Source organism: Mytilus galloprovincialis, chromosome 7 (assembly GCF_965363235.1).
Source record: "Mytilus galloprovincialis chromosome 7, xbMytGall1.hap1.1, whole genome shotgun sequence".
NCBI classification, from domain to species: domain Eukaryota; kingdom Metazoa; phylum Mollusca; class Bivalvia; order Mytilida; family Mytilidae; genus Mytilus; species Mytilus galloprovincialis.
The window spans coordinates 4,285,918-4,358,006 of record NC_134844.1 but is presented as its reverse complement, the minus strand read 5'-3'; the positions used below and the strand labels follow the sequence as shown (position 1 = coordinate 4,358,006).

Below are 72,089 nucleotides of genomic sequence, written 5' to 3'. Positions count from 1 at the left end.
TGTAATACACATTAACCTATTATATCTATTTAGGATGCTCACCCAATTATAATAGGACGAAGCTTTAAATAACTGTATTACACATTAATCTATTATATCTATTTAGGATGCTCACCCAATTATAATAGGACGAAGCTTGAAACAACTGTAATACACATTAACCTATTATATCTACTTAGGATGCTCACCCAATTATAATAGGACGAAGCTTTAAATAACTGTATTATACATTGACCTATTATATCTATTTAGGGTGCTCACCCAATTATAATAGGACAAAGCTTTAAACAACTGTAAAACACATTAACCTATTATATCTATTTAGGATGCTCACCAAATTATAATAGGACGAAACTTTAAACAACTGTTATACACATTAACCTATTATAGCTATTTAGGATGCTCATCCAATTATAATAGGACGAAGCTTTAAACAACTGTAATACACATTAACCTATTATATATACTTAGAATGCTCACCCAATTATAATAGGACAAAGCTTTAAACAACTGTATTATACATTAACCTATTACATCTATTTAGGATGCTCACCCAATTATAATAGGACGAAGCTTTAAATAACTGTATTATACATTGACCTATAATATCTATTTAGGGTGCTCACCCAATTATAATAGGACGAAACTTTAAACAACTGTTATACACATTAACCTTTTATATCTATTTAGGATGCTCATCCAATTATAATAGGACGAAGCTTTAAATAACTGTATTACACATTAACCTATTATATCTATTTAGGATGCTCACCCAATTATAATAGGACGAAGCTTTAAATAACTGCAATACACATTAACCTATTATATCTATTTAGGATGCTCACCCAATTATAATAGGACGAAGCTTTAAATAACTGTATTACACTGTCACATTAACCTATTACATCTATTTAGGATGCTCACCCAATTATAATAGGACGAAGCTTTAAATAACTGTATTACAAATTAACCTATTATATCTTCTTAGGATTCTCACCCAATTATAATAGGACGAAGCTTTAAACAACTGTTATACACCTTAACCTATTATATCTACTTAGGATGCTCATCCAATTATAATAGGACGAAGCTTTAAATAACTGTAATACACATTAACCTATTAAAACTATTTAGGATGCTCACCCAATTATAATAGGACGAAACTTTAAACAACTGTAATACACATTAACCTTTTATATCTATTTAGGATGCTCACCCAATTATAATAGGACGAAGCTTTAAACAACTTCATTTCACATTAACCTATTATATCTATTTAGGATGCTCATCGAATTATAATAGGACGAAGCTTTAAATAACTGTAATACACATTAACCTATTATATCTACTTAGGATGCTCACCCAATTATCATAGGACGAAGCTTTAAAGAACTGTATTATACATTAACCTATTATATCTACTTAGGATGCTCACCCAATTAAAATAGGACGAAGCTATAAATAACTGTATTATACATTAACCTATTATATCTATTTAGGTTGCTCACCCAATTATAATAGGACGAAGCTTTAAACAACTGTAATACACATTAACCTATTATATCTATTTAGGATGCTCACCCAATTATAATAGGACGAAGCTTTAAATAACTGTAATACACATTAACCTATTATATCTATTTAGGATGCTCACCCAATTATAATAGGACGAAGCTTTAAATAACTGTAATACACATTAACCTATTATATCTATTTAGGATGCTCACCCAATTATAATAGGACGAAGCTTTAAATAACTGTAATACACATTAACCTATTATATCTATTTAGGATGCTCACCCAATTATAATAGGACGAAACTATAAATAACTGTAATACACATTAACCTATTATATCTATTTAGGATGCTCACCCAATTATAATAGGACGAAGCTATAAATAACTGTAATACACATTAACCTATTATATCTATTTAGGATGCTCACCCAATTATAATAGGACGAAGCTTTAAATAACTGTAATACACATTAACCTATTATGTCTATTTAGGACGCTCATCCAATTATAATAGGACGAAGCTTTAAACAACTGTAATACACATTAACCTATTAAAACTATTTAGGATGCTCACCCAATTATAATAGGACGAAGCTTTAAACAACTGTATTACACATTAACCTATTATATCTACTTAGGATGCTCACCCAATTAAAACAGGACGAAGCTATAAATAATTGTAATACACATTAACCTATTATATCTATTTAGGATGCTCACCCAATTATAATAGGACGAAGCTATAAATAACTGTATTAAACATTAACCTATTATATCTACTTAGGATGCTCACCCAATTATCATAGGACGAAGCTTTAAATAACTGTAATACACATTAACCTATTATATCTATTTAGGATGCTCATCCAATTATAATAGGACGAAGCTATAAATAACTGTATTATACATTAACCTATTATATCTATTTAGGATGCTCACCCAATTTTAATAGGACGAAGCTTTAAATAACTGTAATACACATTAACCTATTATATCTATTTAGGATGCTCACCCAATTATAATAGGACGAAGCTTTAAACAACTGTAATACACATTCACCTATTATATCTATTTAGGATGCTCACCCAATTAAAATAGGACGAAGCTATAAATAATTGTAATACACATTCACCTATTATATCTATTTAGGATGCTCACCCAATTAAAATAGGACGAAGCTATAAATAATTGTAATACACATTAACCTATTATATCTATTTAGGATGCTCACCCAATTAAAATAGGACGAAGCTATAAATAATTGTAATACACATTAACCTATTATATCTACTTAGGATGCTCACCCAATTATCATAGGACGAAGCTTTAAATAACTGTAATACACATTAACCTATTATATCTATTTAGGATGCTCATCCAATTATAATAGGACGAAGCTATAAATAACTGTATTATACATTAACCTATTATATCTATTTAGGATGCTCACCCAATTTTAATAGGACGAAGCTTTAAATAACTGTAATACACATTAACCTATTATATCTATTTAGGATGCTCACCCAATTATAATAGGACGAAGCTTTAAACAACTGTAATACACATTCACCTATTATATCTATTTAGGATGCTCACCCAATTATAATAGGACGAAGCTTTAAACAACTGTAATACACATTCACCTATTATATCTATTTAGGATGCTCACCCAATTAAAATAGGACGAAGCTATAAATAATTGTAATACACATTCACCTATTATATCTATTTAGGATGCTCACCCAATTAAAATAGGACGAAGCTATAAATAACTGTATTATACATTAACCTATTATATCTATTTAGGATGCTCACCCAATTATAATAGGACGAAGCTTTAAATAACTGTAATACACATTAACCTTTTATATCTATTTAGGATGCTCACCCAATTATAATAGGACGAAGCTATCAATAACTGTATTACACATTAACCTATTATATCTATTTAGGATGCTCACCCAATTATAATAGGACGAAGCTATAAATAACTGTAATACACATTAACCTATTATATCTATATAGGATGCTCTCGCAATTATAATAGGACGAAGCTTTAAATAACTGTATTACACATTAATCTATTATATCTATTTAGGATGCTCACCCAATTATAATAGGACGAAGCTTGAAACAACTGTAATACACATTAACCTATTATATCTACTTAGGATGCTCACCCAATTATAATAGGACGAAGCTTTAAATAACTGTATTATACATTGACCTATTATATCTATTTAGGGTGCTCACCCAATTATAATAGGACAAAGCTTTAAACAACTGTAAAACACATTAACCTATTATATCTATTTAGGATGCTCACCAAATTATAATAGGACGAAACTTTAAACAACTGTTATACACATTAACCTATTATAGCTATTTAGGATGCTCATCCAATTAAAGTAGGACGAAGCTTTAAACAACTGTAATACACATTAACCTATTATATATACTTAGAATGCTCACCCAATTATAATAGGACAAAGCTTTAAACAACTGTATTATACATTAACCTATTACATCTATTTAGGATGCTCACCCAATTATAATAGGACGAAGCTTTAAATAACTGTATTATACATTGACCTATAATATCTATTTAGGGTGCTCACCCAATTATAATAGGACGAAACTTTAAACAACTGTTATACACATTAACCTTTTATATCTATTTAGGATGCTCATCCAATTATAATAGGACGAAGCTTTAAATAACTGTATTACACATTAACCTATTATATCTATTTAGGATGCTCCCCCAATTATAATAGGACGAAGCTTTAAATAACTGCAATACACATTAACCTATTATATCTATTTAGGATGCTCACCCAATTATAATAGGACGAAGCTTTAAATAACTGTAATACACATTAACCTATTATATCTATTTAGGATGCTCACCCAATTATAATAGGACGAAGCTTTAAATAACTGTAATACACATTAACCTATTATGTCTATTTAGGACGCTCATCCAATTATAATAGGACGAAGCTTTAAACAACTGTAATACACATTAACCTATTAAAACTATTTAGGATGCTCACCCAATTATAATAGGACGAAGCTTTAAACAACTGTATTACACATTAACCTATTATATCTACTTAGGATGCTCACCCAATTAAAACAGGACGAAGCTATAAATAATTGTAATACACATTAACCTATTATATCTATTTAGGATGCTCACCCAATTATAATAGGACGAAGCTATAAATAACTGTATTAAACATTAACCTATTATATCTACTTAGGATGCTCACCCAATTATCATAGGACGAAGCTTTAAATAACTGTAATACACATTAACCTATTATATCTATTTAGGATGCTCATCCAATTATAATAGGACGAAGCTATAAATAACTGTATTATACATTAACCTATTATATCTATTTAGGATGCTCACCCAATTTTAATAGGACGAAGCTTTAAATAACTGTAATACACATTAACCTATTATATCTATTTAGGATGCTCACCCAATTATAATAGGACGAAGCTTTAAACAACTGTAATACACATTCACCTATTATATCTATTTAGGATGCTCACCCAATTAAAATAGGACGAAGCTATAAATAATTGTAATACACATTCACCTATTATATCTATTTAGGATGCTCACCCAATTAAAATAGGACGAAGCTATAAATAATTGTAATACACATTAACCTATTATATCTATTTAGGATGCTCACCCAATTAAAATAGGACGAAGCTATAAATAATTGTAATACACATTAACCTATTATATCTACTTAGGATGCTCACCCAATTATCATAGGACGAAGCTTTAAATAACTGTAATACACATTAACCTATTATATCTATTTAGGATGCTCATCCAATTATAATAGGACGAAGCTATAAATAACTGTATTATACATTAACCTATTATATCTATTTAGGATGCTCACCCAGTTTTAATAGGACGAAGCTTTAAATAACTGTAATACACATTAACCTATTATATCTATTTAGGATGCTCACCCAATTATAATAGGACGAAGCTTTAAACAACTGTAATACACATTCACCTATTATATCTATTTAGGATGCTCACCCAATTATAATAGGACGAAGCTTTAAACAACTGTAATACACATTCACCTATTATATCTATTTAGGATGCTCACCCAATTAAAATAGGACGAAGCTATAAATAATTGTAATACACATTCACCTATTATATCTATTTAGGATGCTCACCCAATTAAAATAGGACGAAGCTATAAATAACTGTATTATACATTAACCTATTATATCTATTTAGGATGCTCACCCAATTATAATAGGACGAAGCTTTAAATAACTGTAATACACATTAACCTTTTATATCTATTTAGGATGCTCACCCAATTATAATAGGACGAAGCTATCAATAACTGTATTACACATTAACCTATTATATCTATTTAGGATGCTCACCCAATTATAATAGGACGAAGCTATAAATAACTGTAATACACATTAACCTATTATATCTATATAGGATGCTCTCGCAATTATAATAGGACGAAGCTTTAAATAACTGTATTACACATTAATCTATTATATCTATTTAGGATGCTCACCCAATTATAATAGGACGAAGCTTGAAACAACTGTAATACACATTAACCTATTATATCTACTTAGGATGCTCACCCAATTATAATAGGACGAAGCTTTAAATAACTGTATTATACATTGACCTATTATATCTATTTAGGGTGCTCACCCAATTATAATAGGACAAAGCTTTAAACAACTGTAAAACACATTAACCTATTATATCTATTTAGGATGCTCACCAAATTATAATAGGACGAAACTTTAAACAACTGTTATACACATTAACCTATTATAGCTATTTAGGATGCTCATCCAATTAAAGTAGGACGAAGCTTTAAACAACTGTAATACACATTAACCTATTATATATACTTAGAATGCTCACCCAATTATAATAGGACAAAGCTTTAAACAACTGTATTATACATTAACCTATTACATCTATTTAGGATGCTCACCCAATTATAATAGGACGAAGCTTTAAATAACTGTATTATACATTGACCTATAATATCTATTTAGGGTGCTCACCCAATTATAATAGGACGAAACTTTAAACAACTGTTATACACATTAACCTTTTATATCTATTTAGGATGCTCATCCAATTATAATAGGACGAAGCTTTAAATAACTGTATTACACATTAACCTATTATATCTATTTAGGATGCTCCCCCAATTATAATAGGACGAAGCTTTAAATAACTGCAATACACATTAACCTATTATATCTATTTAGGATGCTCACCCAATTATAATAGGACGAAGCTTTAAATAACTGTATTACACTGTCACATTAACCTATTACATCTATTTAGGATGCTCACCCAATTATAATAGGACGAAGCTTTAAATAACTGTATTACACATTAACCTATCATATCTATTTAGGATGCTCACCAAATTATAATAGGACGAAGCTTTAAATAACTGTATTACACTGTCACATTAACCTATTACATCTATTTAGGATGCTCACCCAATTATAATAGGACGAAGCTTTAAATAACTGTATTACAAATTAACCTATTATATCTTCTTAGGATTCTCACCCAATTATAATAGGACGAAGCTTTAAACAACTGTTATACACCTTAACCTATTATATCTACTTAGGATGCTCATCCAATTATAATAGGACGAAGCTTTAAATAACTGTAATACACATTAACCTATTAAAACTATTTAGGATGCTCACCCAATTATAATAGGACGAAACTTTAAACAACTGTAATACACATTAACCTTTTATATCTATTTAGGATGCTCACCCAATTATAATAGGACGAAGCTTTAAACAACTTCATTTCACATTAACCTATTATATCTATTTAGGATGCTCATCGAATTATAATAGGACGAAGCTTTAAATAACTGTAATACACATTAACCTATTATATCTACTTAGGATGCTCACCCAATTATCATAGGACGAAGCTTTAAAGAACTGTATTATACATTAACCTATTATATCTACTTAGGATGCTCTCGCAATTATAATAGGACAAAGCTATAAATAACTGTATTATACATTAACCTATTATATCTATTTAGGTTGCTCACCCAATTATAATAGGACGAAGCTTTAAACAACTGTAATACACATTAACCTATTATATCTATTTAGGATGCTCACCCAATTATAATAGGACGAAGCTTTAAATAACTGTAATACACATTAACCTATTATATCTATTTAGGATGCTCACCCAATTATAATAGGACGAAGCTTTAAATAACTGTAATACACATTAACCTATTATATCTATTTAGGATGCTCACCCAATTATAATAGGACGAAGCTTTAAATAACTGTAATACACATTAACCTATTATATCTATTTAGGATGCTCACCCAATTATAATAGGACGAAGCTATAAATAACTGTAATACACATTAACCTATTATATCTATTTAGGATGCTCACCCAATTATAATAGGACGAAGCTTTAAATAACTGTAATACACATTAACCTTTTATATCTATTTAGGATGCTCACCCAATTATAATAGGACGAAGCTTTAAATAACTGTAATACACATTAACCTATTATATCTATTTAGGATGCTCTCGCAATTATAATAGGACGAAGCTTTCAATAACGGTAATACACATTAACCTATTATATCTATTTAGGATGCTCACCCAATTATAATAGGACGAAGCTATAAATAACTGTAATACACATTAACCTATTATATCTATTTAGGATGCTCACCCAATTAAAACAGGACGAAGCTATAAATTATTGTAATACACATTAACCTATTATATCTATTTAGGATGCTCACCCAATTATAATAGGACGAAGCTATAAATAACTGTATTAAACATTAACCTATTATATCTACTTAGGATGCTCACCCAATTATCATAGGACGAAGCTTTAAATAACTGTAATACACATTAACCTATTATATCTATTTAGGATGCTCATCCAATTATAATAGGACGAAGCTATAAATAACTGTATTATACATTAACCTATTATATCTATTTAGGATGCTCACCCAATTTTAATAGGACGAAGCTTTAAATAACTGTAATACACATTAACCTATTATATCTATTTAGGATGCTCACCCAATTATAATAGGACGAAGCTTTAAACAACTGTAATACACATTCACCTATTATATCTATTTAGGATGCTCACCCAATTAAAATAGGACGAAGCTATAAATAATTGTAATACACATTCACCTATTATATCTATTTAGGATGCTCACCCAATTAAAATAGGACGAAGCTATAAATAATTGTAATACACATTAACCTATTATATCTATTTAGGATGCTCACCCAATTAAAATAGGACGAAGCTATAAATAATTGTAATACACATTAACCTTATATATCTACTTAGGATGCTCACCCAATTATCATAGGACGAAGCTTTAAATAACTGTAATACACATTAACCTATTATATCTATTTAGGATGCTCATCCAATTATAATAGGACGAAGCTATAAATAACTGTATTATACATTAACCTATTATATCTATTTAGGATGCTCACCCAATTTTAATAGGACGAAGCTTTAAATAACTGTAATACACATTAACCTATTATATCTATTTAGGATGCTCACCCAATTATAATAGGACGAAGCTTTAAACAACTGTAATACACATTCACCTATTATATCTATTTAGGATACTCACCCAATTATAATAGGACGAAGCTATAAACAGCTGTAATACACATTAACCTATTATATCTATTTAGGATGCTCTCGCAATTATAATAGGACGAAGCTATAAACAGCTGTAATACACATTAACCTATTATATCTATTTAGGATGCTCTCGCAATTATAATAGGACGAAGCTTTAAATAACTGTAATACACATTAACCTATTATATCTATATTTAGGATGCTCACCCAATTATTATAGGACGAAGCTTTAAACAACTTTTATACACATTAACCTATTATATCTCTTTAGGATGCTCACTCAATTATAATAGGACGAAACTTTAAACAACTGTTATACACATTAACCTATTATATCTATTTAGGAGGCTCACCCAATTACAATAGGACGAAGCTTTAAATAACTGTAATACACATTAACCTATTATATCTATTTAGGATGCTCACCCAATTATAATAGGACGAAGCTTTAAATAACTGTAATACACATTAACCTATTAAAACTATTTAGGATGCTCACCTAATTATAATAGGACGAAGCTTTAAACAACTGTTATACACATTAACCTATTATATCTATTTAGGATGCTCACCCAATTATAATAGGACGAAGCTTTAAATAATTGTAATACACATTAACCTATTATATATATTTAGGGTGCTCACCCAATTATAATAGGACGAAGCTTTAAACAACTGTTATACACATTAACCTCTTATATCTATTTAGGATGCTCACCCAATTATAATAGGACGAAGCTATAAACAACTGTTATACACAAGGGATGTTTTAATATGTTTCAAAAGAGGTTTAATCCACATTTGTCTTCCCATATAGCTTGTACCGAGTCAGGAGTTTTACTAGTTCCATTGGTTCATAGCGTTTGATTTTGCCCTTTTTTATGGACTTCCCCTTTTTGAATTTTCCTTGTTAGTTCTCTATTTTTTTAATACTTTTTTTAACCAAGAAAATAGACAATGTGTATTAAAAAAGAGGGACGAAAGAGTCAACTATCGACATAAACTCAACAAAAAGCCAAATTACAAAAATACGAACACCAAGGAAAAAAAACCCGGAAGTACCCAAACAAATAGCAACATTAAAAGCTCAAACACATCAAACGAATGCAAGGTAACTATCACACTTCATACCCGGCACATGCGTATTAGCATTTATATAAGGGAAGATTAAATCTGGACTCACAGCTAGCTTATTATAACCTCTGACGTATTTGTGGATTGCCCATAAAATTCGATTTTAATAACAACAATGTTTGAGCAAAACAAACAGACACAATAGGTAAACATGTCATAAATATGGGTGCAGTAGTCAGCATTGTTTTATATTCTTAATGACTTTAAAAAATGGCCCCCCAAAAATAACAGTTCAAACAGTTCAAATGGGTGAGCCAACGGTTTAATCTATATAGAAAACGAGAAACAAGAAGCACTTATGAACAATAAAAACGACAAGTACTGAACACAGATTCCTGACTTAGGTCAGATGCAATCAAATGCAGTTGTTTTAAACGTTAAAATAGGTACCAACATTCATATCTTAAACAGTAGTGTAACATCACAACATACAAAGACAGACTATACAATATCAATGGAATTTGTTTGTTTGTTGTGTTAGACTCTGATTTGTTTGTTAAGGTGCTTTAAAAAATCTAAATTGACCTCAGTTATGTATGTGGATTTTAACGACATTTTAGATCATTGCATGAGCTGTGTATTCTTGCTGAGGAGCCTGTTAGGATGTGCAGCACATAATTCACATGTAAAATACATAGTCACACTCTTGTTGATTTGGATGAGTATAACTATGTGAGTATGCACGGTTGAATAAAATTGAGAATGGAAATGAGAAATTTGTCAAAAAGACAACAACCCGACCAAAGAGCATACAATCCACGTATTAAAATGTCTAACGTTAATACCCAGTGAGATGTGTCCATTTTGTATGATCTGGTGACGTGTGTATTCCTTATAAATGACTAAAACAACGTTATTAAATTATTATGCGTCCAACGCACTTTATTACCAATTTGTTTCAAGTTGTTGCCTCAAGTAGTTAAAGAATTCGGGTGGTTTTTAACGATTTGGCGCGATCGACTACCCATACGCGGTCGGCAATCATTTAGAAACTGTAATGTCGCGGTTTTATAATTAAAACACAGTTTTTGTTCACTCATTCTTTATAATTCGTTATTTTCATAGAAATGCATTGTCGCCAAGTTCAAAAGATGCAAACGCGCGTTCGGCTTGATAACATATGTGCGAGACATTCCATATATATTACCTACATCAGAAATTCACAATATTATTGTTTGATGTAACCCATGGATCGTATTAACAGTGAAGAGACTGATACTTCATACATAATAGTTTACATTTCCCTTAAATTATAGTATCTCTAGATCTAAGCGACAATTACGTGTTATGGCTTTGATGTTATGATGGTGAGGCGGTGATTTGTTTCTTACCATGTGGTAATGCACTGTATTGCATGTAAAATGTATCTATTCATCTCCATTTACATCCTTAAATCAAAGAGTCGTTTTAGGTCCAACTGGTTTAATGGATAACCAATCCAAATATACACATTAAGTCCGGAAACTTTAGTTACAAATTGTTACAATAAATATTTATGTATCATACCTATACAAACATCTGTACATGTTTTGCGAATAAAGTTCTTTACCTAAATACAACAAGTGATTATCAAATTCAGACATTTGTTTAAATACTTGATCCTTTGACAACGATAGATAATGCATTCAAAATATGGAGGTTCCCAAACTATATAATTGTAAAACAAAAGAAGACGTGGTAAGATTGCCATTGAAACATCTTTTTCAAACAATAGACCGAAACAACGTTAAAGCTTGAAACTAAAGGTCACCATACGTCCTTATTTAATGATATCTCCATAACACATTGAAAGCAATTTGACATGACAAATGTTTAACAATTCAAACAATTATTATTCTTTATAACGGCCTGATTCATGTAAAAAGCAATTAAGAAAATCCAAAAAGATATACAGAAACAAAATTCCTTAATTATAGGCTCCTTACTTGGTGTTACATGATTGCGGGCGCCTAATCCTCCCCATACATAGGAAAGTGGTATAAAGCCACACCATAACAACAAACTATAAAAAAAACCAGTTAAAATGGTTTCAATTCTTCAGATCAGGCGTGGACCAGTTATTTGAAGCTCAAAATCGATTTGAGTGTAATGTGATGTGTTGTTTGTCTTTTCTTGTCTTCATTTCCTCAATAATTTTGTGTGGCCTACTTCGACTAATGATTTTAATTTAGTACGTTTATTGAGTATCTTATCTATATAGATGATATTTTTTTCATTAAATAGTCCCAAATTTGGTGACTATGTTGAATACATATATCCCGTAGAGATAAAGTATAGAACAGATACAGTTAAGTCTGCTTCATATCTTAAATAACATCTAAAAATTGACAACGAGTTTCGGTTGAAAACAAAACTTTACGCCAAAAGAGATGATTTCAGCTTTCCAAGTGTGAATTTTCCATTTCTATGTAGTACCATTCCAGCAGCACCTGCATACGGAGAATATATCTCCCAATTGATACGATAATCCAGGGCTTGTATATCCTATAATGATTTTCTTGATAGATGGTTGCTGCTCATAAGGAAACCATTAAACCAAGAGTTCAAAACGGTGATGTAGAAATCAGGCCTTCATAAATTTTACGGACGCCATCACGAGTTTGTTGACCGTTATGGAATACCCGTTTGACATATTTTCTCTATTTCGTAACTAAAATCCCGTTTCCTTTTCACGAATGTGACCCACCGAATTATCTATGTTGTAACGTATGTACTATTTTTTGTCAGTTTGTCTTTTCCTTTTTTAGCAATGACGTTGTCAGTTTATGTTCAATCTATTGAGTTTGAATGTCCCTCTGGTATCTTTCGCCCCTCTTTTATCGCTTTGCTATCTTCAATAATATTATATGGCCTTTTTCGACTAACGGTTTTATTGAATACGTGTAATAAGTTTCTTTGCGTTTCTCTTTTTCATGATTTGACTGAGCTTTTTTCAGTGAGAAAAAACACTAAAGACACAAAGTACTCATCTTAATGAAAGCTAATTCAAAGTCAATCACAACGAATAAAGTATGCATGCATCCAGCAAAAATATCAATAAGTACAAATCTAATGGATTTAGTATAACAATGTCATATTAAACACGGTCTGTTATGAAAAATATTAACTTAGGCAATGCCAAGTAACCACAATTGTTAATAACTACATAGCCTTATCAAACTAATTATATTTAAATTTATTAATAACACAAACAAAGTAAAAAAAAAACAATGAAACATTATTTAAAGATATTATATTGATCTTTGTTGATTTACAGGCTTTAGAAATACATTTACCTTAAAAAATAGTTTGTGGTTTGCCATTTGTCATAAGTTTTCAATAGGTATAGCCAAACTTCCAAATAAGATCTGTGTGTGTATATAAAAAAAAAACAAGACCAGTACCGAATATGTACCTGCGTCGTTGCATGCAATTGATTGAAGTCACACGTATAATGATCATTTGCAGACCATATATCTGTAATATTAACGTCAAAATTAAAGGAGCCAAGAAAAATTTGACGAAAAACTTTCATTGTGCAATGAGTGATGTTAAATTTCAAACTATCGCAATCCAGGAAATTGCTTCAAGGCATATGTAGGAATTGCATACGTGCAACTCCACATTATCAATCTGTATACCACTACTTTTATTAGAATAGGGCGGAATAAATCAAAAGGACAATCAAAATTGAAATTATTAACTGGAAGAGAAACCGACAAAGCCATGAAAAAAACCCATTAAAACAAGAAAAAGTAAGAGAGTCGATGATAAATGAGAAAATATTAGATCGATTATTCAGCAGGAAATTAGTTAATTAACGGACGAAACTATAAAATAATGTATACTATATCAGCTATAGTGCTACTTTGGTACTGTAAGACCGGAAACACCTGCTAGAAGGTTCCTCCCGAGAACTATCTTCTTCTGGCAGCATTATTATTGTCAATCACTTTTATAAATTATGATCGGTTTTCAGATATATATCTATTTTCTTCATGCAAACTTCACTGTAATATCATCAAAGCAGCACCTGTGCCTATAACAGCAACACTTACAGATATGGAATATAAAAAATATAAAATCAAGCAGATGCGTTGATAGAGGAATTTGATACCACCTAATAAAATCATGGGAGACAACCGAGTTAATAAGAATTCAAATACTTTAACTTCAAACTTCGTTCAAGATATTATGTTAGTTTACTGTGAACGTTTGAATAGTGTTTTCTTTAAGATAGTCCTTTAATGTTTCATGTATATTACGATTCTGTGTTTTTGGTGTTATGTAAACAGTAAAATAACAAAATATCGAACTCCAAGGAAACATCAGAACGGAAAGTCTATTATCAAATGGCAAAATCAAAAGTTCAACACATCAAACGAATTGTAACTTTACCATTGTAATAATACACATTTGAAAATGTGCCACATTGTTAATGGTATGATGTAAATTAACTTGTATTCAGATGCCTCTGTGAGGTGACAGTGTGTTTCCATACTGACATATGGCTTTACTGTTGTATATTGAGTCCGTTGTGACATTTATCCCTATATTTCTGGTGTACTGTTACTTAAACTCCTCTCTAAAGTATGCCTGATTCTATGGTGTGATGTTGCTTAGTTTAAACATATTTTATTGTTCAAACATGACAAATGGATTAGACACAAGTTTTTAACGTCTTCTCCAATATATACATAAATATACACACGAATGAACATTACATATATCTGTCTTTAACCAATTATTTTTTTAGCATGAAGATATACAAATAAATAACATATTAATTTTAAGAATCGATTCAACTGATATTTTCCACATAGTATAACCAAACGAGTTCGTCTATTTTCAGAAGAAATAAATACAAACACACCGCGTGTGTAAAATAAATTTGTTGCTTATCGTTTTTCATATAAAGTCATCTGTGAATTTTGCCTCAATGTTTCTGATGAGCTATAATTTACTGTATTGAGTCTTTTAATTCTGATTTATGGTATACTAAAATCAAAATCTTGAGTTTTAAGAACGTCAGCGATTTTAGTGTACTGTAATTTTACTATCTATTGAGATTTCTCTTTGAAATGTGCCTATATATTTCGGTGTATTGTAACTTTGCTATTAGTTGGTACATGAAGTTACAAAAGGAACAGGATGGATATACATTAATTACATATGACAATAGGCACACGATACTAGAAAAAAATAAGCATATATCTGAAAAACAAATCTTTTATGAGATTTGTTTCTGGTTAAATCACGAATACGTTTTAAGTCATTTCTGTGATATCCGACTCTAAATTTTAAAAAAGAAAATATAGTTCTATTTGGTATAATTTTCTAAAATATTTTGACTCTATACCCTGTAAATTAATTGGTAATTATTGGATTTTCCATAAAAATGACATCTGCAAAATTTTCACTGACGTTGAATTTTAAATATCTAGTTACACGTATTTACGTATTGTTGGGTTGTTGCTCTTTGGCGTTAGCCTCACATCTTGATACAACATATTGATACAAAACAATTTACATATTCTGTGGTTACCCATTTTTCTTCCTTCTTCAATAACCTAAATACATTTTAAGAAAGAATTGAATTCATTAAGTACAATTAGCTAAAGGCTTTAAAATAAAATTTCTCTTCAGTTAAGCAGTATACCATCATTATTCTTCCTAAGACAGATAATAGCATACGGCTTATAAATCTGTTAAACAAATGTTTTGTGCCAGGAGAGCATTATTTAAACTAGACAGCAAACGTTTAAAAATTGTCTTCAGTTGTAATTTACAATTATTTATGGTAAAGCAGCTATATATTTTACTTTTTGCTTCATGTAAAATAAACCTGTTGAATGATATGACTAAATTGAGATGAGAGAATTTATACATTGAAAGGAATTCAAAAATAGTTTGATCATTTCATAGCTTCAATAAGAATGACCCAGCTTTAATAATGTATAAGATTGTGATTCCGCTTCTAGAAAAAAGTATAACTGAAGATGGTTACAAAATGTGTTTTATTAGTAAAATACCTTTATATCAAGACATTATAACACGGTATTAACAAGTATACAATTTATTGAAAGACAATGATAATATATTTACACAACTATCGTTTAATAAATGCTGCTGAGAGTTGTACGTGGGAAAATGTTCACACATATTTACAACGCCGAGGGGAAACTAGTAGGTAACTTTAATCCAGATAAATTTACAAACCACGAATAAACTCTGCTCTCCCGTCATAATCTCTGTTTGCATGAATATATCAACTTGAATCCATTGGGAACTGATGATTTCTTTAAAAAAGCACATATTGTTTCAAGAGGACGAACGAAACCTGCGACTAGAAAGATCATTATACATTTCCGCTTTGATATTTAAACGATTCTTGGAGTTATTTATACTCTGAACAAGACTCTTAACAACATGTCAATTAGCTACATTACATTTTCGTCCGAAATTTTGACTTTTCTGACATTCCAATACTAAAATTCCGTTAACATAATACCTATATACATACATGTTTATGTAGCGTTTTTTAATGGTAGTCTTTATCTAAAACAGTAACATAAATCATTTAACAGTAGGTATGCAAACAGCAATAACAATAGGATAGTCATTTTGTGTATATACATGAATATCATTCAATAACTAAAACATTAACAAGGAACAAATAGTCTTGTAAGTTGGGACCCTTTATAGCTTGTTGTTCGGTGCGAGCCAAGGCTCAGTGTTGAAGGCCGTACCTAGACCTATAATGGTTTACTTCTATAAATTGTTATTTGGATGGAAAATTGTCTCATTGGCATTCAAACCACATCTTCCTATACCTATTGTGTAATAATCCCCTACAATGTCGTCGGTTTTACTGTTCTTTCTTCTACTGTTTTTGTTTTGTCCTCACCAAATTGTTGGCTAGCCTAATCATAATAGTGACTAGTGACTTACTAGCTTTATCTTACTTAAAAATATAAACACTGATTATTCATATTATAATTCTATAGAGAACTGTTTCAAACATAAATACACAAGATGGCTCATATCCTCTAAAAATAAGTATATGTTATTTGTGCTTTTAAGTATTCTTTCAAATACTAGTGTCCATAAAACTATATGTAAAACGTGCACACCGTTTTGGTAAGAATATCGTTAAATATATATACAATACATGTAACTTATTTATGCTATAAGATAAACTAAACAGCAGAATTAAAAAGAACTTGTTTTCGAAAGTATTTGTTTCTGGTGAGATCCCCAGCCTATTTGAGTAATGTCACGAATTTGCTTTTACAAATATAACACTAACATTAGGACAATCATTATCTCACTTATAACAGATTTTTTGGTTTTCATTGCTATCACACACAAGGGAAGGCTGGGATGGAGATTGCTATCATTGAAGAACTTGATTGGCTACATTGTAACAATAACATTTTATGACAGCTAATCTAGTTGCCTTGTTTTGGATATTTGAATTATCTCCCTTGGTGTATTTTAAATCACAACCTTGCATTCATAATTTCTTACCGATATAAAAAAGTTTTTTTTTAAATTTGCATTCAATAATGAAGTTGGGGTTCAGTGCTGTTCCGTTTTACGTATTTTCATGAAAAGATTGTCTGCGGACGGTAATGTCAGTTCTTTACAGCTGACTTTCCCACTTTTATTTTTTGTACATTTTTTGTTAAATTCTATCATGATATCATCAGCCCAGTCCGAAATAGTCCAAAGAGGAATGAATATATACTGACTTTTTTGGTTACTCCATGAATGTGTCCCGAGGCCAGCGAGTCGGAGGTTACTAGAGTGACCTATATAGAGTGGAGATCCGTCCACTGATGTTATAGCATCGTTTTTATTTCCCTTTAGTACACCACAGATATAATCTTTGTCGTTAGCACATCTGTGATTCACTTTGCCCTTTCTTATTTTTAATTTGGTTTTCGGTTTCTTGCCATCCAGTCGAATTGAAACATAAAAGACAGGTAAAACTTGTGAAAGCGATTTGAATTGTTTCTCTGCGATGATACACTGATGTTCCATTATATGAGACGATTTCTTCTTAACGAGACGTAGAAGAGCAATGTTAAACTGTTGCATACCGAGAGACAGTAAAGGATGGGGCACTATGTGTGATATTTTATATGACGTTTTACCACGTCCTATTTTAACATGTATATCTGCATCTGTGAGATACCTAAGGGCACCTGCAGGTACTAATGCCCAATCTGGGGTTAACAAAGCGCCATCAACAACATAGTCTCCACGGTTCCTAAAGACTGTCACGTGTTTCTTCATCATTTCCTTCCCAACTGAACTGTAAATAGTAATACATGGTATTAATGAAATAGAACTGGTCATGGTCTCAGTATATAATATGATATAATAAAAATAGTATATACTGTATGACTACCTGCCTTATATGAATATAGAAACAATTCGATATGAAGACGAGCATAGATAGTTCCAACAGCAATGCTGATGATTTGTTGATAAACACGTCCTGAAAAAATATGCTTTCAAGAAAATCAATCATTTAAATAATTACCCTCTCTTAAACTAGAGCTTTTGCTGTTGATAAATATTGATGTTTATAGTTTATAAAGTGTAGAACTTGAAAGGTCCAACAATTTATGTTCTTTGTAAGGAAACTAATGTAAAAGGGGGACGAAAGATATGTAATTTAGGTATCCAATAATGTGAAGGTCCATTCTTTTTTTCATTTTTGAGATATCTTCTGTGGTAGGTGGCTTGGGAGTATATGTAAATATTGATAAGGGACTTCAGTTTTTTTAATTTTCTCCAGAGTTCAGTATTTTTGTGATTCTTCCTTTTTTAAGTATCCAAGTGAATTGTCGCTTTCTAATTCCTTTATCTTGAAAATAATATTTCAATTTTGTCTGTCCGTATGATTGACGAAAAGGTATGTAGTGTGTTCATTTTTAAATAAAACATAATTTGAATTATATACAATCATATGATTTTAATTACTAATTACAAAACCATGAATTCGTTAAAGAGATTATTTTCAATGTTATCAATTAACTGCTCCTGGAGAAGCAAACTTACATTGCATTTATATCTTATCACCTTTTATTGTGTTTGTTATATTTATTAGTTTTGGATGATTTGCTATTATGTAACGGTTATAAATTATCTTGAAGTTCGTTCTTGTTTTTTACTTTACTGTTAGTTTTACATTTATCAATTTAAACATGTTTTATGCTTACAGGTAGACATAATAATATTTCACAAAAGTACAGGTTGAAGACTTCGCTATGATCTTGGGTTATATTGTCCAATATAACGGTAATGATAAAGACGAACGAGGAACGTAGGGTAATAAGACAAATCATGCCAACACTTTGATATTCGCAGTAAGTTCAGAATCTTAAAGACTATGGATAATTCCCTGTACAAAAGCAGAAATATGACAGTTTGATGTGTTTAATCATTTGATTTTTCCATTTGATTAGGGCATTTCCGTTTCAAATTTTCCTGGGAGTTCAGTATTTTTGTGATTTTACTTTTTTTTTCAGCTTTCCTACACCAAATAAGAATTATACCCAAATTATTGACTTATTTTGTACTGAAACGACACAAGCGACACATGAGATGGCAAGCGACACACATTTTCCTTTGATGACTCGCCTATTTCTCTGTTAAGAATTGAATGATATGACATTGATTAAGGGTATAACCAATCTGTTCATGTACATTATTGACGGGAATACAATCACCTTGGCCAACTGAGTTATATATTTATGTAATCAGAAAGAATTTGACATAGAGATATATAAGCCAAGACGCTACAATACCTCTTTGTATATTTGCCAAAGTCTACTTAATAAGTTATATGATTTACATTAAGAAACTTGTGTTCATTTAATCAATGTAACGTTTTCTCTCCGTTCTTGAAAGGAAAGTTATCGATAATTCAATTAAGTAGCATATGCTTACATAATATAATATTAATACTTTTCAAGGTGGTATAAGTGTATGAACAATATGAAGGAAATCATTTTTTTGGTTTTGCGTTATACGTATTAATACCATACCCAACCCCTTCTTTTTTTTTTTTTGGAACTGGGATGATAAATCCAGTGCTGTGTATGAGAGAGTGTCATGGTCACTGCACGGTAAAAAAAACCCTAGCAACAACTCTTTGAGGGATCTGAAGGTGACCAATACAGATTTCACGACCTTGGCCCAACTGACATATTGTGTACATTGTTGGTCTGATCCTTACTATGCATGAAAAATTTGCCAATGGACATAATACAAGCAATATTCAACCAAACAGATATTTACCGACTTCATTTAAATCTATTTTCACCAACTTAAGGTTGTAACATACTGTACATTTATCAAATACCAACGAACTGTCATGGAATCTTTTTGGAGGATTAATTTCTAGAAATATCCTAACACAATATTTTTACAGGGGTCAAATTGAAATTTTTAAAGCAAAAATTACCAGATTCATGTTAGAAAATATAATATACTACTATTTACCGTCGTCTAGCTATCGGTCTTTTACTGAACACGCCATCTTTACACATCAGAGTGACGTCCTGACTTGCGTTAACTTTCTGGCTACAAGTCATGTCTTCATCGGCTAGTTCCGAGAACTACAAGAAATAAATTTTACATTGAAATACCAGTTAACAATCTACAAATACAATCTGGCGTGCAGTTTACACGAATATTCCACATTCCAAACAAAAAGACAGATTGAATGAGTTGGTATTACTTTGTTTCATTAAAAAGAATGGCGAACGTAGATACAAGTATCTTGTCTTGGGAAGGGATAAAACCCATTTTGTAAAGAATCACTGTGATTCAAACAAAAAATTCTCTGAAACTGACATTATCAAGATGCTTGATTTCTTGATTGAGAACATTTTTGTTACGTTTGGAGGACGTGTTTTTCAACAGACTGTCGGAATTTCAATGGGAACCAATTGTGCTCCTCTTCTACTCTACTTGTTTCTTTATTATTATGATGCTGACTTTATATAGAAACTTTTAATGAAGAAAGATAAGAAGTTAGCAACATACTTTAACTTTACGTTCCGCTATAAAGATAATGTTCTCTTCACTAAATAATACATAATTTGTTGACTGTGTTGAACGAATCTATCCCATCGAATTAGAGAAAAAAGAATATCACAGATACAGATAAGTCTACCTCATATCTTGACTTACATTTAGAAATTGACAATGAGGGTCGGTTGAAAACAAAACTTTACGACAAAAGAGATGATTTCAGCTTCCCAATTGTGAACTTTCCATTTCTATGAAGCAACATTCCAGCGGCGCTGCATACGGAGTATTTATCTCCCAATTGATACGATATTCCCGGGCTTGTATTTCCTATCTTGATTTCCCTGATAGAGTACTGCTGCTCAAAAGGAAGCTATCAAACCAAGAGTTCCTAATGGTGAGGTTGAAATCATCCCTTCACGAGTTGGTTGACCGTAATGGATTAACGTTTCATAGATGATATCGGATATGTTCTCTGGCTCATGTCGTAACTTTAATACCCTTCCCTCCTTTTAACGAATGTGATCTTCCGGATTAAGACTATTTACCGGATTTGTAATAACATAAGCAACACGATGGGTGCCATATGTAGAGCAGGATCTTATTACCCTTCCGGAGCACCTGATATCACCCCCATTTTTGTGGGATTCGTGTTGTTTAGTCTTTAGTTTTCTATGGTTTGTCTTCTATACTTTTTTGACTGTTTGTCTTTTTATTTTTAATCTATGAGTTTGACTGTCCCTCCGGTTTTCTTTCGTTCCTCTTTGGTATAAAAAAAAGTTATTTTACAGTATCAATTATAATTTCAGTCTATCATGAATCGGTTTTAGTCAAGACAAAGTTATCAGAGATTTCTTATAAGGTAAGAGAAAGACCGACACAGTCAGGTTTCAACGTGGCGAAATAAAACGCTATATACATAAACTTGTAAAATATTAAATTGTTAATTGCATATAAAGCATGACATTTGAATCTCTAAATGGAAACACTGATTATGGTGTATTAATTCTTCACAGGAAATAACGTTTTCATAGGTAATATTTTTCTCAAAGTCACATTTAGGCTGCTAGTATTCCGCATGGAACATAAGTCCACACCTCGCTACACGTGCAAATACTCAACGACTTAAACTTAAGCGTGTAATTGTGTACGCCATCAGGCACAATTTGTCTACGCAAGATTTCCAGATACACTTGAATCACCACAAAGTTCGAGCAGAATCTCTTCGAGATTACTTTCCATACTTCTTTCTGAAACCGGTACACCCTAGCTTTAATTTCAAACTCAACATGAAATTTAAGTGAACATCAACTATAAAGTTTAACTGTTATAAGGTCTGGCAAAAGTTTAAATTTGCAGTACAAACGCATAACATTGTATTTAGAAAGTGTTGTTATAAATAAAGTATTAATTTTACCTTTGTACCATGAAGTTTGGGCTGAGATTTACACATGGCATCATTTGACGTATCTTATCTGACATTCAGTATTTACCTTTGTACCATGAAGTTTGGGCGGAGATTTACACATGGCATCATTTGACGTATCTTATCTGACATTCAGTATTTACCTTTGTACCATGAAGTTTGGGCGGAGATTTACACATGGCATCATTTGACGTATCTTATCTGACATTCAGTATTTACCTTTGTACAATGAAGTTTGGACGGAGATTTACACATGGCATCATTTGACGTATCTTATCTGACATTCAGTATTTACCTTTGTACCTTGAAGTTTGGACGGAGATTTACACATGGCATCATTTGACGTATCTTATCTGACATTCAGTATTTACCTTTGTACCATGAAGTTTGGGAGGAGATTTACACATGGCATCATTTGACGTATCTTATCTGACATTCAGTATTTACCTTTGTACCATGAAGTTTGGACGGAGATTTACACATGGCATCATTTGACGTATCTTATCTGACATTCAGTATTTACCTTTGTACCATGAAGTTTGGGCGAAGATTTACACATGGCATCATTTGACGTATCTTATCTGACATTCAGTATTTACCTTTGTACCATGAAGTTTGGACGGAGATTTACACATGGCATCATTTGACGTATCTTATCTGACATTCAGTATTTACCTTTGTACCATGAAGTTTGGGCGGAGATTTACACATGGCATCATTTGACGTATCTTATCTGACATTCAGTATTTACCTCTGTACCATGAAGTTTGGGCGGAGATTTACACATTGCATCATTTGACGTATCTTATCTGACATTCAGTATTTACCTTTGTACCATGAAGTTTGGGTGGAGATTTACACATGGCATCATTTGACGTATCTTATCTGACGTTCAGTATTTAGCCTTTACCATGAAGTTTAGGCGGAGATTTACACATGGCATCATTTGACGTATCTTATCTGACATTCAGTATTTACCTTTGTACCATGAAGTTTGGGCGGAGATTTACACATGGCATCATTTGACGTATCTTATCTGACATTCAGTATTTACCTTTGTACCATGAAGTTTGGACGGAGATTTACACATGGCATCATTTGACGTATCTTATCTGACATTCAGTATTTACCTTTGTACCATGAAGTTTGGACGGAGATTTACACATGGCATCATTTGACGTATCTTATCTGACATTCAGTATTTACCTTTGTACCATGAAGTTTGGACGGAGATTTACACATGGCATCATTTGACGTATCTTATCTGACATTCAGTATTTACCTTTATACCATGAAGTTTGGGCGAAGATTTACACATGGAATCATTTGACGTATCTTATCTGACATTCAGTATTTACCTTTGTACCATGAAGTTTGGACGGAGATTTACACATGGCATCATTTGACGTATCTTATCTGACATTCAGTATTTACCTTTGTACCATGAAGTTTGGACGGAGATTTACACATGGCATCATTTGACGTATCTTATCTGACATTCAGTATTTACCTTTGTACCATGAAGTTTGGGCGAAGATTTACACATGGCATCATTTGACGTATCTTATCTGACATTCAGTATTTACCTTTGTACCATGAAGTTTGGACGGAGATTTACACATGGCATCATTTGACGTATCTTATCTGACATTCAGTATTTACCTTTGTACCATGAAGTTTGGGCGGAGATTTACACATGGCATCATTTGACGTATCTTATCTGACGTTCAGTATTTACCTTTGTACCATGAAGTTTGGGCTGAGATTTACACATGGCATCATTTGACGTATCTAATCTGACGTTCAGTATTTACCTTTGTACCATGAAGTTTGGGCGGAGATTTACACATGGCATCATTTGACGTATCTTATCTGACATTCAGTATTTACCTTTGTACCATGAAGTTTGGGCGGAGATTTACACATGGCATCATTTGACGTATCTTATCTGACATTCAGTATTTACCTTTGTACCATGAAGTTTGGGAGGAGATTTACACATAGCATCATTTGACGTATCTTATCTGACATTCAGTATTTACCATTGTACCATGAAGTTTGGGCGGAGATTTACACATGGCATCATTTGACGTATCTTATCTGACGTTCAGTATTTACCTTTGTACCATGAAGTTTGGGCGGAGATTTACACATGGCATCATTTGACGTATCTAATCTGACATTCAGTATTTACCTTTGTACCATGAAGTTTGGGCGGAGATTTACACATGGCATCATTTGACGTATCTTATCTGACATTCAGTATTTACCTTTGTACCATGAAGTTTGGACGGAGATTTACACATGGCATCATTTGACGAATCTTATCTGACGTTCAGTATTTACCTTTGTACCATGAAGTTTGGGCGGAGATTTACACATGGCATCATTTGACGTATCTTATCTGACGTTCAGTATTTACCTTTGTACCATGAAGTTTAGGCGGAGATTTACACATGGCATCATTTGACGTATCTTATCTGACATTCAGTTTTTACCTTTGTACCATGAAGTTTGGGCGAAGATTTACACATGGCATCATTTGACGTATCTTATCTGACATTCAGTATTTACCTTTGTACCATGAAGTTTGGGAGGAGATTTACACATGGCATCATTTGACGTATCTTATCTGACATTCAGCATTTACCTTTGTACCATGAAGTTTGGGCGGAGATTTACACATGGCATCATTTGCCGTTTCTTATCTGACATTCAGTATTTACCTTTGTACCATGAAGTTTAGGAGGAGATTTACAAATGGCATCATTTGACGTATCTAATCTGACGTTCAGTATTTACCTTTGTACCATAAAGTTTGGGCGGAGATTTACACATGGCATCATTTGACGTATCTTATCTGACATTCAGTATTTACCTTTGTACCATGAATTTTGGGTGGAGATTTACACATGGCATCATTTGACGTATCTTATCTGACGTTCAGTATTTAGCTTTGTACCATGAAGTTTAGGCGGAGATTTACACATGGCATCATTTGACGTATCTTATCTGACATTCAGTATTTACCTTTGTACCATGAAGTTTGGGCTGAGATTTACACATGGCATCATTTGACGTATCTTATCTGACATTCAGTATTTACCATTGTACCATGAAGTTTGGGCTGAGATTTACACATGGCATCATTTGACGTATGTTATCTGACATTCAGTATTTACCTTTGTACCATGAAGTTTGGACGGAGATTTACACATGGCATCATTTGACGTATCTTATCTGACATTCAGTATTTACCTTTGTACCATGAAGTTTGGGCGGAGATTTACACATGGCATCATTTGACGTATCTTATCTGACATTCAGTATTTACCTTTGTACCATGAAGTTTAGGAGGAGATTTACACATGGCATCATTTGACGTATCTTATCTGACATTCAGTATTTACCTTTGTACCATGAAGTTTGGGCGGAGATTTACACATGGCATCATTTGACGCATCTTATCTGACATTCAGTATTTACCATTGTACCATGAAGTTTGGGCTGAGATTTACACATGGCATCATTTGACGTATCTTATCTGACATTCAGTATTTACCTTTGTACCATGAAGTTTGGACGGAGATTTATACATGGCATCATTTGACGTATCTTATCTGACATTCAGTATTTACCTTTGTACAATGAAGTTTGGGCGGAGATTTACACATGGCATCATTTGACGTATCTAATCTGACATTCAGTATTTACCTTTGTACCATGAAGTTTGGGCGGAGATTTACACATGGTATCATTTGACGTATCTTATCTGACATTCAGTATTTACCTTTGTACCATGAAGTTTGGGCGGAGATTTACACATGGCATCATTTGACGTATCTTATCTGACATTCAGTATTTACCTTTGTACCATGAAGTTTGGGCGGAGATTTACACATGGCATCATTTGACGTATCTAATCTGACATTCTTTAATGGCTGTACTACCCATTTCAGTTGACAGTCACAATCCCATGGGTTATTGTCCAAAGACATGATAGAGGAACGACCCATTATGTGTTTGATGTTGGAACTTAAGGTCTGTAAGTTGTTGTTAGACAATAACAAGTCTTTAAGTCGTAGATACGATCCTGGTGGTATATCAATCCAGAATAAATGATTTTTACTCAGATCCATTACTGTTAGCTGTGCCATATTTGTTACAAATGAGAAATTAAAACTAACTAGTTTGTTTTCTTTCAAATCCAGCGAACTCAAATTAGGGAGTGCTCGAAATGCAAGCTTATGTATAGAATTAACTTTGTTTCCTGCCATTAGAAGATCCTCTAATTTATCCAACCCAAGGAATGTATTTTCACTGATAGATCTTATTTTATTGTTAGATATATCTATCGAGTACACATTCTGTAGATTTGAAAACATACCATTGTTAAGATCTCTTAACTTATTATTGTTCAATGTTAACGTTTCCAGGTATATAAACGTTGCCATGGCTTGAGGATGAATTTTCTTTATGTTATTGTTTCCGAGCCTCAGAGTTTTCAGTCTAGGCATACCTTTTAATGTTTGAGCATCTATCTTTTTTATGTTATTTTGTTCCAAGTTCAAAAGTTTGATTTTGGACAATCTTTCCACATTAGAAGTCATAAATGCACCATCATCTATCCTACTTATGAAGTTATTATCGAGATGTATCTCCTCAAGATTCTCAATTCCATACGCGATTCCCTTTTTAAATTTCAACATTTTATTATACGACAAATCTAAGATTTGAAGTTGTCTCAGTAACGAGAATGATCCTGTTTCAATGGTGCTTATATCATTCCGGGATAAATCTAACTTTTTCAAATAGCGAATAAAATCAAATGTTCCATTCTTAATCTGTACCACTTTATTATTGGATAAAAATAACTCAGAAAGAGAATCGAGATCATTCAAATAGGACGAGCGGATTTCAGAAAGATCATTTGTAGATAAATCTAAGCTTTTTACATCCCGCAAATTATTGAAAGCACCGTTTTCTATCTCTTCAATGTGATTTGCGGATAGTAGTAATTCTTCAAGATTAAATAAATTAGCAAAGGACTTAGCTGGAACATGAATAATGGCATTTCCTCTCAATGAAAGACTTCGAAGTGAATAAAGGTTTTGGAACCATCTCGGTCGAATTTTCCAAAGCCTATTGCCGTTTAGTAAAAGTTCTTGTAAGTTTACGTTGTGATCAAACGTTGCATCGTAAAAGTCTGATATATTGTTACGGGACAGATCAAGTACCTGTAGATTTACGAGCGGTTTCAACACGTCTCTTGGCAGCATTTTTATTTTGTTCCCATTTAGATATAAAGATTTAAGTTCAGTAAGGTATGTAAATACCGTATAGGGTAAGAATTTAATCATGTTGTCAGACAAGCGAAGTTCCTGGAGGTTCCCGAGTCCATTAAATACTGCTGCCGATAGATGACGTATATTATTGTTTGTTAAAGACAAGATTTGGAGACTTCGGAGGTAGTGAAACACTGACGGATACATTATAGCAATGTTATTTCCCGACATTATAATTTCTTTGACTGACACACTGTCCCGGAATACATTTCTATTGATGTACTGAATCTGAGTTTCGGATTTATGATGGCGGTCCGTATGACGTGTACCACGTGATCTCATACTGCTACTATCGCCATACACAGTGAGCTTTGTAGCATCTGTAAAATAAATCATAATTTGAAAGAAAAATTTATGAATATTTGGTAACGTCATCACGAATATTAAAGTGTATACTGCTTTTTCAACACCTGACATTTCCAACATCCTGATTTTACATACACATTCCCATGGTCTTTAAATTTGACTATCCTAGCAGGAAAAAAACTGAGTATTCAAACACCTTGCTTAGTCTGATATTTTTTCTGGCCCCCAATATGTCGGATAACAAATGTTACACTGTAAAATGTAGAACAAAAAAACCAAACACTTGTGTGACCCAGTGACAAGAAGGAGATGTAGAATAAAAGAAAAGGACATAATCAGTTGCAAAGAAGGTACTCGACAAAAAATATTAAAACTATACAAACTTACATAATTATTAAAAATAAAGACTGGAATTAAGTGGCTAGTTAAGGTAAGTGACATGTCCTTTAAGGAGAGCAGGAAATACGCAATAGCTGTTTCACAAATACTAATGCAGACATATTAGTATTGTGCGGATATATATGTTGTGATGTGTATTATTAAAGAGGGGACAAGGGGTTTAACTGTTATGCTGTTTTGGGTCAATTTAGTTCTTTGTTATCTGTTATTTTAAAAATACATTTGCTGTTAGCTGTTATTGTCTTTTCCTTGTTAGCTGTTATAGGACTTTTTATTTTTTTGTTATCTGTTATTGTGAGAATGAATTTCCTGTTAACTGTTATTGAAAGTTTGACTGTTAGCATTTTGGCAGCCAAACGGTAGAAATTGTAATTATTGAACATTGGGGTCTTATTATTGGTAGTATGATGGTCCTTTATTCAGAGAATGATTCCAGTAACATACACATTACATATTATTTTCTATGAACCTGTATTTGAGTTACCTAGAATTGGTTTACTCAGTGTATCATAATATTTTTTTGTTTATGGAATACTTTTATCAGCATTTACTTTTGAGTTTTTGAAGAAACTCACACGTGTTTTTAATTCAAATAGTGTGTTCTTAGAAAAGAATCACAGAGCTGAGTCTGTGTTTCTTATTATATAAAAGTCGTTTAGGTTAAAGTTTTATGGACCTATGTCTATCCTCATATTGAATCCCTGACCATATGTTTTCCTTTTACAATATTAATATTTGTTCGAATTTGTCTTCTTCACGTATATATGGGGATAATGTTCCTTATATCCCCATTCGTAAATATTAGATTCGGTCAATTCTTAATATAATATTACAAAAAAGAAAACAATCTGACCACTTTATCCTACAATATCTTTATTATCATAGAAACCCAATAAGTTTGTGACAAAAATCAAAAACAAAAAAGCATAGTACTAGCATAGCAAAAAAAAATAACAATTCTTAAAGAAATGAATGCATGGAAAAAAATATATTAAATAAGACTTTTGCCCTCATGCAGCTCTAATAAAATTGAGAATGGAAATGGGGAATGTGTCAAAGAGACAACAACCCGACCATAGATCAGACAACAGCAGAAGGTCACCAACAGGTCTTAAATGCAACGAGAAATTATCGCACCCGGAGGCGTCCTTCAGCTGGCCCCTAAACAAATATATGCTAGTTCAGTCATAATGAACACCATACTAAACTAATGACTGTTTTATATTTTTAATGAGTTCCATGGTAGAGGGAGAGCATTTCTTTTACTTTTTTTCTTGGGTAAGTGACTTAAAATTATGAAAAGGTTAACATTTTTCAATTAGATTATCCTAGTTTTTGTTAATTTTACATTAAAGTGGGAAGTGTTTTTCATCCTCCAGCAAGTGGATACGTTTACATATTCTATCCTTTCTATAAATTATATAATAGCGACCCTTTTCTATTTCTACGTTATTGTCAGTAATACTCATAGTGATGTAACTATAGAAAAGTAATTTGAGGCTATAAAAAAAATCCCTATTTAAGCTAAGTTTTAAATTTTCATAAATTAACAGTTTACTATTTTCTTTATAACTATTTATTCTATTTTCAAAAATCTCTTTTAAATTTTACTTTAAATTCATTATTAATCATCGGTAAAGATTTTATTTCAGTGAAGTCCTTACAACTATTAACTTTATCTGAAAGGTCTTGGAGGGGAGAAATATTCATTGCGTATTTATACCAAGAATAAATACCATGGGAGTCCAATTGTTTTGACAATATAAATGCTACTTGAAGTTAATTAGGGATCTATATTTTCAGATGATGCGGTCTTGCTAGGTAAGATAGAGACTATGAAAAAATAAAATGTTCGAGGGGTGGGGGGGGGGGGTCTTTTTTTGCCCGGAATGCTATGTTTAATGCGGTTTTACTGGTACCCAGCAAAAATTAACAAAACGAAATGTAAAATATTTTGAGTGGAGTTTTATCCATAAATGAAATTTTATCACAGTTTTTTTATAATTTCAATCACCTCTTATCTTAAATCTGTATCTTGTTTTAAACAGCAAGCCATAGTGAAGATTTCTGAGCTATAAGTTTAAAATGGTTAAACCAATTTATCAAAGAGATTACTAGAATTTTCTATTAGGAGATTTCCCAATGAAGCTATCTTGGTTTTGATTAATAATGTGACTATCCTTGCTTTTTATGTTAGGTCTTCTGAACATGAAATAAGGTATTGTTACCATTACTCTTTGTAACAGTTCCTAGGAATTTACATTCAAATACATTTCTTATATCATATTAGCATCTCAATTAAGAAATTAAACTACACTTTAGACACGGTGTGGCTGTAAAATCATGATTTTAATTTTTTAAATGTTTATGTTTAGCGTTGGTTGACAATTATCACAGCAACTACTAAACTTATGTGTTCTTTTCTGTATACCTTCTTTACTCTCTGATATCAAAAGAGAATCATATGCAGAAGATAGTGATTCAAGGGTTAAGTTTGGTAGATTTGGATAACAACATGTTATTATCATACATTGAGTAAACCTAGAAAATGCTGAATTCATGTTCATAGAAAAAGTAGGATTATAATAAATTATACTGGGATTGGTCTTAATCAGACCCAACTGATACTTTATTTACTGTTATCTGTTATTGTTCCTTTTCAATTCTTTGTTATCTGTTTTAAGCCAAATCAATTTGCTGTTTTCCTGTTATTGGACCCCCCCCCCCACCCCCCTTGGCCCCCTCATTAAAGTCGACATTTTTGTTTGCAAAAAGGAAGATCCGCTCTCTTTAGAAAGATGAATTATTGTTATTGCCTCAAAAAATTAAAGGATATGGATTAAATGTACATTTAAAAAAATCAATGAACAGGTCTTTTTCTCCTGTTTTTCATCATCTTCACAGTTTATGATGTTTCCAATCCATTTTCAGTATTCAACAGTAAACTTAAAACCAGTCAGACAATTTTACATAGTTAACCTTTTGTAAGCTTAAGTGTATAATGTTGTATGTGGATGAATCAAATTATACTATGATACTATGATAGATTAGCATTAACAGCTAGACCAGTCATTCGTCCGATTATGCACGGCGAGTTAAAGGTTTTAAGGTCACTGCCAGTAGACAACATTTATCATATTTTATCGAATTTAGGATTTGGTTTTTATATTTATAAATTTTATCAGGATGTCTAGAGATTTGATAATTGTAATATTATATTTCCAAGCTGTTTATTTTATACAGAAAACTGTTTTATCAGTGTTATCACAACCACATCAACTGAAGAACGATGTTTTCGGGGTTTCATTTTAATAGCTAGATTTTCAGATAAACATACGTTGAAATATAATTGTGAAAACAGACGTTATCAAAAATTAAAAAAAATAGGCTTATCACGTACGTGTTAGTATAGAAAATAAAATAGCGTGAAACAAGAGAAGATAAAAAATGTACTTTTTGTTGTCATATTTTTTGGTAAAAGGTTACAATTGTTAATAATCTGATGTAGCGAATGTACTTTTCGCTTCAGTTGATTTTTCATCGCAAATAAACAAATCAATCAGTACTTTTGCATAAAAATGTTGTCCCACGTGACCCCACGTGTATCAGTTTATTTAATGAAAGCTGAAAAGATGACGAAAGATAAAGCTCATAATAAATAAAAACACTCCCAAGAAATGCAAACGCTCATTTAGCATCTGCCATTCTGCTGTATGATAACATACATGTATGATATTCTATGATAATTATCAAGGTATTATACTCGTGAAATATCATCATTACGTTTGGGATCATATATATACAGAATATCAGTTGACTAGATTAGAATAAATTTGAGAATGGAAATGGGGTATGTATCTAAGGGTCAACTACCCAACCAAAAACAAGAAAACAGCCCTCGACAACCAACTGATCTTCACCACAGCGACTTAATCCCGCATCGAGGGGGGTGGGGGGTAGTTGGCTCCAGCTCGTTCTTTGTTTTTTTCTGGTGGATATGTATGTCTGAATTAATGGAAAAGTAGGGTATAGTTAAATGAGACAGCAACCCAAGTAAACACAGCAATCAGGAGGTACCTTTCAGTCTTAAACAATAGACAGGTGTGTTACATATAAAGCTGTAAAGCATCCTAGTTGAGTCTACATACTTTAAAACTAATTTTAAAATTGATATCTGTTCAAGTCATTTGTTCAACTGTACAATTTTTTTATTTAAAAATTGATAGATACACAATGATTTACTTTAAATGTTTTCAAAACAAAACGCATTGCAATTTTAAAATTGATTTTAATATTAATGTGTTTATCTTTGTTGCTCATAGATAAAACATTCATGGGAAATTTTTTCCTCATTTTCAGAGAATCATTTGTAATTTTCACACACCGTTCTTGAAGTTTTCATGAATGTTTTAAGTGTCAAGAACAGCTATCACTTACAACGTCTTACAAGTTTAAAGCACACCCATCCACTGTCATAATTATCTAGCATTTACTCAACCTTTGTTTGCTTTGGTCGTCTTAATTACTTAGTCTACACAAAAGAATATAATCCTTTTATCATATGTCCATATTTATTTTTGCATTCGTCAAATTCGTAAAAAGGAGTATTCACGTGTCCAAATGACATTTTCGTATTTCTTCGTGTGCGAGGCAATGCTAGCTCCGTCTTATCTACGTCCTATTTCCGTTTACATATATTCTTTACATGTTCAATGACACAAACGGCTACTTTGATATAGGGAATATTGACATGTTCTCATAACATGTTCAATGACATAAGCGGCTACTTTGATATAGGGAATATTGACATGTTCTCATAACATGTTCAATGACATAAGCGGCTACTTTGATATAGGGAATATTGACATGTTCTCATAACATGTACGATAACATAAACGGCTACTTTGATATAGGGATTATTGACATGTTCTCATAACATGTTCAATGACATAAGCGGCTACTTTGATATAGGGAATATTGACATAAAATTGAGAATGTTCGAATATACTGATAATTGACGTGTTCCAATAAGAAATAAAAAGCAGATAAATGTATAGAATAAGTAACAAATTAATTTTCAGAAAAGTGGAGAGAGATTATATTTCAATTTCTATTTTTATTTCGTTTTCATCATTATTTAAAAGAATGGTTTTGGGGAACTAACATGCTTATTATTTCGATGGTTCAATTTTGGAAACAGATAATGTTTTGTCATCAAAATCTTCTCAGAGGATGTCTCGCAATGGGATATAATAACTTGCATTGTATATTATTACATACATATGCAAGTTGGTGTAGGTGGACGTATGAATTATCATCACTCACGAAAGAAGTTGCTAATTCATTACTGTCAGAACAAGTTATAAGAAAGGGTTCACACACCTGTTATCGATATGTAAGGCCACAATGTTAATGAACCGTCATTAAGATTGCACTTATACTTATACGAGCTGTTATATAGGGTCTCTGTCATGCATCCATTACATCGCGTTAGACATTGTTAGCATGAAAGGTCTTTTGTATTCGACATAAATATGACAGTAAGGTCTCACATACGAACTTGAAACGTGAGTCCACAAAATCTACATGGAGCTTATGATTAAATGACTGCACAAGTGGAATCAGATATCAAAGGTCGGATGAAGGATTTAAGCTTGGTGCAAGCCTTAAGTTCACAAAGCAAATTTGACTAGAACAAAAGTGGTTGGTAAGATTCAAATTTCAAAGATTTTAATATCAATAGATGTACAGCAAGGTTAAAACAAAGACTGGTGTTTCATCTCAGTACATCAAACTCAACACTGTATCTCTACGTTGACGTTTTTTTCTGGTTTTAAATCAACAATTACTGTATTTCAAAAGTACTCAATCATATTATTGTAAACATTCAACATTGTATGTCTGTTAAAATGTCTCTTGACTTACAAGGGTGATAAATGATGGCTTTTTGTTTAGTCTCTGTAGTAGTCAAAGAATTCCGAGCACAACTTCTTTACGAACTGATTCATCAATCGGAATGGCCTAGCCCGATTAAGTACTATAACGGATCTATGGTCCATGTCAAATATGAAGATGTGACATGATTGCCAATGTGACAACTTTCAGTTTTTACCCAAGCAATGGTTTGAATGAAATATCCCAATTATATCATGAAACTCTTTTTCAAGGACAGCCTCCTCAAATTAACCCCGCTCACCCCGAGGTCGAAAACAAAGGAAAACACTGTAAGGTTAAAACAGACCAGCCAATGATAAGTCAAACAATTGAAATGGTTGAACAGGAAACTAGACATCTTAAGATATATTTCTTCCTTTTGGTCACGTGGCACTACCAGTGTTTCAGTACATTCACATCGTTGACTTTCTTTTTTGTGACTTTTAGCATTCTTGATGGTTAATCCATGCTTTAGAATGTAAAAAGTGTTAGTACCATTAAGTATTAGCATCGAGCACTAATAACAAATATCTATGTTCAGGAATGATCAGCAGATTTATTTTATGAAACATTAACGTTTTGTTCTGTAGATAGGTCAGATAGGCGTTTTATATATATGTTATAGCTTCGGCATATTACAAATTTAGACAAACTTTATGAAACCTATATAATGTTTTATTTTTTATTTAGAAGTTTACATAGTATTGAGAATATGTTTTCCCAATGCATGTGATTGATTGAGTATGTATGTATATTAAATTGATTTATGTGGGACACCTGTTATTTTAGTGTTTTAAATGACTTCGATGTTCCATCGAAACTTGTGTCCTTATTTACAGTTGCACAACATTTTCGAGACCCCCAGTACCTCTAGTATAGAACATTGAAGACTCCAGCTTCATCTTTCGAACAGGTATTGAATTGAAATAACTACAAGAAATATACAACTGCACCCATTTGTTAGAATCACCAGGTATTCTACATATTTCCCAGTAAGTAGCTTCTGTTTAATAATTAGTTCTGGTAGAAATAATTGTTATCTGTAGGAATAAACGTCTGCTACGTTTCATGTGGGCATAGTTTTGTTTCTATGGCATTTGTCTTAGAAGCAATAAAATCATAAAGGTTAAATGGAGGGTACTTGAATCAATACCTGTTGTAAAATAGCCGATAGACACGATACAAAAAATACAAAAAAAAACAATGAACCATAAAGAGAGAATTGAGGTTTATGCGAATTGATACGGCAACCCAACGACAGTGAAATAAATATGCATGGAAAACATACAGGTTTCAGCAATGGACAGGTTTAAAATGTAAATCACTCCGACTATCATGCAATAGTTTAAAATAAGTTATCATATTTCTCTAACTACAGTGGTTTTTTTTTCGGGATTTGCCATCGAAGCTAAATTCACGGCAAAACCCCCCCCCCCCCCCCCCACACACACACACACACTGAGAGAGAACATACATGTATATATACATATAGCACACACCTGTTTTTTTGTTTTATGTCAAACCACATGTCCTTATTTTAATATGTCATATCGCATGTCCTTATTTTTATATTATATACCACATATCCTTAATTTTATATGTCTGACCACATGTCCTTATTTTTATATTTCAAATCACATGCCCTTATTTTAAGTCATACCAAATGATCTTATTCTTATATTCTATTCCACATGACCTTTTATAATATGTCATACCACATATCCTTATTGTTACATTTGTATATGTCATATCATATATCCTTATTTTAAGCTCACCTGGCCCGAAGGGACAAGTGAGCTTTTCTCATTACTTGGCGTCCGTCGTCGTCGTTGTCCGTCGTCGTTATATTTTACAAAAATCTTCTCCTCTAAAACTACTGGGCCAAATTTAACCAAACTTGGCCACAATCATCATTGATCTAGTTTTAAAAATGTGTCCGGTGACCCGGCCAACCAACCAAGATGGCCGCAATTGCTAAAAATAGAACATAGGGGTAAAATGCAGTTTTTGGCTTATAACACAAAAACCAAAGCATTTAGGGCAAATCTGACATGGATAAAATTCTTTATCAGGTCAAGATCTATCTGCCATAAAATTTTCAAATGAATTGGATAACCCGTTGTTAGGTTGCTTCCCCTGAATTGGTAATTTTAAGGAAATTTTGCTGTTTTTGGTTATTATCTTGAATATTATTATAGATAGAGATAAACTGTAAACAGCAATAATGTTCACCAAAGTAAGATTTACAAATAAGTCAACATGACCATAATGGTCAGTTGACCCCTTTAGGAGTTATTGCTCTTTATAGTCAATTTTTAACCATTTTTCGTCAATCTTAGTAATCTTTTAGAAAAATATTCTCCTCTGAAACTACTTGGCCGAATTAAACCAAACTTGGCCATAATCATCATTTGGGTATTTAGTTTAAAAAATGTGTCCGGTAACTCGGCCAACCAACCAAGATGGCCGCCCCATGGCTAAAAATAGAACATAGGGGTAAAATGCAGTTTTTGGCTTATAACTCAAAAATCAAAGCAGTTAGAGCAAATCTGACATCGGGTAAAATTCTTTATCAGGTCAAGATCTATCTGCCATGAAATTTTCAGATGAATTAGACAACCCGTTGTCTGGTTGCTGCCCCTGAATTGGTAATTTCAAGGAAATTTTGCTGTTTTTGGTTATTACCCTGAATACTATAATAGATATAGATAAACTGTAAACAGCAATAATGTAACGTCTCTAGTAATTAACAATAAACAAAAACCAAACATGATCAAACGACAACACGGTAGTCAAATATACAGGCTCCTGACTTGAAACATGGACAAATATTATGTCGCGGGTTTGAACATGTTTGCAAGCGCCAACCCTCCCACTAATACCGGGGGCCGAATGGGACTCTTGTGTATGTGGTTTATATTGTATTACTGATGAAATAGAGAATGAGTTTGATATCTACTTAAAACTGTTTGTGTTACTGTACGCAGATGATACAGTGTTATTTTCGGATAATGCATCCGATCTACAGTTGCAATTAGATATATTCTTTGAATATTGCAGTACCTGGAAATTAAAAGTTAATACAAGTAAAACTAAGATTATAATTTTTTCTGGTGGTAGATTACCCAAAAATATTAACTTTATATATGACGGAAATGCATTGGAGATAGTCAATGAATTGACATATCTTGGGTTGAATTTTTCAAGAACAGGTAGCTTTATGAGTGCTAAGAAGATTTTAGTTAGAAAAGCAAATAAAGCAATGTATGAAGTATTGAAAAAAGGGAGGTTGCACAACTTGTCAGTGAAATCACAATATGATCTTTTTGATAAAATTGTGAAGCCAATTCTCCTGTATGGTTGTGAGATTTGGGGTTTCAGTAATACTGATATTATAGAAAAAGTGCACTTAAAATTTTGTAAACTATTATTAAACCTTAAGAAGTCGACACCCAATTTTATGATTTATGGTGAACTTGGTATTTATTCCATGTCTGTATATATACAGCTGCGTATGGTTAATTTTTGGTCAAAAATGGTAAATGGGGATGATAACAGGATTGCTAAAATACTATACAAATACATGTTCTTGAAAAATTCTGACAACCAATTTAGGTCAGATTGGTTGAAATACATTAAAGATATATTAGATAAATGTGGATACAGCAATATATGGTTGTCACAAGGAAATTTTAATTCTAAGTGGTTGGGTATTAGTTTAAAACAAAAGTTATTTGATCAGTTTCAACAGAAATGGAGAGCTGATATTGACTGTTCGTCAAAAGGTTTGGCCTACAAATTGTATAAACAAAATTTTGAATTTGAGGAATATCTGAATATTTTAAGTGATAAAGATAAAATAACATATTGTAGATTTCGTACGGGTAACCATAAGTTACCCATCGAAACTGGTAGATGGAATAAGATTGAGCGAAACCTTAGATATTGTAACTTATGTCATTGTAACGAGATTGGTGATGAATTTCATTACACTTTGCAGTGTAGTTCTTTGGCAAATTTTCGAGCACAATATTTGGATACTTTTTTCTTGCACAGATGTAACATACTAAAATTTGAAAAACTATTTCAGTTAAAAACTAAAAATAAGTTGAAAAAGCTGTGCAAATTTATCAGGGTTATAACTTTTCAAGTGAGTCTTCCTGGTTAATCACCACTCTTCTCTACTATACTGTTTATTTTATTTTATTTGATATTTTCATCTCATCTTGTCATGTGTGTTTGTGTTATGTTATATGACTTTTGATGAACTTCTTTGTACCATTGTATCTTTATGGTGTTTGAGAAATAAAGAAATCTTGAAATCTTGTGGTTTTGTCAAAAATTCAATTCTGTCATAACAAAGTCATTTTTGTCTTACAAAACTATGTGATGCAGACTTGTTTTATGAGAACTTCAATTTTGTGATGACAAAATTCATTTTTGTCAAGACAAAATTCATTTTTGTAGACAAAATTCATTTTTGTCAAGACAAAATTCATTTCTGTAGACAAAATTCTTTTTTTTTCATGACAAAATTTAATCAATTAATTTTGTCAAATAGGTATGCAAATATATTATTTGCATAGAAAATTGACTCTAGTGACACAAAATTAACTTTTGTGACATAAATGAAATTTTCACATCTGTTTAACAAAAATCAATTTTGTCTACACAAATAAAAATCCACAAAATTGAACTTTCTCATGACAAAAATAAATTTTGGCATTACAAAGAGAAAAAAAGAATTAATTTTGTGTCACAAAAGTCAATTTTGTCAACACAAAAATAAATTTTGTCATTACAAAATTCAATTTGTGTTAATTTTTTGTGTAGACAAAATTAACTTTTGTGACACAAAATTGACTTATGTGACAAAAATGACTTTTGTGACACAAAATTGACTTTTGTGTTAAATTTTCACTTCTGTTTAACAAAACTCAATTTTGTCTACACAAAAATAAACACAAAATTGATTTTTTGTATGCAAATTAGTTCACAGAATCCAAACTAAACTAATTTGCATACAAAATTGACTTTTGTCGCCCCATTTTCAAATTAGGTAATAAAAGTAAAGTCTGTGTTACAAAAATGAATTTTGTCATGACAAAACTCACTTTTGTCCACTAAAAAGATAATTTTGTATGACAAAAATTAAATTTTGTAGTATGTTACCAATTTTGTTTACCTGAACTCATTTTTGTTGAACAAAACTCACGTTTGTCCGTACAAAATTGAATTTCGAGTACAAAATCACAAGATTCCCCCCCCCCCCCCCCCCCCCATTCGGCTCCCCGTAACTAACCTGTGACAGTAGTTTAGCAGTACAACAAAAGAACAAAGTATAAAAATCAGTTGAAAATGCTGCTCTCAAAGAACACAATAAGCAATTTCAATTAACAAAAAGACTTTAGAGTAAGTGCAATATATATATATATATATATATATATATATATATATATATATATATATATATATATATATATATATATATATATATATATATATATATATATACTGATATACAGTATCATTATATACGTGACAACATTCGGCCCACTTTTTAATTTCTTTTTCGGTAAAACGGATTTATTCTTTCTCATATCAAAGAACGTGAGTAACATATAAATTTCATTACTAAACTTCAATAATATCTTTTTCATTGTAAATTCATATAATGATTTTAGTAAATCATTCATGAATGGTTATTTTTATGAATGATTTTTTTTTTCTAACTTATTATTAGTCCGTGTGTGATCTAAAGATATAACAAGTCAAAAGATTAAAGGTGCTGGATTATATAACAAAATAAATTGTATACGATAAATATAACAGTTATTGTGCCAAACGATAAATATAACAGTTATTGTGCCAAGTTAATTCATTCAAACTGTTTAATGTGTTATCTGGTTGTAGAAGGTAGATAGTTCATATGAATAAAATGAGATACGAGATATATTGCAATGAAAAGTAAAACAGCAAAAATATCGGTACTACAATGAAAACTCAATACAAAAAAGAGGTGAACATCAGTATTTTCAATATTGCATTATTTATATATTATCTTTATTTCTCAATAAACCATTTACATTGGAATGGTACAGAAAACAGGGCCGTAACTACATTGAGGCAAATGAGGCAAATGCCTCATGTTTTAAATTTAAAAAAAAAAAACTAAAACAAAAGATTGTCTTCATATGATTGTCTTCATATCAAATTGTTTTCACAGAAAGTGTCTTGCAAGAAGCAAGTTCTCCTCACTCTCTGATGTCGCCCGTGCATATTTTCGTAATCCATGTTTCTAAAGGTTTTTACTTTTGGTTTTCAGAGTTGATGGTCTATTGTTTGTACTTTCTGTGTCCAGGGTTTGTCTTTTATTCATTTATTGTCCTACTTAATGATTAGTCTGAGTGTTCGATTTTCATTTGTAAACGTGTCACACTGTGTAATATTACATGTCCACCGATGGTCCAGGCATTATGCGAGAATATATTTTAAGAATATACGATGCTACTGGACACAGAAAAAAGTGGTCGTTTCTGCATGGAGAATTGAACTTGATATCATGGGCGTCAAGTTGGTTACCTATTCCCTATTCCCTATTCGTTACCTATTCCCTATTCCCTATTCGTTGCCTATTCGTTACCTATTCCCTATTCCCTATTCGTTACCTATTCGTTACCTATTCCCTATTCCCTATTCGTTACCTATTCGTTACCTATTCCCTATTCCCTATTCGTTGCCTATTCGTTACCTATTCCCTATTCCCTATTCGTTACCTATTCGTTACCTATTCCCTATTCCCTATTCGTTACCTATTCGTTACTTATTTGATTTTTAATATCCTTCCCCCTTTTTAATTATGGCATGGAATAGTTTAATATGGCTGCCGTTACCATGGAAACGGCACAATTGTGAAAAAAAAGAGCTTTTGGTTTTTGGTGAACTGTTTGGATATGCTTCAACTCAGAATCATCATATTTTAAAACAATGTAGGTGCCCACTATATACAGGTGTTGGATGATTTTGGCGATCATTGGAACTACTATGTTGCCATGGAAACTACACCAAAATTTTCAAAATTCTAAAAATGCTCAAAACTTCATGAAACTTCACAGTAATGATGAGCAACATTGGAGTTGGAATTTCCAAAATAGGTCTTGTTACCATGGAAACAATGCAAAAAGGTCAAAAATTTCAAAAATAAGAATTTTCCGCAAACTGGATGAAACTTTACAGGAATGGTAACTGGCATAGGCAGAGTTGGATTTTGAAGTTAGATTTTTCAAAATGGCCGCCGTAACCATGGAAACAGCAAAAATATCAAAAATTCAAAATGTTCAAACTTAATGAAACTTTGCAAAAATGTTACTGAACATCTGTAGATGCTCTCTGACTTTGGAATTGTCAAAATGGCTGTCGCTCACCTGGTAATAGTCTAGTTGTTAATAGTCTTACATATGGTAATAGTTCTGAATTGGTTGAGGTAAAATGATCTTTTTATGACCTATTTATATGTGTTTGTGCTCAACCGATCCTTTTACTTCATGTTCGATACGCATTTGTTCCTTACTTGTTTTTTATACGTTCTACCTTTTAACTGCTTTATGTCCGTATGTTTGAAGATGGATCTTGGTTCGACGGGATGAAATCACCGTGTTAGCGCTTGCGTAAAAACGAAGATGTGGTATGATTGCCAATGAGACAACACTCCACATTAGACCAAAATGACACAGAAATTATCAACTATAGTTCACTGTACGGCCTTCAACAATGAGCATAGCCCAAACCGTGTAGTCACCTATAAAAGGCCCAGACATGACAACCTCATACAATTCAAACAACAAAACTGACGGCCGTATTTCATATACAAAAAAATAAACGGAAATATGTAACACAAAAACAAACGATAACTACTTAATTTCAGGCTCTTGTCTAGGGACAGGCACATACTTACATAATGTGGTAGAGTTAAACATGTAAGCAGGGTGTACATCGTTTCGGAGCATGCTATTACCTTGTTTAATTCGTTCCATCACTCGCTTATAATTCGCTTATAATACGTGTATCTTACGTTGCACCTTTTAAAACATGATTTTCAATTGTTTTGTTGTCTCTGGTGGAAGATTTGGGCTCTTAGAGGTGATATAACTCTATAAGTGCATTTGTATCCGTTCCAGCGGTCGGATAATACCCTGTTAAATATTCGTTACTATTTCGCTTTTAAAAAGTTTGTTGTACGTTGCACCTTTTAGAAAAGGATTTCCAATTGTGTTCATATCTCTGGTGGTAATAATGTGTTCTTATAGATGAAATACCCCTATAAGCGCATATGTACTCGTTCCAGCGATCGGTTAATACCCTGTTACCTATTCGTTACCTATTCGTTACCTATTCACTTATAGTACGTTTGTTGTACGTTGCACCTTTTAGAAAAGGATTTTCAATTAAATTCATATCTCTGATGGTAACAATGTGTTCTTAGAGATGAAATGACCCCATTAGAGCGCATGTACCCGTTCCAGCGCTCGGTAAATAACCTGTTACCTATTCGTTACTTATTCGCTTTTAATGCGCGGGGTATACGGTGCACCTTGAAATAAATCGTTTTTTAATTGTGTTCAGGTCTCTGGTGGTAAGAATGTGTTCTTAGAGATGAAATGACCCTATTAGCGCGCATGTACCCGTTCCAGCGCTCGGTTAATACCCTGTTACCTATTCGTTACCTATTCGTTACCTATTCGCTTATAATACATTTTTTATACGTTTCACCTGTTAGAAAAGGATTTTCAATTATGTCCATGTCTCAGGTGGTAGCAATGTGTTCTTAGAGATGAAATTACCCTATTAGCGCTGTTGTACCCGTTCCAGTGCTCGGTAAATACTCTTGTTACCTATTCGTTACCTATTCGCTTTTAATGCGCGGGGTATACGCTGCAACTTGAAATAAATCGTGTTTTAATTGTGTTCATGTCTCAGGTGGTAACAATGTGTTCTTAGAGATGAAATGACCCCATTAGAGCGCATGTACCCGTTCCAGCGCTCGGTAAATAACCTGTTACCTATTCGTTACCTATTCGCTTTTAATGCGCGGGGTATACGGTGCACCTTGAAATAAATCGTTTTTTAATTGTGTTCAGGTCTCTGGTGGTAAGAATGTGTTCTTAGAGATGAAATGACCCTATTAGCGCGCATGTACCCGTTCCAGCGCTCGGTTAATACCCTGTTACCTATTCGTTACCTATTCGCTTATAATACATTTTTTTATACGTTTCACCTGTTAGAAAAGGATTTTCAATTATGTCCATGTCTCAGGTGGTAACAATGTGTTCTTAGAGATGAAATGACCCCATTAGAGCGCATGTACCCGTTCCAGCGCTCGGTAAATAACCTGTTACCTATTCGTTACCTATTCGCTTTTAATGCGCGGGGTATACGCTGCACCTTGAAATAAATCGTGTTTTAATTGTGTTCATGTCTAGTGGTAACAATGTGTTCTTAGAGATGAAATGACCCCATTAGAGCGTATGTACCCGTTCCAGCGCTCGGTAAATAACCTGTTACCTATTCGTTACTTATTCGCTTTTAATACGCGGGGTATACGGTGCACCTTGAAATAAATCGTTTTTTAATTGTGTTCAGGTCTCTGGTGGTAAGAATGTGTTCTTAAAGATGAAATTACCCTATTAGCGCGCATGTACCCGTTCCAGCGCTCGGTTAATACCCTGTTACCTATTCGTTACCTATTCGTTACCTATTCGCTTATAATACATTTTTTTATACGTTGCACCTGTTAGAAAAGGATTTTCAATTATGTCCAGGTCTCAGACGGTAACAATGTGTTCTTAGAGATGAAATGACCCCATTAGAGCGCATGTACCCGTTCCAGCGCTCGGTAAATAACCTGTTACCTATTCGTTACCTATTCGCTTTTAATGAGCGGGTTATACGGTGCACCTTGAAATAAATCGTTTTTTAATTGTGTTCAGGTCTCTGGTGGTAAGAATGTGTTCTTAGAGATGAAATGACCCTATTAGCGCGCATGTACCCGTTCCAGCGCTCGGTTAATACCCTGTTACCCATTCGTTACCTATTCGTTACCTATTCGCTTTTAATGCGCGGGGTATACGCTGCAACTTGAAATAAATCGTGTTTTAATTGTGTTCATGTCTCAGGTGGTAACAATGTGTTCTTAGAGATGAAATTACCCTATTAGCGCTCATGTACCCGTTCCAGTGCTCGGTAAATAATCTTGTTACCTATTCGTTACCTATTCGCTTTTAATGCGCAGGGTATACGCTGCAACTTGAAATAAATCGTGTTTTAATTGTGTTCATGTCTGGTGGTAACAATGTGTTCTGAGAGATGAAATGACCCCATTAGAGCGCATGTACCCGTTCCAGCGCTCGGTAAATAACCTGTTACCTATTCGTTACTTATTCGCTTTTAATGCGCGGGGTATACGGTGCACCTTGAAATAAATCGTTTTTTTAATTGTGTTCAGGTCTCTGATGGTAAGAATGTGTTCTTAGAGATGAAATTACCCTATCAGCGCGCATGTACCCGTTCCAGCGCTCGGTTAATACCCTGTTACCTATTCGTTACCTATTCGTTACCTATTCGCTTATAATACATTTTTTTATACGTTTCACCTGTTAGAAAAGGATTTTCAATTATGTCCAGGTCTCAGACGGTAACAATGTGTTCTTAGAGATGAAATGACCCCATTAGAGCGCATGTACCCGTTCCAGCGCTCGGTAAATAACCTGTTACCTATTCGTTACCTATTCACTTATAATACTTTTGTTGTATGTTGCACCTTTTAGAAAAGGATTTTTAATTGTCTCCATGTCTCTGGTGGTAACAATGAGTTCTTAGAGATGAAATGACCCTATTAGCGTGCATGTACCCGTTCCAGCGCTCGATAAATACCCTGTTACCTATTCGTTACCTATTCACTTATATTACGTTTGTTGTACGTTGCATCTTTTAGAAAAGTATTTTTAATTCAGTTCATATCTCTGGTGGTAATAATGTGTTCTTTTAGATGAAATACCCCTATTAGCGCATATGAACTCGTTCCAGCGCTCAGTTAATACCCTGCTTCTTATTCGTTCCTTATTTGCTTTGAATGCACGAGGTATACGTTGCACCTTGAAATAAATCGTTTTTTAATTGTGTTCATGTCTCTGGTGGAACGGGTACATGAGCGCTAATAGGGTAATTTCATCTCTAAGAACACATTGTTACCACCTGAGACATGGACATAATTGAAAATCCTTTTCTAACAGGTGAAACGTATAAAAAAATGTATTATAAGCGAATAGGTAACGAATAGGTAACGAATGGATAACAGGGTATTAACCGAGCGCTGGAACGGGTACATGCGCGCTAATAGGGTCATTTCATCTCTAAGAACACATTCTTACCACCAGAGACCTGAACACAATTAAAAAACGATTTATTTCAAGGTGCACCGTATACCCCGCGCATTAAAAGCGAATAGGTAACGAATAGGTAACAGGTTATTTACCGAGCGCTGGAACGGGTACATGCGCTCTAATGGGGTCATTTCATCTCTAAGAACACATTGTTACCGTCTGAGACCTGGACATAATTGAAAATCCTTTTCTAACAGGTGAAACGTATAAAAAAATGTATTATAAGCGAATAGGTAACGAATAGGTAACAGGGTATTAACCGAGCGCTGGAACGGGTACATGCGCGCTGATAGGATAATTGCATCTCTAAGAACACATTCTTACCACCAGAGACCTGAACACAATTAAAAAAACGATTTATTTCAAGGTGCACCGTATACCCCGCGCATTAAAAGCGAATAAGTAACGAATAGGTAACAGGTTATTTACCGAGCGCTGGAACGGGTACATGCGCTCTAATGGGATCATTTCATCTCTAAGAACACATTGTTACCACCAGACATGAACACAATTAAAACACGATTTATTTCAAGTTGCAGCGTATACCCTGAACATTAAAAGCGAATAGGTAACGAATAGGTAACAAGATTATTTAGCGAGCACTGGAACGGGTACATGAGCGCTAATAGGGTAATTTCATCTCTAAGAACACATTGTTACCACCTGAGACATGAACACAATTAAAACACGATTTATTTCAAGTTGCAGCGTATACCCCGCGCATTAAAAGCGAATAGGTAACGAATAGGTAACGAATGGGTAACAGGGTATTAACCGAGCGCTGGAACGGGTACATGCGCGCTAATAGGGTCATTTCATCTCTAAGAACACATTCTTACCACCAGAGACCTGAACACAATTAAAAAACGATTTATTTCAAGGTGCACCGTATACCCCGCTCATTAAAAGCGAATAGGTAACGAATAGGTAACAGGTTATTTACCGAGCGCTGGAACGGGTACATGCGCTCTAATGGGGTCATTTCATCTCTAAGAACACATTGTTACCACCAGACATGAACACAATTAAAACACGATTTATTTCAAGTTGCAGCGTATACCCCGCGCATTAAAAGCGAATAGGTAACGAATAGGTAACAGGTTATTTACCGAGCGCAGGAACGGGTACATGCGCTCTAATGGGGTCATTTCATCTCTAAGAACACATTGTTACCGTCTGAGACCTGGACATAATTGAAAATCCTTTTCTAACAGGTGAAACGTATAAAAAATGTATTATAAGCGAATAGGTAACGAATAGGTAACGAATAGGTAACAGGGTATTAACCGAGCGCTGGAACGGGTACATGCGCGCTAATAGGGTAATTTCATCTCTAAGAACACATTGTTACCACCAGACATGAACACAATTAAAAAACGATTTATTTCAAGGTGCACCGTATAACCCGCGCATTAAAAGCGAATAGGTAACGAATAGGTAACAGGTTATTTACCGAGCGCTGGAACGGGTACATGAGCGCTAATAGGGTAATTTCATCTCTAAGAACACATTCTTACCACCAGAGACCTGAACACAATTAAAAAACGATTTATTTCAAGGTGCACCGTATACCCCGCGCATTAAAAGCGAATAAGTAACGAATAGGTAACAGGTTATTTACCGAGCGCTGGAACGGGTACATACGCTCTAATGGGGTCATTTCATCTCTAAGAACACATTCTTACCACTAGACATGAACACAATTAAAACACGATTTATTTCAAGGTGCAGCGTATACCCCGCGCATTAAAAGCGAATAGGTAACGAATAGGTAACAGGTTATTTACCGAGCGCTGGAACGGGTACATGCGCTCTAATGGGGTCATTTCATCTCTAAGAACACATTGTTACCGTCTGAGACCTGGACATAATTGAAAATCCTTTTCTAACAGGTGCAACGTATAAAAAAATGTATTATAAGCGAATAGGTAACGAATAGGTAACAGGGTATTAACCGAGCGCTGGAACGGGTACATGCACGCTAATAGGGTAATTTCATCTCTAAGAACACATTCTTACCACCAGAGACCTGAACACAATTAAAAAACGATTTATTTCAAGGTGCACCGTATACCCCGCGCATTAAAAGCGAATAAGTAACGAATAGGTAACAGGTTATTTACCGAGCGCTGGAACGGGTACATACGCTCTAATGGGGTCATTTCATCTCTAAGAACACATTGTTACCACTAGACATGAACACAATTAAAACACGATTTATTTCAAGGTGCAGCGTATACCCTGCGCATTAAAAGCGAATAGGTAACGAATAGGTAACAGGTTATTTACCGAGCGCTGGAACGGGTACATGCGCTCTAATGGGGTCATTTCATCTCTAAGAACACATTGTTACCACCTGAGACCTGGACATAATTGAAAATCCTTTTCTAACAGGTGAAACGTATAAAAAAATGTATTATAAGCGAATAGGTAACGAATAGGTAACAGGGTATTAACCGAGCGCTGGAACGGGTACATGCGCGCTAATAGGGTCATTTCATCTCTAAGAACACATTCTTACCACCAGAGACCTGAACACAATTAAAAAACGATTTATTTCAAGGTGCACCGTATACCCCGCGCATTAAAAGCGAATAGGTAACGAATAGGTAACAGGTTATTTACCGAGCGCTGGAACGGGTACATGCGCTCTAATGGGGTCATTTCATCTCTAAGAACACATTGTTACCACCTGAGACATGAACACAATTAAAACACGATTTATTTCAAGTTGCAGCGTATACCCCGCGCATTAAAAGCGAATAGGTAACGAATAGGTAACAAGAGTATTTACCGAGCACTGGAACGGGTACAACAGCGCTAATAGGGTAATTTCATCTCTAAGAACACATTGTTACCACCTGAGACATGGACATAATTGAAAATCCTTTTCTAACAGGTGAAACGTATAAAAAAATGTATTATAAGCGAATAGGTAACGAATAGGTAACGAATGGATAACAGGGTATTAACCGAGCGCTGGAACGGGTACATGCGCGCTAATAGGGTCATTTCATCTCTAAGAACACATTCTTACCACCAGAGACCTGAACACAATTAAAAAACGATTTATTTCAAGGTGCACCGTATACCCCGCGCATTAAAAGCGAATAGGTAACGAATAGGTAACAGGTTATTTACCGAGCGCTGGAACGGGTACATGCGCTCTAATGGGGTCATTTCATCTCTAAGAACACATTGTTACCACCTGAGACATGGACATAATTGAAAATCCTTTTCTAACAGGTGAAACGTATAAAAAAATGTATTATAAGCGAATAGGTAACGAATAGGTAACGAATAGGTAACAGGGTATTAACCGAGCGCTGGAACGGGTACATGCGCGCTAATAGGGTCATTTCATCTCTAAGAACACATTCTTACCACCAGAGACCTGAACACAATTAAAAAAACGATTTATTTCAAGGTGCACCGTATACCCCGCGCATTAAAAGCGAATAAGTAACGAATAGGTAACAGGTTATTTACCGAGCGCTGGAACGGGTACATGCGCTCTAATGGGGTCATTTCATCTCTAAGAACACATTGTTACCATCAGAGATATGAATTTAATTGAAAATCCTTTTCTAAAAGGTGCAACGTACAACAAACGTACTATAAGTGAATAGGTAACGAATAGGTAACGAATAGGTAACAGGGTATTAACCGATCGCTGGAACGAGTACATATGCGCTTATAGGGGTATTTCATCTATAAGAACACATTATTACCACCAGAGATATGAACACAATTGGAAATCCTTTTCTAAAAGGTGCAACGTACAACAAACTTTTTAAAAGCGAATTAGTAACGAATATTTAACAGGGTATTATCCGACCGCTGGAACGGATACAAATGCACTTATAGAGTTATACCAAATCTTCCACCAGAGACAACAAAACAATTGAAAATCATGTTTTAAAAGGTGCAACGTAAGATACACGTATTATAAGCGAATTATAAGCGAGTGATGGAACGAATTAAACAAGGTAATAGCATGCTCCGAAACGATGTACACCCTGCTTACATGTTTAACTCTACCACATTATGTAAGTATGTGCCTGTCCCTAGACAAGAGCCTGAAATTAAGTAGTTATCGTTTGTTTTTGTGTTACATATTTCCGTTTATTTTTTTGTATATGAAATACGGCCGTCAGTTTTGTTGTTTGAATTGTATGAGGTTGTCATGTCTAGGCCTTTTATAGGTGACTACACGGTTTGGGCTATGCTCATTGTTGAAGGCCGTACAGTGAACTATAGTTGATAATTTCTGTGTCATTTTGGTCTAATGTGGAGTGTTGTCTCATTGGTAATCATACCACATCTTCGTTTTTACGCAAGCGCTAACACGGTGATTTCATCCCGTCGAACCAAGATCCATTTTCAAACATACGGACATAAAGCAGTTAAAAGGTAGAACGTATAAAAAAACAAGTAAGGAACAAATGCGTATCGAACATGAAGTAAAAGGATCGGTTGAGCACAAACACATATAAATAGGTCATAAAAAGATCCTTTTACCTCAACCAATTCAGAACTATTACCATATGTAAGACTATTAACAACTAGATTTGTAATTGCTAGCAATAACGGAAGGCACCCCTTCCCCCTATTACCAGGTGAGCGACAGCCATTTTGACAATTCCAAAGTCAGAGAGCATCTACAGATGTCTAGTAACATTTTTGCAAAGTTTCATTAAGTTTGAACATTTTGAATTTTTGATATTTTTGCTGTTTCCATGGTTATGGCGGCCATTTTGAAAAATCTAACTTCAAAATCCAACTCTGCCTATGCCAGTTACCATTCCTGTAAAGTTTCATCCAGTTTGCGGAAAATTCTTATTTTTGAAATTTTTGACCTTTTTGCATTGTTTCCATGGTAACAAGACCTATTTTGGAAATTCCAACTCCAATGTTGCTCATCATTACTGTGAAGTTTCATGAAGTTTTGAGCATTTTGAGAATTTTTAAAATTTTGGTGTAGTTTCCATGGCAACATAGTAGTTCCAATGATCGCCAAAATCATCCAACACCTGTATATAGTGGGCACCTACATTGTTTTAAAATATGATGATTCTGAGTTGAAGCATATCCAAACAGTTCACCAAAAACCAAAAGCTCATTTTTTTCACAATTGTGCCGTTTCCAAGGTAACGGCAGCCATATTAAACTATTCCATGCCATAATTAAAAAGGGGGAAGGATATTAAAAATCAAATAAGTAACGAATAGGTAACGAATAGGGAATAGGGAATAGGTAACGAATAGGTAACGAATAGGGAATAGGGAATAGGTAACGAATAGGCAACGAATAGGGAATAGGGAACAGGTAACGAATAGGTAACGAATAGGGAATAGGGAATAGGTAACGAATAGGTAACGAATAGGGAATAGGGAATAGGTAACGAATAGGCAACGAATAGGGAATAGGTAACGAATAGGTAACGAATAGGGAATAGGGAATAGGTAACGAATAGGCAACGAATAGGGAATAGGGAATAGGTAACGAATAGGGAATAGGGAATAGGTAACCAACTTGACGCCCATCTTGATATCAAAGAATACGAAACTGCCTTTATTGTATATAAAACCATACCCAATTTTTCTTAGTATGGATTGTAAAATTAGGTATTTTCTGTAGGTGAGCTATGCACAGAAGTAATAGATATGTATTATAAATATAGAAAATTGAATATTTTAACCAACAAAAAAATTAGAAAAAAAATAACTGTATCATATACCCAAGCGCCTGCGGATAAAACTAGATAGCTGACATGGTTTAAATTAAAGTAAGACCACCAATTTCCCGGTATCAAATCATTTGTTGAAAAAAACATCAATGTATTGCCATATGACCTTTTATATTCAAGGGTTAAATTTGCATTAAGTTGTGTTCAGACCCTTTTAGAACAGGAAATAAAGGAATATGAAGTACACGTGCACGGGAGCTAATCACACACAATGTCAATGTATAGAAAAAAATACAAATGATCAATGGTCAAAGTTTTTATTCCTGTTCTTCATCTTGATAGTTGCTGGAGGGTCTTCAATAATGAAAGAATCATAAATACCGTAAACAAGGTCAATATGGTCCCTAGTGTCGACTTGAGCAATACTAGTATTTAAAAAGTAAAAACACAAAAATACTGAACTCCGAGGAAAATTCAAAAAGGAAAATCAAAAATCAAAAGGCAAAATCAAAAGTCCAAACACATCAAACGAATGGATAACAACTGTCATATTCCTGACTTGGTACAGGCATTTTCGAATGTAGAAAATGGTGGATTGAACCTGGTTTTATAGCTAGCTAAACCTCTTACTTGTATGACAGTCGCTTCAAATTCCATTACATTGTCAACGATGCATGAACAAAACAAACATACTCAAAGAGTAAAAATGTCAAAAATAGGGGTACAACAGTCAATATTGTGTTATCATCTTAATATCACTACATAAACAACAAATGTAACAAAGTAGCACAAAAAGGCATACATCAAATTTAACATTCTCATTTTGCTTTTCTTATACGGCTGAATTTATCTATGTAAAGTCTACCCATAAATGAAAGAAGGTTTAACTTTTCATTACTGGTGTAAAATTGCGCGTTTGAAATTCGCACAGGTAGACATAAAAATAATTTTGTCGTATGACGGCATACATAAATGCAGACTCACGTAAAGTAGATATAACAAAAAACAGACTTACAGTAAAAATAATAAATAAAATAATGGTGTGGTTCAAAGTATGACGGGACACATAAGTACAGTTTCACGTCAAATACGGCTGAATTTATCTATGTAAAGTCTACCCATAAATGATAGAAGGTTTTCATTACTGGTGTAAAATTGCGCGTTTGAAATTCGCACAGGTACATGTAGACATAAAAATAATTTTGTCGTATGACGGCATACATAAATGCAGACTCAAGTAAAGTAGATATAACAAAAACCAGATTTAACAGTAAAAGTAATAATAATAAATAAAATAATGGTGTGGTTCAAAGTATGACGGGATACATAAGTACAGTTTCACGTCAAATGTATATCATAAAAAACAGACTAAACAGAAAAAGTAGTCTTATTGAATAAAACAGTTTAGTCATTCATAGTATGTCAAGATCTTAAGTAAAAGTAATATCAATAAATGAAATAATTTTGCCGTTCAAAGTATGTGGTTTTACGTAACCACAGAGTCACTTCAAATGAATATCTAAAAAAGACATATAAAAGAATACTATAATACGTAATTAAGATGATAACAAACGTCAGTACGCAAAATCTATACTTCAAGACCATCTTGTATTATTTGTGAAGTTGATACGGAATATTTATCAACAAGTTCTGGGTATCTTCCGATGAACTTTTTTAGAAAAAGGACGAGACGTTCTTTGACATACCCCTGGTTCATCAATTTTCTGCTCAGACACTGGTGACGTTTTACAAAGTCTGAATAGGAGCTGCAAGCTCTTGAATACCTAATAAGTTGGGAAATGTATATTCCATATGCAGGTGAAGTTGGTATATTACTACTAAGATGGGGGAAATTGATAATTTCAAAATTAAAATCGTCTCGTTTGTCATAGATTCTGGTACTGAGATGACTGTGTATGTCAAATTCGAGGTATAAGTCTAAAAATGAGGCAGAGGAAGCCGTGTCTGTGGTCTCTTTAATTTCTAGTTCTGGTGGGTATATTAATGGAATCCAATCAGAAAAGTTCGGATTGTTAATGGAAAGAACATCATCAATATATCTGAAAGTGAAATTAAATAACCTGGCTTCTTTGATCTTCTTGTTTTTGACAAGTGTCTGAAGGAACTCCGATTCATATGAAAATAAGAAGAGGTCGGCAAGGAGAGGCGCACAGTTCGTTCCCATAGGAATGCCGACAATTTGTTGAAAAAGTCTACCTCCAAATTCAACAAATATGTTGTCAATAAGAAACTCCAGCATACTGATCACTTGTTCCTCTGTGTAGTATGTTTTACCCTTTTGTTCCTTATTAACAAAATATGCCTTATGGTATCCCAAAGTGATAAATTTATAGCGTATGCTACCATTTTTATGATGAAAAGCATTGTGAATTATTTCTTTTAGACGGGTTTTCAATTTCACATGGGGAATGGTTGTATACAAGGTTGAAAAATCAAAAGTTTTAATAGAACTAATTTCAGAAAAAGACCGAGATTTAAAATTATCCAGAAGTTCTTTAGAGTTTTTCAGAATCCACATATGGTTAATACCACTACGTGAGTAAACAGTTTCACAGTATATCTGAAGACCCTCTTTAACTGCGGACAGAATTTTAGTCAATCTAATGGACAATTCTTTAGTAGAACAAGCAGATGAGCCGGCAATGTACCGTTGTTTGTACGGAATTTTGTGAAGTTTAGGTATCCAATACAAACAAGGTAAGTCCTCCGATTTGTTGTTCAATGCAATGTTCATAGAAGCCATGAAGGACTTATGATTCGCCAAAATCTCATCCTTGTCAAATGATATGTTTTTGTATGTGGGATTACCTGAGTGTTCATTTATTCCTAATTCTTTTATAAGACACTCGTAATAATACGATTTACATACAAAGACAATATTATTTGAAGCTTTGTCCGCAGGAACAACAACATACTTATCTTGAAGAGATGATAGACATTTCACAGCCTCTTTGTCACTGAAAATGGACTTAGGTCGATCATTCACACAGTTTTTCAACTTATGAATGCGACGTTTTATAAGAGACCTGATTGTTTTGACCCATTCTGACAAAGTGTCCAGTTGCACTTCTTCTCGCTTAGCCCATGCTCTGGCGTAGTTCTCAATGGAATCCATAATTATTTTGAAGTTATGGTTCCAATTGATGTGTTGGGGTTCTCTAAACTTAGGACCACGAGAAATCACCTTTCGGAGATTTTCATGTTGAATTATGTTTAGATCCCCAGTAATAACATGGCCAGAGGGGCTGTAATTGTAAGGCGAGTTGGAACAGTCACATGTCAGAGGTTTATTTAGGTATTGTTCTAAATCAAGGTCCTGTAATGCTTGTTTATAGTTAAATATTTTGGGTGCAATGGTTTTGGTGTAACTGTAGGATACAATAGGAACAGACTGATTTTGAAAATAAATAGGAATTTTAGATGTTACCTCCTTGTGATGTAGAACGTTGCTGATGTTGATTGCATCAATTCCTCTATTGTTAAAGTGAACAGGAAGGAATTTCCTCTTTTCCTCATGTAACGTATATTACTGCACTAATGACTGTCACTATATTTAAATCTAGTCATAAAAAATCTCAAGTCAGCACAATACAAGACAAGAACAGACAGACAGATCCGGTATTAATGATTATGAGAATTACGATTTTTACTTTATCCTACATATCGGTCCTTAAATGTTTTGAATTTCATAAAACTTTAATGTCTTAAATAACAATGAATCTATGTTTTTGCTTTGAGACTAGAATATTGTCTAAAAATATTATAGCTAAATATATATAGCTAAAAATGATTTGCGTTTATATGTAGGAAAGAGTCCGGGAAACGCTCAGAATGCACGATTTTGCGTTAATTTTCTCAGAGCTTATGGGGGCCTTAAGCGGCCCCCAGACCCCTCGTCGAAACCTTTCCGCCTCGCTACGCTCGGCGAATATATTTTGCCTCAGTATTAAAAGGGTCTAGTTACGGCCCTGGAAAACACATATCATTAATAACAAATCAACAAATCAACATATTCAATTCATATAAAGGCAACAGTAGTATACCGCTGTTCAAAATTCATAAATCGATACAAAAAAAAAAAAAAAACAAATCCGGGTTAAAAATTAAAACTGAGGGAAATGTATCAAATATAAGAGAACTACGACACAACAGAGACACAACACCAAAATATGTATATATATGATTTCTGATTTTTTTTTTTATATTCTGTAATCGTATTTCAAGTGAGTGATGATCAGTGACTGGCGGTAAAATCTTTCTGTATGTTAATAAACAAGGCATGTCGGGAGAACTAAGAAGCTTTGGATTACAAAAGGTCATCTCGACATATCACTGCACTATTCTAAGTAATTTTATTTCTAACAATAAGAGCTTAAACCATGTCTAAAAGAACATTTAATAAATACTTTTAATGCGGCTATTTACTGATCATCAATATACTTATAACTGATTAAATTTATAATTTTAAACTATCGTGATACTATCAAATGTGGTATAAATCCGAATTATTCTCGTTATTATCTCTATCATGGATCAGGGTTTATACTTAAAAAGAAGATATTTTGGGTATATGATATTGGGGTTGCTCTTTGTTGTTGTACGGTAATCCATACAGGCATTTGATCACACCCATGCCATTTGGACTTGTGAACTGTCATATGAAATCACACAACATCTTTTTACATGTATGTATACATATTTAGTCCTGAATCTCCCTGACTTGAGACAAAAGGCAAAACATTATAGCAGAAATTACCACAGGTGTGTAATAACATAAGTTAAAGCTAACAAATCTTGAGCACATCCTGCTGTAAGGCAGGAGCAATTGCTATCACGTTTGCGTAATCCAACATAAATTATTGCAATTGCAATAGCAAACGCAGACACAGTTGCAAAAACACTCGTTTTATATAGAAAGTGGGATTACATATATTATTGTACTTGAGGTACCGATATTTTATAATAGGGTGTGTTGAGATGATATCAAGAATGGTATTAAAATCGTAACATAACGATACATTAAAGTCCTTCTATGTTTTATTTCCTTGGCTTTGACTTTAATGACATGTTTTAGTTACGTAAGTACAGACATCAAAGGGGATTTATTATTTCTGATTTAGAATTATATGCTGTACTCTCTATAAGCAGAAACAGATTTAGATACGTATCTCAGAATTAATATTCAGTTCGAGTAAACACGTTTAAACCTAATGTCTTGACTGATATAGATTTAACATATGTTCTCAAGTTATAGCGTTTGGCGTTTTACAAACAGAAAGCAGATAAAAGCATAACCTACAAGAATGATATTCTTTGGTGGAAATAACGTAAATATTTTCTGTTGATCTGACGACTACACGCTCTCTGAACTTCGATCTATAATCATATCCTTCTTGGGGATTAAAAGAGAAACGCTTTTCCGAGGACTCGCAATGTACTTTAATAACACGCTGAGTTCTCTATATTGTCGCTTTTATCTTTGTTTTTAATATTCCAATTTCATCTTGAATTACATGGCAGCATATGCATAAGGACTTCAATGGACAAACTAAGTTAATTTGAAAATAGTGGGGTAAAAAAAACCACACAAGTAAGAGTGAAGGTAAAAAAAATAAATCGCGAGAAAAAACACGGAAAACTGCAGATTGAGCAAAACAAGCACATATATTTGACTTCCAAAAAATAGAATTTGTTACAACTATCAAGCAGATACGACCTTCAACATTGAGCTAAATCACACATACAGCAAGCTATAAAAGGCCCTGATATAACTGGAAAAAAAAACCAGTTAAAATCTGGTTTGTTCACTAAATTATATTTAAAAAAGCAGTAATATTAATGTGTATTGTGTTGTAAAGCAATGAAATGCTATCGAGTTCGACTCATACAATACAGTAAAATTGAGAATAGAAATGGAGAATGTGTTAAAGAGGACAACAAACACGACCAAAGATCAGAAAACATACGAAGGCCAACAATGGGTCTTCAACACATCGAAAAACTCCCGCACCGGAGGCTTGCTTTATCTGACCCTCAAAACAATAGTGTGCAGATCGAGAACTTGACGACATAAGCCAATCACTTGAAAGAAGAAGGCAGATAACAAATCAGTATCAGTTTATAAAAACACAAAACCTATACGCCTTTCAAAAGTTTCAAAACTGAACAAGCGTTACAACTAAATACATCGGTTGTTTATTACGAAGACATTTTAAATTGAAAAAAAAAGGAAATAAAAGAAATCTGGCAAGTTGAGGCTATCATTGGCGATTTATTTTTGTTTATCTTATTCTACGAAAAAGGTATTTATTGAATAACATTTGTCGTCGTATCAAGCGTTGTAATTAGTTTATGAATACATCCACTCTCGTCATTATAAATATTAGATTAAGTTTTTTGCCATCACCGTCTCAGCAGTGTATAGAGATAAAATCATACAAATAGCTTGCTGATTGTTTATATTTTGTCTCAAGGAGTACAGAGTTAATTGGTGTTTCTAGAAGCTGTCTCCATTAATTAATACTTATAACATATGCATCTTTTGTATATAAATCATCTATATATACATATAACATATGCTTAATTGTTGCTGCAAGACATCATTGCAAGGGCACATTACTATGTAAATAATCAGTCAGATTTTATACAGTTTGCCAATTGACATGCATTTATAACGTGTAAAAACGTGTAATGTGCATTCATTGCATGTAATACAATGATAGCAATGACTTGACCTGACGTAGCAATTATAAAAATTATTTCATAAACAAAATTTATACTAGATACATAGATTTTTCAAAATATATGTAGCTTGCATGTTGAATATTAATTCACTACATTCTTTAAAATAAGACATGAGGCCTATACTATTTACACATTATGGGATTGATATAGTGGTAGTTATGTTAAAATGTTTGTTTCCATATTCCTATCAATACATACTTCATTGCCATGCAATTATACCACATCTTTTTTTTTATATATTGTCATCTATTTTTTCACCATGAGTAACACGATGCGTGCTGAGCATGTTCTGTTTAACCACCTGACACAACTGAGATCACTCTGGTTTTGTTTAAGAGTTCGTGTTTCATAGACTTAAGTTTTGTAATTGGAGTTTTTTAACTTTCGTAGTTCTGATTTTTGCCCTGTTTTTAATTTCATTTTCTTTTCGACTATTCAGTTTCAGCTGTACTTAAGCTATATTCCGTCTCTTTTGTTGTCAATACTAATGCACATAGATTCTCCGTTGATGAAGTTATTAAGACATTATGGTTTTAACTCACATATGCAAAGTTGACCATATTGGAAATTTCTATTTTTTTTCTGTCCCTTTTGGTCACAGAACTACATATATATTTAAGTATGCATATATCCGGGGATTTCAGATGCTTTTGATTTGAGTTTTCGAGGTGAGAGGGGATACAGAACAGGAAAAGTTTTTACCAGTGGCGGATCCAGCCATTTAAAAAAGGGGGGCCAACACAGAGTAAACGGGGGATTCCAACTATATGCTCCCATTCAAATGCATTGATCGGCCAAAAAAGGGGGGGGGGTTTCAACCCCCGGAACCCTCCTTCTGGATCCGCCACTGTTTTACTTGTTTGTTGTTTTAAATAAAGATACAGTGTAAGTCAATTATACTTAAATATAGTGTCGTTCATATATAATTTTGAGTATAAACGTTAATTCAGTACCAATTTTACATTTTTTATGATGTGTATTGATAAAAGAAGGACAATTTTAAGATCAGGAACTTTTTACCAATGTTGGTTATTTGGATGATATAGGACTGCAAAACTATATCGTAAATTAAGTCGTGCTCTATTAAATACTCTCCCCATCATTTTTGACAGCTTTAAAATAAATGGATTTTTTGGTATCTGATTTTAATCTAATGCGAAGACGCCAAGGGGGGAAAGCTTTTTTTAACTAATATTTTCTAATTTTAAATTTAAAACAAAAACGCAACTGAGTTTGTCTGTGAACGTACTGTGATGCTTGTCAAGTAAGGTATGATTTAATTGCTTTGAAGCTTGAAGTTTTAATTGATATCCGGCTGGAATTACATCAGGATATTTTTCACTAATTTTCAATTACATCGCTGCATTTATAAAAACCCTCAACAAATCTAAAAAGATCTAATACTGATAAGAACGTTTCAGCAAGTTGAAGTTGCGATAAGATAATATTTATAATTGATTGATGAACTTGAATTTGATTTAACGTATGTCTTGTCGTTTAACCACCATTGCAAACTGCAGACGAATTTGAAGAAAGTAAAGGCGAAATTATGGATGAAGAAGAGATATCATTTGTATATTTCGGAGTTTAGTAATGACGTCTTTTATCACTGAACTGGTACCTTTTTGTTTAAGGGCCAGCTGAAGCATGGCTTCGGATGCGGGATTTCCCCTCTGTATTGAAGACCATTGAATTGGTGGACTTTTATTTAAGAAAGCAACACATTATAAAAAAGAGATACTAGTGCATGAATCTGCGCATGCATTTTACACTAAATATTGTAGTTCTATGTTTTGTTACATTTCGTATTCAACATACTTTACAATTCGGTTAATTTGATATAGTACAAAATGTATCAGACAATTTTTACTGATAAATCTGTGGTTAAAAATCATTTATGTATTAAAGTGTTAACTTTGTCATTTTGATTAATGTTATTATTTCTTTTTTTTTTAAATTATCATTGATGATTAGGTGTTTATTTTCTTAAACAAAGTACACGAGACCTCGGATTTGCTTTTAATATAGGGAGCTCTTGTATCAGATCTTAAGTAGTGAGACAAATTTGGGGAACTCAGAAAGTTCATTTGAAAAGCTGCAATTGAAAAGTGAGGAAAGATAAACAATATTTACATAAAGTTAGAGAGAAACTGACAATTTGGAACAACCAAAAGATACCAAAGAGACACATAAGCTCAAAAATATGATCTACAAAACTAATGACTGAAAACACAATACCCAATAAAACATGAGGTTGAGCTCAGGTCCTCAATGCAGACTTGTCTTGAAATTTCTACACAGGAAGGGTTAAAATTGCATCATAAATAAGTACTAGTAACCATATTCAGCTTACGGTTTTTGAAAGTACATGTACGACAGCCGACCAAACCAGAATTATAGATTTTTTACGTATTGAGTTAGTTTGTGTAAGATTGTACATATATAGATGACTACAAGAACATAATCACGAAGACAATCAGAAAATAATTTGAAATTTGAAAGTAAATTGTAATAAAATAATTATACACACACAACAATGAGAAATGGGAAGAGAAAACAGGTGCGATAATTTCATAAGCCGATATTAGTACCTACTAAAAGTAATAATAAGACATATGTATATAAAACCATGAAAAGTTCTCTGCCTCGAAAATTATGAGAATAAATAGATTCGTTACTCTGACGACCTATCATCACGATGAAGATTGTTTCACATTGATACTGCATCATCAATTAATGGACATATGTTATATGTGAGTGTTTAATGCATCGCTGATTGCAGATACCATAAATGAAATATCTGGCAAATTAATTCTAGTATGAAAGAGCAAACGTGTGTGATTTTCTTTTAAACTGGTAATGTTTTACAAATTAAAGTAAAAGTGAAGTTTAAAAAAAATACTAAGTTAGTGAAAATCGGGCTTTCTCTTATCTTTAACATGAAACATTTCTTGTGTTATCATATTTCCTTTTTTATCATTTCTATTTTATCATTCACGCTGTCAATAAACTTATCATAGATACCAGAATTGAAATTTTGTATTTGCTCAGACGCGTGAAAAAAGTCTACAAAAAAACTCATTGGTGACGCTCGAATAAAAAGAGTTAAACAGTCCTAATAAAGTACCCAGTTGAAGAGTATTGAAGACCAAAAATTCCTAAAAGTTTTACCATTACATCTAAGGTAATCTATTCCTGAGGTAGAGAAGCCTTAGTATTTCAATGGTTGTGAATGGTCATGCATAATCATACAAACTACTGTCTGATGTAAAGTATACGATATACCAACCTGGTTTCGTTTCCCTTATATATTTGAACGCTTAGAATCAAAGACATTTTACTTTTCATCAAGACAGAACTTTATTCTATATATCGTGTGGTATAATCTTTTTCCTTCTATTTGCAATGAAATGATAGTCCGTCGGAAGGGGACCATAAATGGCTGACCCATGTCAAGAGAGAGCCATATCTCTTGCACGTTAAAGACACCCTTGTAGATTTCGAAAAAAGAGCAGACTAATGCCGCTACAAAGTAGCACTCGCACCCGCAAAGTGGAAAGGGATTAATATAAGTTGCAATAACTTGTTTCTCAATCCATTATAAAGAAATATGTTTAATCTAAACTGAACGTTCAGCAAACAACAACCAATCCCTCTATTGTCTCCATCATCAGAATAATTTTTTGATCATTCAACCGGTTATAGTATTTGGGTCTGTTTATCATAAACCCAGTAAATCGGTTACAATCTTCGGGTCAAACATATCTATGTAATCGTTTCACCTAACACGTTGAACTACAATGATGTCGTTTAAATGAATATTTTATGGAGTATTTATTAAGATTATGAACTGTTATAAACTCTAATCCTCAATCTTGTCACATACTTACTGAAGTACTGAAGATACTTCTAACAATGGCAAGCTTTGTATAGAATATCTTTATATGTTAAGTAGATGGTTCTCAAGGAAAAAGGTCAAAGCCCTCTTAACCTTTGAATTTACGTGTATAGTAAAGAGGGTGTGTATGATGCTAACTGAGGTCATTGTATATTCGACAAACTTATATATGTCCATGAACTAGACATAGGCGGGAACAGGGAGCCCTGCCCCCTCCCTTTTCGTGATAAAAAAATTGGGTTGATTATATAGATCACTGAAACGCAACTGTACCGGCTCTCTTAGGTCCGTCAGCGGGGTCCCCTTATTAAAAGTTTTGGATCTGCCACTGACTAGGCTTGCTTCGATTCATTGAAAGTTAAAAGATACTACATTATTTTTAAAAATTGCAACTGAATAAATGCTTTCAATTTTAGCAACTTATATATAATATATGGAAACGTTTCTATGATTATTATTGAAACTTGCTTAAGATCTCATCAGTATCTGTGTTGTTGTGATCACTTCATACTAGTATTGTTAAACCCTTTTGAAACATTTATACCCTACAATGTCTAACATGAAAATAGGATGGATTCGATTTGTCCTTAGCAAAAAGTAAAATCGCAAAAATACTGAACTCCAAGGAAAATTCAAAAAGGAAAGTCCCCAATCAAATGGCAAAATCAAAAGTTTAAACACACCAAAGAATGGATAACAACTGTCGTATTCCTGACTTGGTACAGGCATTTTCTTATGTAGAAAATGGTTGATTGAACCTGGTTTCAAAGCTAGCTCTCACTTCTATGACAGTCACATCAAATTCCAATAGCAATAGAGATGAATAGGAGTACTGAAAATTGAAGCACGAAGAACGTCAAATTGTGATAAAACTTAACAGTGGCGGATCCAGAAATTTTCATAAGTGGGGGCCCACTGACTGACATAAGAGGGGGCCCGCTCCAGTCACGCTTCAGTGATTCCCTATATAAGCAACCAAATTTTTTCCCCAAAAGGGGGGGGCCGGGCCCCCTGGCCCCCCTCTAAATCCGCCTCTGCTTAATACATTGCTACGTATTTGTGTTGTTTGGTTGTTGTCTCATTTACTTAAATAAAGTTTATTAAGATGACAACCTGTTACAGAGACAACTGAACTTACTTTTTAAAACTTTGAAATGTTACATATACATGTGATCACATGTACATTTGTTTGGTATCCATCAGAGCCTCTGCCCTAGCTTACATATCCAAATAGTCTACATAATGATTTTGTCGAGGTTTTAACGTTGCACTTGACTTAAAATTCAGTCTGAAGTATAACGTTCAAGTACTACATCCAGGTCATGCCGTTTGGTTTATAAGCTCACCATTAATCGTGATTTTAGGGATATTATTTGTATTGCAAAGGACACTGTTAAAAACTAAGATATTTTCAAGTGGTGGTCGCTTTTTTTCTTTGAGTTTTTTAAAACTGTTAATTGATTATTTGTTTACCGCTTGTTTAGAACGAAAATAACACTGCGAAATTATGATATACTCTGCTGTCCTAGAATAAAAAAAAATATTGAAATATCAACTATGTATCGCTTATGGAATAAAAAGAAACAATACAAGCTAATGTATTTTCCATATATAAAGAAAATGGATGCACGGTCCCAAACGAAAACAAATGACAAAATCGGTCTAATCATATGTAATAGTTATTTCCCATTCTATTCGCCTTGAACATACTACAAAGGAAAGGCTGGAATTCAGTGTGGGGGTAATTGCTCCAAGGGGGGATTCAAAAGTTTTGGGGTTCAATTTTTTCCAGGGGTTCAAATTAAGCAGCATTTGCTATTCTCAGGGTTCAAACCACGTAAAAAAATATCAAATTCATTAGGTGGCATGTCTGAGTAGCTTATTAATCTGGGAGCCGTAATTTTTTATTCTTAATTTATAATACCCATACACATATATATTTATACAAGACGATATGATGAATATCTTTTCCCTGAACACTCGCTTTTTTATTTCTATTAATAAAATCATTGAAAGCTGAACATAGAATATTTAAGGTACATATAATCAATATCTGAAATTTGCTTATTGTACGTGGATTATGTGTTTTATAAATCGACGGGGAGACTAGTTAATTTTTTCTTATTCCCTGTCTATCTTTAAAAAAGTCTATACATAGAAAAAGCAAAGGTTTGACTTATGACTACGAACCAATAATGCTCACATGTATTAAAGGTCACCAATCTGAGTTTCTCACCTGAGGGTATCCGTGCGGGAAGCTCTCTTAGTCCCTGACATACCACAGATCTTCCAGTGTCGTCCGGTTCCGTATTTTGCCACGACTGATCTACATTCCAGGAATCAAATAGCCCTCTAGCAGACCTTTGATTTAGGTCCATGCACCGGCAATGTAAAGGACAAGCCTCCAGATGAGCACTATGATCTCGGACATACCGTCTCGGGTAGGTATTATATTGGAATGATCCATGTAAAAGTAAAGCAAGAAATAGTAACTGTAGCAACACAGATTTCATATTTACGGCAAATGCACATTCAACAAATAATTAAGGATTTTTAGTTTTCCAAATTTGATTAAAACACAAGAAGTATTACCACTATACATCCCCAGAATAAGAACAGTAAAATTGATTCGCCTTCATTAAAATTATCCCAGTAGAACAAGCACAGTAATTATCCTCGGTTACATCTAGAACGTACATTATTTTTTCTCTTGATAATAAGTGTCGGGAAGATGTACTAATAACATAATATCAAGCTTTTCTGTCAATCATGGCGGGAAATCACGCCCACAATTTTCTCCTTCATCTGTAAGTGTCTGTCTCACATAGCGGTAATGTAATTTACATGGAATGTTATTGGTTTTCTAACAATACAATTATAAAACACGTAAAATTATATGCTTTATACAAGTAATAATGAGAAAAGCTACAAAGACCCTACAGAGATTAATGACACGACAACAGGTATCATTCTTTGCATATATTTCAATCAATTTTAAAAGTTTATGAGACATTTACACTTGTTAGTATCGTATAAGATGTAATTGGAAGGAAATTAAGACGGTTGAAAACACTCAATTAAGTTGTTATTGAACATACATTTGTAAGTCATGATGAAGTGATAAACTGAATTCTAATGGAGTCTTTACACAGATTTGATCGCAGTTTAATGAAAGAGAGAATGCAGAAATGAAAGTTTCAAGATTGGAGCAACTTCAAACATAACTTTTTTGAAGACAGATAAATAAAATTAATCCGCCATGCTATTAGTCGAATTATAAAGTTTTTAAAATTTCTAGTTCAAATGCAGCTTTATTCCTTAGCAGGATTTCGCTGGTAACGTAATACTTAAGTGAACAAAATACAGAGGAATACATAGTACATAAATAAATAATAATTGGTAATGCAACATCTAATTCTGCTGATTGATAAGTGATAACTTTGTTCTGTACATTTTATGTATATTTTCAGGACGAGGACCAATTATGCAAGATACATGCAAAAAATATTCTGCAAACTAGCGCAAAAGCTCGAATTAACGCCCTGAGTTCGACATAACTGTATATGTATATGGTCAGCAAAACCACACATACTGTTTCTAATCTTCTAGACGAAAACAGATAAGGCAGCGCAATACTTAAAAAGTTTGGTGATATATTATCTACTGCAATTCTGATTATTTTTTAAATATAAAACCTGATGGCAAAGGGTCTAGACTCAATGTTATGCTCGTGCCTGTAGTAAAGTTTCGGATTTCAATGAACGTTACCTGAGACAATATCTGAAAAAGTATAATTTTTAGCAATAAGAAAAACACAAAAAAAATGTTTTTAGACCCGATATTTTAATATCACAAATCAAAGAACACACATTGATGAATCAGAATTCAAACAATTCTTAAATGTGGTAGCAATGGCAATTTAAAAAAATGGTACAAAAAAAATCCTGTTACCAAAGTGAATCAATTTTAAAAAGTTTCTAATGGGAATAAGGAATAAGTTTAAGACACTATTTGTGGTTTACTATTATATCCTGCAATAGTTTATCAAATGCCAATTATTGATTTTAGCATTTGCAATACAAAAGGTTTAAAAATATACTTAACAGGACAGAGTTGGTAACAGAAAAGATTTTTTCTAAAAAAAAATGCTTTATTTTATAGTTTAAGAAAAATACACAATTTCAGATTGGTCATAATTGGAAGAAAACATCAAACAATGTCATTTATCCTTTGAAACTGTATTTGCAAGATGAAAACTCTGCCTAGGTAATGCATAATTCTAAAATAAATTCCTTTCCGTTACTATCTACTACACTGGAGTTGTACAATGTTCTCTGCTCTTATCAAAAGCAAAAAACCTATTTTTTCAATTTATTTAATATGGTGATGATAACTTATATTAAATGAAATGGTTGGCATATAGTAGATTAACTTTTTGATTCATCAGTGAAATTGTCTTGAACATCCTTCCTGTTACTGATTATTGTTTTGCTATCAGGTAACATGACAGAACGTAAGGCCACACCAATTTAATTTCTTGTTCTACGGATTTTTGGACTCCAAAAAAATGGGGCGAGCGAGCAATTTGAAAATTTTAATAAAAAAACATTTAATTTGCAAATTTTTGAGGCGAAGCTTAAAAAGTAAAGGCGAGCGATTATAATTTTTTTTGTAAACATAAAATAGTAGGTTTTGACTATATTAAAACTTGATTTATCACTAAGTCTTGTACCTTGACATTTCTTTAATTTATGAAGTATTTTTTTTTCCCTGTTCAACAAGAAATAATTGAATAATTAAATCTGGTCTATGTATGTGTGACTGACAATGAAACAATTCTCCACCCAAGTCATAATCAGGTTCAGAACAACCCCTTAATGTTATGAATATCCCTTTTACGAGGGGTCAATATGAGTTATAATACATTTTTTTTTGTAAAAACACTTAGTACAAAAGGGCTGTTTTCACAAAGAACTATAATATCTATATGGTATTAAATGGTCAAAACATGTCCAAGAATTTTGTAATATTCCTGGACTTTAACCATGTTAACACATTTACTTTAACAGTTTAATACTATTCAAAATAAGTGGACCCCTCTTTTAGAAAAGTTGTTTAAAATATAATGTATTTCTTCTCTTTTTGAGTAAAAAATTCTAAGTTTTCAAAGGTTTTGTATAGTAGCACTATACAAATCCTTAGTATTTCTATTTTCTTTTCTACAACAGTAAACATGGTAAAATGACCCCTTCAAGGCCCTTGTCTAGGGATAACCTGATAATAACAAACATAGGTCAAAGTATGGCCTTTTACACAGAGCATTGATCCAGACCAAACAGCAAGCTATAAGGGACCACAACTTAGTATTGTACACAATTCGAACAGGAAAACCAACGATCTAATTTATATTTCCAAACGGGAAAATACCAATTAACCACATCAACAAACGATATTACTGCTGAACGACAGGTCCCTGAATCAATCAGGACAGGTGCACAAACTTGCAGCGGGTATGACCGTCAGCATACATTATAATTGCAGTTGAAGGCAAATCCTTCAGAAGTTCTTTGTACTTTATTTTAACAACGAACATTTTTTGATAGGGAATATAAGTCAGGGGGAAAGAAACCAATGTTTTATTCTGTACAGGTATTTCCGCTGTTATATATTTATATCGGAGCACTCCCATTTGGAATAAATTATTTTCATGCTGAAACAAATATTCTCACAGATATTTACAGTGTTGTGGGGTGCTTATAGGTTTTAAATCGTTATATAAAGGTTATACTGTGATTTTAAAAACAAATGTTGAGATCTTTTTATAATATTTACCAAAAAACGGTGCGGGAAATGGACATGATTACATTTCCGGATGCGGGAAGCGGGAATATAATTAAAATTTTAAAAAATCTGTTTTGAAAAAAATAGGTGCGGGCGGATCCGTCGAACAAGGAATTAAATTGGTGTGGCCTAACAGAAAGGAATTATGCAGTACTTTTTGTTCATTTACTCGAATTGTGTAGAAGTTTACTTCCATCTACATATCAATTTGATAAGATACTATAAAAGCACATGTACTGTTATAGTCTTCTTATCTTATCCTCTTCATCCCAAGTGGGACATAAGGCCGCAACAAACTGCCTCCACTTCTCTCTGTCCTTAGCCATGTACTGGGCTTGGCCCCAGGTGTAGCCCATTGCTTCTAATTCTGCTGTTACAGTTCTTCGCCAGGTGATTCTAGGCCTCCCTGGTTTCCTTTTTCCTGGTGGTGTCCAATATAGAGCTGTTTTAGGTGTGCGGTGTTGTGGCATTCTCAGTATCTAAATCTTCGTTGTTTAATTTCTTCTGTTATGCTCTTAGCATTGCATTTCTTCAAAAGGCTCTTGTTGCTGATCTTATTTGGCCAGAATATTTTGTTGATTTTTCTAAGGCAGCTAGTATGGAAAGCATCTACTTTTTGAAGGTCACTCACTAAAACACGCCAAGTTTCCGAACCATACAGTAGGACAGATTTTACATTGCTGTTGTAAATTCGCAGTTTGGTCCTTAAACTGTACTGGTTAGACTTCCAGATTGTATGAAGTCTAGCAAATGTTGCGCGTGCCTTAGATAGTCTTCCCTTTATATCCTTCCCTGTTCCATTATCTTTGCTTATGATGCTTCCAAGGTAGGTGAAATCGTCAACACTGTCCACTGGCAGATCATTGATTGTTATTGGTGTTGTATTTCTAGTGTTTATTGACATTACCTTGGTCTTCTTGGCATTGACATTCAGACCAGTTTGCTTTGCATAGTTGGTAAGTATGTTGGTCTTCTCTTGGAGGTGTTCACTTGTTGTTGATAATATGGCAATGTCATCAGCAAAATCAAGGTCTTCTAGCTGGTTAAACATGGTCCACTGGATACCCCTTTTCTTGTCTGATGTTGTATTTCTTTGTATCCAGTCAATGGCCAATAAAAATAGGATTGGTGACATAATACATCCTTGTCTTACACCAGATTTTACTTCAAATGAGTCTGAGATAGAGCTATCAAGGATGACACTGCATTCAAAGCTGTTGTAGAAAGCTTTTATTAGCATCAATATCTTAGGTGGAATTCCATATGATCTTACAATTTTCCAAAGAGTTTCTCTATGAATACTGTCAAAGGCCTTTTTGAAGTCAATGAAATTAATGAAAAGTGGTGTGTTCCATTCAATGCATTGCTCGATGATGTTCCTCAGAGTGAAAATTTGGTCAATGCATCCTGTACTGGCCTGACCAGTGAGTGTAACCAAGACGACTGGGTTTAATAGGTAAAGATAAAACAATCAGGAGCTGACTTTTATTTCACTACCAATCCAAATGGTGAAAAACTGAAAATACAAATATAAATACAATTTTACAATGTGTTCAACGATAATTAAAGTCCATTAAAAACACGGATAAACAGTTCGTAGATATATAAAGCTGTTAAAGTTCTTTATAATTATGAATAGATGAATATTCTTGCACACGTCGGGTTCTTTCTTGAATTAAATCGTGTCATCGCAGATACGAACAGTTTGAACGGTAAAATGTTCATAGTTTCTTTATAACATAGGGAAATATATTAAAACAGTTCATTGCTAATGTAAAGACATAATTTGTAATGTTTTAAAGGTAACTCACGCTGTGGTTAGCCACGAATTGTTCTTTTGGACAACGTGTCCGCTGAATGTTCTTTGCAGTTGTGCACAAGACTCGCTGAGCAGTTTACGTCATTAGAAGAGAGGGGAAAGTAACGCAGATTCCTACACTGTCCTGTATAAAACTCCTAAAACTGGCGCACATAAAGCGATGTACGCAATGAAACGTTAACAATATAAAATGATGATCAAATGAAGAATAAATGATGAATGAGTTCCAGAATACTCCCCGTCTGAGGTCTATCTGACATCACTATTCCATTATCGAAAACAAATAAAATGTTAAATATATAACAACAGTACAAATATTCACATAGAAGTAGTCCAACGGGAGGCTGGGTATTTCACAGCTTCTATCCTAGATATGGCGGTGTTTCCGACGAGATCGCGGCGATCTAAGATCCAACTCCATGGCTGTAGTTCTGATGGAAGAATCTCCTTTCGACACGGATATGCGATCTAACGAGGACGTCTTGCGAGACGGATGCTTTCCTTGACGTTTACGGCGTACAGTAGACCATCCGGTACCATGTTCCTTTTCTCTGTGACTTAAGTTGGAATTGGTAATTCTGCTTTCCTCTTGTCCTTGCATATCCAAAAGCGAATTGAAGCTTTCCATGGGAATTGAATGTTTTCGGGTGTACTTTTCTTTGTCGGCATTCACTTTTGGTGGCGTTGTTTCCGAAGTGAACTTTTCGGCTTCTGCAAATCTGATCGCTGATTTCGTTTTCGGTTGCCCATGTAAACGGGGATAAAGTTTAGACGAATCATTTTGAATTTCATTTGACTGGGTGTTGGTTTTATTACACTCAGGTAATTTCTTTGTCTGTGGTTTCACAACACTGCAAGTCGGATTTGTTTCCTTTGTAGTGAGTTCAAGGTGAACATGTTGCTTATCGGAGCGTATTTCTCCAACGATAATCCAACCAAGGTTTAACTTTTGCGCAAGTGGAGCCTTTGGTGGTCCTAGACGTTGATCAAGGACACGATGTGCCTCTATAAGGTCCCTTCCAATGAGCAATAGGATTTTGCATTTTCCATCAATCGGGAGGATATGTTTTTGTAGTTCTTGCAAGTGTTGATATTGCAATATATCCTCAGGTGTAGCACTTTCGTTCCGATTATTGGGAATGTTATCGCATTCAATCAGTTCAGGCAGATTGAATCTAGTATTGTCTTGTACAGACTTCACGACAAAGCCGTTTCCTCGTTTACCGGAAGTAACCTTGCTGCCGGAGCATGTGGATAACAAATAATCTTTTGTTTCTGCCTGTACGTTGAATAGGCTGAAGAATTCAGGAGCCACGAGAGACCGGTTGCTCTGGTCGTCAATAATTGCATACATGCGAATTACTTTGTCCTGATTATCTTTGTGAAAGACATTCACAGGAAGTATCTTGGCACAAGATTTACTGCTGTTGCCGTCTTTGAAGATATCTGTGCAAGTTGAACTAACAGAGGTTAGCTTGGTTTCAGCTAACTCAAGTTGCTCCCCGCCGTCGACTGATCTAGGCGGTGAAGGCGGTGCATCTTTGGTTTGGTACACTCGATTAGTGTGTAATGCGGTGGTGTGTTGTTTACTTCCGCATTCATTGCAACTGATACTCGCGTTGCAATCACGACTTCTGTGCATAGTCGAATCACAGCATTTGTAACAAAGATTGTTTTGCCTCAACAGTTCCTTGCGTTCCTCTATAGTTTTGGCTCGGAATGCTCGGCATTCATTCAAGGTATGCTTTGTATTGTGTAGGATACACAGACCTTGTTGTTGACTGCTGTCTTCAGT

General features: G+C 33.4%; 1 protein-coding gene across 1 annotated transcript; it reads right to left on the bottom strand.

Annotated features, from left to right (window-relative positions):
- Window positions 1–16,384: 16,384 nt before the first annotated feature.
- Window positions 16,385–65,433, bottom strand: LOC143082154 (uncharacterized). The gene is made up of 4 exons (XM_076257718.1): window positions 64,871–65,433; window positions 26,727–28,525; window positions 20,904–21,019; window positions 16,385–18,705 (listed from the first exon to the last, which is right to left on the bottom strand). Exons 1-4 carry the CDS (start codon window positions 65,145–65,147, stop codon window positions 17,967–17,969), a joined length of 2,931 nt encoding a protein of 976 aa, XP_076113833.1. The 5' UTR covers window positions 65,148–65,433; the 3' UTR covers window positions 16,385–17,966.
- Between the last annotated feature and the right edge of the window lie 6,656 nt (window positions 65,434–72,089).

Coding starts and splice junctions, on each gene's coding strand:
- LOC143082154 (XM_076257718.1), bottom strand. CDS start 65,147: ATGAAATCTGTGTTGCTACAGTTACTATTTCTTGCTTTACTTTTACAT. Junction 28,526..64,870: donor TCCCGCACGGATACCCTCAG/GTGAGAAACTCA, acceptor TTTATTTTACAG/ATGCTACAAAGCTCACTGTG. Junction 21,020..26,726: donor CCAAACTTCATGGTACAAAG/GTAAATACTGAA, acceptor TATTTCTTGTAG/TTCTCGGAACTAGCCGATGA.